Below are 72,089 nucleotides of genomic sequence, written 5' to 3' on the forward strand. Positions count from 1 at the left end.
CCATTGAGGTTTTTGAATTCAAAAATGGGGTTAGGGTAAGGTGGGGTAGAGGAAATGAAACAAGAAAATGAAATTTGGTTTGAGTAGAGTGGGCGCGCGATTTCTTTTTCTTTTTTTTTTTTGGTTCGCTCGAACTGATAGAGGCGTGAAGTGAACAATATGAATGCGAAGGGTTTTTGGTTGTTTTGGAGACTCACGTGCGAGGCACGTGACTGCGAGGTTTTGGGCCCAAGCCCAAACAAATTCGAAAAATGCCCATTCTGTCCTTATGCACGCAAACTTAAAACTGAAATTCTTGATTCGTTAACAGTCCGATTTTTGCGAATGAGCTATTAAAACGATCAGCAAAGATAGTACAATCTAATGATCCATAAAAAAACTCAAATCTAACCGTGGTTGACATATAAGAAAATGGAAAATGCCTCAAAGTGCGTGCATAACATAAGTTATGTGATCAATTGAAATCTAAATTTTTAGATATTGTCAACCTGAATCAAAATATGACTAAACGGCATAAACAACAAGAATAGAAAGTTGAGAGATCAAGAAAAGGAAAGACCAAACACCCTACCCCCAAACAAATTTTAGACAACATAGTTTAAAAAATTTGTTTAAAAATATGGGTCTTTTAAAGTCAGATTCCCGAGACTTGCTAGATTACTAATTTTATGGTTTTAATATTTTTTTTTATTTTTATGAATATGGATTAATATAAGGGAAAACAATAAAGCAATAAAGACATAATTCACACCATAGAGAAACATGACTCAAAAACCGAGAAAACATGCAAGAGTGGAAAACGTGAATTATGTTAAATGTGGACTTAGGATCCGGTATTTACCGCCACACACTCCAAAGGGAGGGCCCAGTTACCTAAATGGTGTACTTACCAATATATGGAAGTGACAGGAAGTATACCAAACCTCAAAGGTCAGTCCTCATAGACAGGGTCCTGTAAAAGGACATCCTCCACATCATGGGACATTAACTAGTGAAAATGTTTTAACTGTTGGCCATTGACTTGAAAGGTACTACTATCCTTGGAATTTACCAAGGTGATTGCCCCATAAGGGGTGACTTCAATAACCAGAAAAGGACCAGACCAATGGGTTTTTAATTTCCCTGGGAAAATATACAAACGGGAGTTGTAAAGCAAGACCTTTTGACCAACTACAATCTCTTTATGCAAAATTTGTTTATCATGAACACGTTTAATGTTAGCTTTATAATCCTTTTCGAGGTCATAAGAATCGCTACGGATTTCTTCAAGCTCGTTTAATTGCAATTTGCGTTTGACACCCGCCTCATCAAAATTAAAGTTAAGGCTTTTTATAGCCCACATAGTACGGTGCTCTAATTCAACAGGTAAGTGACAAAGTTTTCCAAATACTAGTCTAAAGGGAGACATACCTATAAGAGTTTTAAAAGCAGTCCTATACACCCATAAGGCATCAGTTAGACGCTTAGACCAATCTTTCCTATCAGGATTTACTGTTGTTTCTAATATTTTTTAATTTCTTTATTAGACACTTCTACTTGGCCGCTAGTTTGTGGATGATAAGGAGTTGCCACCTTATGGATAACTCCATACTTTTTAACTAGAGAATCAACAACTTTGTTGCAAAAATATGTTCCGCCATCACTAATGATGGCTTTAGGAATGCCAAACCGATAGAAAATGTATTCATTTACAAAAAACACAACTGTCTTATGGTCATTGCTACGGCAAGCCATGGCCTCTATCCATTTAGACACATAGTCCACGACAACATGAATATAAATAAAACCGTGGGAAACAGAAAAATGACCCATGAAATCAATGCCCCATACATCAAAATTTTCTACTACTATAATGGGATTTAAGGGCATCATATTACGTTTGGTGATTTCCCCCGTTGTTGGCAACGAACACACATCTTGCAATACACTTGGGCATCTTTAAAAAGGGTAAGCCAATAAAACCCATATTGAAGAACTTTAGCTGCTATTTTCATACCACTAAAATGGCCACCATACTCTTTGTCACGGCAGAATGATAGAACTTCATTATATTCCCACTGGAGAATACAACAACGAATAATCTGATCCGCACAATACTTAAAAAGGTAAGGCTCATCCCAGTAGTATAACTTAACTCTGGACAAGAACTTCTTACATTCATTTCTTGACTAAACATCAGGAATAATATTAGAAGCTCGATAATTCACAATGTCAGCATACCATGGTGCAGAAAAATAACATAGAGATGCTCATCAGGAAAAGAGTCAGGTATGGACTCAGAATCACTATCACTGTCATTTGTTAGTCTAGATAAGTGGTCGGCAACTACATTTTCGACCCCTCATTTATCCTTAATTTCTAAAGTTAACTCTTGCAGGAGAAGAATCCATCGGATCAATCTCTGTTTAGCATCCTTCTTTGCGAGAAGGTACCTAAAGGCAGCATGGTCCGTGTAAACTACAGTCTTAGTACCAACCAAATAAGGACGGAACTTATCTAAAGCATAAACCACAGGTACATTTTTTTTCTCCGTAGTTGTATAATTTCTTTGAGCATCGTTTAAAGTTTTACTAGCATAATAAATAATAGTGGACTTATCATCTAGTTTATGTCCTAACACAGCACCAACAGCATAATCACTAGCATCACACATAAGTTCGAAAGGTTTAGACCAATCGGGAGGCTGTATAATCGGTGTATATGTTAAAGCGGCTTTTAAAGTTTCAAAAGCCTGTTTGCAGTTATAATTGAAATAAAAAAAAATGACATCCTTTAAAAGCAGATTAGTTAAAGGCCTAGCTATTTTTGAAAAATCCTTGATAAAACGCCTATAAAAATCTACATGGCCTAAAAAGGCTCTAATGTCACGGACAGTCCATGGTAAAGGTAGATACGCTATCTTATCTAATTTGACCTTATCTTCTTTGATGTCATCACTAGATATAATATGATAACCTAGCACTATTCCTTTTTTAACCATGAAATGACATTTTTCCCAATTTAAAACTAGAATCTTTTCCTCACACTGTGTCAAAACTTTAGATAGGTTAGATAGGCAGTCAGTGAAAGAGTCTCCATAGATAGAAAAATCATCCATGAAAACCTCTATGAAGCGCTCTACCATGTCACTAAAGATATAAAACATACACCGCTGGAAGGTACCTGGAGCATTACAAAGGCCAAAAGGCATTCGTTTATAGGCATATGTTCCAAAAGAACATGTGAAGGTAGTCTTTTCTTGGTCATCAATATTGATAATAATCTGAAAATAGCCAGAGTAGCCATCTAAAAAACAATAATAAGCTTGACTAGCTAGACGTTCAAGCATCTGATCTATAAAGGGTAAAGGAAAATGATCCTTTCGTGTCATGGTACTTAAACGTCTGTAGTCAATACAGATCCTTCATTTCATAGGGACTCGTGTGGAAACATATTCACCCTTAGCATTACGCACAATGGTAACCCCCAATTTCTTACAAACTACATTAATGAGACTTACCTATTCGCTATAGGAAATGGGATATATGATACCCGCATCGAGTAACCATAAGACTTCTTCCTTGACTACCTCTTTCATGGTAGGGTTCAAGCGATGCTGAGGTTCGCAAGAAGTCTTTGTATTATCCTCCAAATGGATGCAATGTGTGCATACATTAGGGTCAATCCCCTTACTGTCGTCTAGGGACCAACCAATCGCGGAACAATGTTCCCTAATTACCCTAATCAAACGTGCCTCTTCATCAGCAGACAACAGAGAAGTTATAATTATCGAATAACTACCATCCGGATCAAGTTGAATATACTTCAACTCAGAAGGAAGAAGTTTAAGCATAGGGGTGGGAGGAATGTCGACAAAGGTTTCTGGAGGTTCCTCATCGTGAATAGTGAATACTTATTTAGGTAGAAGATCTTCAAACTCGGTAGATGGAGCTACAGAAGGATCTAAGGTAGGTGTAGACTCGAAAAGGGCATTAACTTCCTCTACGTAGGAGTCATCGTCAAAATCTGAACTTCCGAAAAAAAGGAATTTATGCGTCCGATTTTCTGGAAACGTGTTATTGAAATAATCTTGAGCTAAGCTCTTGATCGTGCTAACCTCCCCATCTATAGATAAATTTGGTAACTGTTTCATTATTTTAAAAACATTTACCTCAATAGAAAGATGGCCAAAAAACATGGACAACAAACCATCGCGACAGTTTATAAGCGCGTTGGCAGTTGCCAAGAAAGGACGCCCCTAAGATGATAGGAACATAGTCGTTAGTGACTTCTGTATCGAGAATAACGAAATCAGTCGGATAGTAGAAATCATGAGCATTAACAAACTCGTTTTTAATAACACCCTTAGGATACTTAATAGACCAATCAGCTAATTGCAACGTCATTTTAGTAAGATGCATCTCCTGTAGACCTATTTGTTTATATAAATAATAAGGGAGGAAGTTAACGTTCACCCCCATGTCTAATAGCGCAATCATCATATGGATATCCCCTAAGGTGCATTATACAGTAGGACGACGAGGGTCCTTGTACTTGACGATTCCATTATGTTTCCATAAAGTTGGAAACTATTTAGTTAAAAAGGCGTCTTTAGGAATATTTGTTTTACGCCTAGTAGTGCACAACTCTTTGAGAAACTTAGCATGGTGTGGTAACTTTTTAATCGCTTCAAGAAAATGTAGGTTTATCGTTAGATTTTTGAAAACTTCCCTAATCTCATCAAAATTCGTATCCTTGGTTAACATGGCTAATCTCTGGGGAAACGGTGGTTTCTCTCTATATTTAGCATATGGATCAACAGGATGTTTAACCTCGGCCTTTTATTTCTTAGGTTATGGTTTAACTGGTACCTCTACAGGGGTAGGATCTTCAGTTTCTAGTTCGGTATCTAGTAAGTTTTCATTTGTTATGACTACTGGTGGTGTAACAACGGCCGTAGTCACGGCGTTATCAACCACTTTGCCAGAATGGAGAGTGGTGATAGCATTTAACTCACCTACGCTTCCATTTTCATTACTAGTATTACCGTTTACCTCAAAGGATGTGTTTGGTGTTTTAGGATTAGGTATAGCTTGACCTGGAAACACATCTTTTGGTTGTACTTTCTCTTGGGTTAACTGCTATAAGGAATGTTGGAGGGACTGTACAATCTGTTGTTGGGTTTGCATGAAGGTGTCGAAATGATCCGGTTGTGGAGGAGTGGTTATTACAGGTGGTGTGACAGGAACTATCTCATGTTGATTATTAACGGGTGGGTTGTGATAGTTATTATTAACCGGAATGATACCTCTATTAGCATTATAATTATTATTGCTATAATTATTATAATTACCTTGTCCTTGTCTTTGTCCTTGTCGTGGTGGAGCTTGGTTGTAATTGTTTGCTTGCCTAACATTTTGATTATTATACCCTGGAGGTGTAATTTGTTGATTATTTCTCCAACTGAAGTTGAGATTTTGTCTCCAAGGGGCATTAGGAATAGGATAGCTATTAATGGAGCAAACATAGGCGAGAGGACAATAGGAGTCGAGATGCTTAGGACTCAAATAGAAATTACATGGAATAGAGTTGACATTCATGACAGGGGTAGGCTTTTGTTGAACAGAAATAGCTTCTACCTTTTTAGTGAGGGATTCAATTAGAGTTTTAAGCTCAGGATCATATTTAACCTCAAACATACTGGCAGCCTTAAGTGTTGAAGAAGAACTGGCGGAGCGGGGGATATCATCACTACCCCCCAGTTATTATTACGCTTTGTTTGATCTTCTAAAAACCTATAAGCCTCTGAGGTGGCTCTTTTACTGAGGAAACTACCCCCATTCATTATATCAAGAACCTCTTTATGATGGTGTAAAAGCCCCCTGAAAAAGGCACAAACTAACCTGTCTTTCGCAAGGTTATGATTTGTACACTCTATAAGAAGATCAGTAAAATGATTCCAGGCCTCTGAAAAGGATTCATGAGGATTCTGGCGGAAAAAAAGAATCTTGTAAAGCATTTCATCTGTCTTCATTGGTGGGTAAAACTGTTCCATAAACAATTGAACAAGTTTTACCCATGAGTCCACAGAATTAGGCGCTTGGGCAGTTAACCAAGACGCCGCCTTATCAGCTAGGGTGAAAGGAAACACCCTCAGTTTAATTTGTTTTGTGCCTACCGTAGGATGATGGAATATGGTAAGAACTTGTTCAATCCTACATGTATGCTGATAGGTTTCTCATAGTCTAACCCATAGAAAACTGGTAACAAATTAAATATATTTGGGGGGATTCGGAAATCCCCCACTAGGTCTGCAAGAACGATGCAAGACTTAGGGATATCATTCGAGGCTTTGTAAAAGTCAGAGAGAGGAGTCTCTCTTTCTTCAGCCATTGATTCAGGTATAGTGTGTGGTATACTAGATAGGTGTGTGTGTTGACATTCACGATAGATTATGTTAGATGTTTTTTCCTTACCTGACCTTAATCTCATGCAAGGCTAACTCCAATGTTAAAGAAACACAACAATAGTCAAAATAACCTTTATATGCTAGAATAAATCCACTAATAGGAGAGGCAAGGAGTGGAAGAATGAGTACCTAAATGTCTCCTTGCTACACGTTTGAATAGCGTCTTGTATACGCGATTTCAGTGTATTCAAGAGGATAGCAACACTGAATAATTTGAACAAATGAAAGTTTGAACTAACATATGAAATCGGGCTTATTCAGAAGAGGGCGCGTGGCGCGCTTGGAATTAGCCCAAACAGGGTGCGAGGCGCGCTCTTGCCTTGGACGATGTCCAGGCACTTTGGTGTGGGGCGCACTTCAAATTGGTTTGAAATGGGCATGGGGTGCGCTTTTACCTTGGATGATGTCTAGGAACTTAGCGGGGGGCGCGCTTGGAATTTGATGAAGAAGGGCGCTGGGCGCGCTCTTTGTATTCCTGCAAAAAAAAATTAGTTTCTAAGCCAAACAAATACAGTTAGAACCAAACAAGGGTGTGTGGGTTTAATGGGATTTTGGTAGGATTAACACTACTAAAGGAGTTGAAGCTAAATAAAACTAAGATGCCATCGGCGCCATTTGATAAATGTAAAAACGATAGTTTTACCTACTCTTAACTCGTTATGCTATGAATAAGTAAAACTAAATGAATTTTACGCTATATGATCAAAGTTCTACTCTCGTGAATAATCGGAGTAGAGAATTCGTTCCACTCCAAGCTCGTTTAGATGTAACGTTTCCTAGTTTATGTAATTCTAACAAAATCAATGAGAGTAATGTAATGAAATTACGCTAAGACAGTGATTTAACTAATTTAGATGTTATGATTTAAACTATGGCAATTCAATACTAGATGTGAATATGGGAAGGAATTAGGGAGATTTGATTCCACCTTGAATTCAATTTAATAAACTAGCATAGATTTGTTGTAATCCTAATCTTTATATTTTCACATAAATATTGGGTTTTTCTAATCCCTAATTATTAATGGCAATCTCTGCAAACTAATAATTAGCATGTGAAGCAATTTAAACCCATTCTCATGGCGAATTAACTACCTTCTAGAGTGGAATAGATTTCATTTCAACTACTTCTACACTAACACAATCAAGTTTTCATCAAAACTTCCTCAAACCCCTCTAATGAAGGTTTTAGCTTCGATTCATCAAACTATCATTAATAAATGAATAAGAAGAAGACATCCTTGAAGAAATGTAAAATTACTTTATTAATCTAATGAAAAAGAGTCTAATGATTCAAAAACTGTATTAAAACCAAGTACTGACTAATTAATTAAATCTAATCTATATTATGAATCGAATCTAGGTGTATTAAGAGTTTGGCCTTAGTCCTCTTTATATAGAAGAGGCTAGGTCTACAAATTCGTGCATGGGCTTTGGAGCCATTGATAAACGATTAAAATGAATAGTCTTACCTACGCAATGAACGATGAACTCAAAACGTAAGTAAAACTAAACTATTTAGGATGTTATTCGTTTATCAAAGTTTCTACTCTCAAGTCTATCGAAATAGAGTAGAGTAACGAATTCGTTCCACTCCTAGTCCTTCCGCATGTTATGTTCTCTAAGTATAAGTATTCGGTTCTTAAAGTCTATGAGAGATTTACGAATGAGGCAACTAGACTACGATGCAACTACCCACAAAAAATGCAACTAGTCGGTTATCAAAATAACTAAGGGAATGCTACGCCGATTCTATGATAAGGAGTCAGAGGGGGATTGATTCCACCTTAACTCGACTTAATCCTATTAACGACGAATCGTCGTAATCCGAATTGAACTGCTTCGCAGAACAATTGGTTCTTCCTAATCCCTAATTACACATGTCATTTCTACCAATTAATAACTAGCATGTGAACGATTAAACCCATTCTCATGGTGAACTAATCATTTCTAGAGTGGAAAAGAAATTACGACAAATCTACGATAATCGGAATCAAGCTTTCATCAAGGCTTCTCAACCCCCTCTAATGGAGGTTTAGCCGAGAATCATTACGCAATCATTTCCGATTAAATTAAATCTAAACATAATATAAAGAATTGAATTTACTAATCTAAATTAAACAATAATTAAAATCTAATTAATAACTAAGAATTGAATAACAAGTAATAAATGAAATCAGATCTAACACAAATGTAAATGACATGAATCGAAATTGATAGAAATACTACTTTATTGATCTAATCAAAATGAAGAACAAGATTCAAAGGTTTAATCTAATACAATAATTGAAATGGAACTAAACTTAATTAATCTATATGAAAAACTAGATCTAGAATTTATTAATGGAGGCTACTAATCTAATCTATTTCTAGGTCTAACTATCTACCATTAACTAACTACCATTAACAAAGAGCTAAGCTTTTGTTTTTATACATCCAGATCCAAAAATCGTGCATGGGCTTGGAGCCATGTTTTGGGCCAGAGAATCAGGCCCAAAACCCAATTCTTTCAGTCCAAAAAGGCTTCTTCAGCTGCAGTTGGTTTCAACAGACTTTTCGTCCACTTCTGCTCCTCTGATTGGATCAAGGCTTAGACTATTGGAAAGCTCTTTCCGAGCCGGTCGTTTTGACATAAGGTAGGCCCCATTCCGAGGTCTGAGTCCAAAGATACGGCCTTCGGAAGTTCTGCTGACTTTTGCTCCTTTATCTTGCTAAAGTGGCACATTTCTGCACATAATGGACTTTGAAACCTGAAATGCATAAAAACAAGTAATCAGTGTTAACTCTTAATTATTACTCACATAATTGGTCTAAAAGTATGATTATTAAGGGGTTAAAACTACAGTTTTGGGCTCTTATCAAACCACCCCAAACAAAGATTTTGCTTGTCCTCAAGCAAAGATGAGAAATTAACATAAGTGACCAAAAATGGAGTTCTATCTACTTCTCGTTTAAAGAAAGTGCAATTGCATTGACCATATGCAACAAGGCCTTAAACCACTAGGAATTCCCTAGTAGACGAAGTTATAGCTTCGTGAGAGTTTTACAAATTGAAGGTACTCACAAACTTCATCTATACTACAACGACTAAGAAATAAAACTATTGTTTCCTTTATTCATGCTCTAAATTAACTCATACCTCTCATTAGCAACAATGCATATAGAGTAATCAAGTCGAAACCTAAGCTAATATATGCATAATAATCAATCATCTACTTAATAAACATATATACAATGAGTAATACTATGAAATATCTAGCAGGTCCGTTTCTGAAACTCGGAATAGCGTCCTTAAGTAGGTTTTCACAATAATAGTCAAGATACAACACTCTGATTTTTCCACTCAAGTTCCGCATACTCCAAAGCAAGTAAAATGTGGGCACACTTTTACCTTACAATCTCAATGACAACAAGGAAGCCGAGTCGATCAAACACATCCGCCACTTTACTATCACACTAACCTATTCCTAATCGAGCTAGAGGTCTTTATTAGGTGTTACGGGGATTAGGAGATGGTTTAAGAAGGAAGGAAATGGATATTCAAAAAGGACAAGTCTGAGATAATAGAGTCTTCATATTATGTAACTTAGAGAAAACCTTGTTATTTACTTTTGCTTCTACACTTTGTTTCCATCCTTAGCCATATATTTTTTTTTCTTTGGCTTTTGACTCCCTTTTATTCTATTTTTTTTTTGGAGTTTTTATTTTTCTTTTCTTGGGATGGAAACTTCTTTTCTTTATTTTCTAAAGCAATTAACTAACTTTTGTTTACACAGGTTTTTCTCTTCTTCTTTCTTCCTCATTCTATTCTCAGACTTATTCTAAATTGGGTAGGTTGATATATATATATATATATATTGGGTAACTTTTATTCTATTTTCTTTATATTATTATGTTTTTGTTTTGTAACAGGGGTAAAGGGATTGTGGTTTATGAAAGGCTAAAGAAAGGCTCGAGGGGCTTAATTAGCTGAAAATAATTCTTAGGTTTGAATTTCTGGCTATATCGATCCAAAGAGGGCCTAAATTCTCGCTTAAGGATATGGCATAGTGATCAAGCAAGTGGACGTGTGATATCTCTATCCGGATTTTACTTCTCCCTTGTGTCATTTCTCAAATGTTTTCGCTCATATAAGGCTTTAGGCTATATTCTCACAGGATTTGTAGAAAGTACTCTAGCCTAGATTTCAGAAACTTACTGCTAACAATCATAGATACTCATGTAATATATTTATAGATAGATGCAAAGATTATTACCTATATATTAACATAAGTCTCTAACAATTATTTTGATGCAAAAGCTACGTGAGACTTCTAGATTGTTAAGAGCATGGAGAAAGAAAACAATACCAATATTCCTAAGTGTATAGCATAACTTATTTATTTATATTTTTGAAATTTTGAAATTTTAACTAGAAAACAAATGCATATTATACCTATCTATATCCTAACAGATGCCTTAATTACACGTGTTTCTAGGCCCCCCCCCCAAACAAAAAAGCATGCTTTGTCCTCAAAGCATTTAAATAAAGAGGGTAGGAAAAATACCATTGAAACGCGTGAAATTCAATAATATCTGCAAAACAAAGTTAGAACGTACTAATATAGGAAATAAAAACTGACACAACTCTATACGAGTTCTACCCATTATGGGGTTAACAAGAATGAAATTGCTTGGGACATAAGCAGACACTAACTAGAATGAAAACTTACCTTATCCCCCCGCATTACTCATCCTCTTCTTCCATAGAGAAGTGAGGTTCCTTCAAGGCCTGCCATGCCATGATAATTTGCCAGGCTTCCCGCCATTTATCATCTATGATTGCTAACCTATTAAGAGCCACTTGGTCTAACGGGGTGTAGGGTGCAACCAGATGAGGTTGTATCCTCCACCCTTGCCAAGTCATTGCACGGAAAGATCGAATAATACTATTGGTGGGTCGTACAGTGTCGAAAGTAATCCAATCCGTGAAGCGTGTACAAAAAACAGAAAAGAAACATAGCATAATACGAGAAACTAGAACGGCATAAGAAGGTACTTATGCCTCATGCTATAGGATCGAGCTAAACTAGACATCAAGGTTCGGGAAGGTCATGACACATACGCCCCATGGCTAAAGCAAGGAAGACGCCGTAAGTGGCATCATTCACGTAAGAAAAACGCCATTCCCTAAAATGTTTAGCATGATCCAAAACATAACAGTTCCTATGTTAATGGACAAAGGCTACCAAAGGCTACGCTTATATTCCCCTTGGTCCTCAATACGAAAATGCCCGCCCATACGACTCATGCAAAACTCGTAAGTGTAGACATACATATTATCGAATCCAATAGCACCATGGGTCTTGTATTTCAAATGGCATAGCAAGTCCAAGAACAAATGCTAGCAAGAACCCGGTAATTTCCATTGGTTCATTATCAATGTTGATGGAGAACACTTGTTCTCCATCCGGTCTTTCAAAGAAAATGCAGTTATCGTAAAAATAAGATGCTAGTGTTGGAGAATAAAGTGCATCCGTCTTACCATAAGCGGCTCCCACCAATGTGATGATCGCCACAAACCAAGCACCATAAGTAGTGCTTTGGAACAAATCTTCAAAGAGACTGTTCCGTATCAATGTTGGAGATGTCATCTCAAAATTACGCTTTGGAATAGCTACGAATGATCCGATACTACACGCCGAAAAATTGGAAATTTTCTGGTCCACGGAAGTTGAAAGTGCGCCTCGATAGGAAGAAGCGTGCTCTAAAAGAAATTGAAATTTCCAGTGTTTGAGCGCTGGTCGCTCACTTCAACTTGAAAGCGGCCTCTGAAAAAAAACTCAGAAAAAATATACAGAGAGCTGAAAGCGCCTCAGAAGGGCGAAAGCGCCGGAGAGTTCGCAAACTTCGAAAATGAGCCAAACGAGGGAATCGCGGGAGTGAAAGGTGAGTGATGGAGTTTATGTGTAGTGTGAGTTGTGAGGATAGATTGTATCAAGTTTATATAGGTTTAAAGTTGCTAAAATGGATCGAAGTTGCCAAAACTAATTACGGCAGCTTTCGAAATCCTAAAATTTCCAAACCCGAAAAACGGAAACAACTCATATCCTTGATTCTAATTTAAACCCCAAGATCTTTTAGGTTGATTTTATGATAGAATGTACCTATTTAATCTAGATTTCATCCTACAATGATATTCAATCATAGATATGCCTACACGCCATATTTTCACCTTGACTCATAATAAATTCTAACACGGGGTTATTCAAATAATGCTTGAATTGATAAAACCACCCCCAAACAAGTTGGGAAGGTGGGATCAATATGAAACAACCACTCATACCGAAAATAACCCCTTATATTAAAATTTTCATTCGAGTACATTACACTACAAAATTCAAATTACGGAAATAAACTTGCATTAAAATAAATAACAATAATGAAATTACAAATAACAAATAACATCAAACTATACTATCCCTAGCTACTCCGAAACTGGTGGCGGAGGGAACATGCTCCGGAGACTGCTCTTGAGCTCCTGAAGAGCCAAAGACCATTCGCCCTTCGGGCGACGACGCCAGGCCTAGATGGTGTGTCCTCAGAAGGAGAGTCCCCGTGAGGTAGGAATCGAGTCAGCATCTCGTCCCGAAACTGGCGTTGAGCTTCTAGCTCGGCGCTCATCTGTTCCCACCTCTCGTCCTCTCTCGGGTAATGGCTCGAAGTTGTGATGCATCGTTGCTCGTCGAAGTCCGAGGTCTTCACAGATAGTGTTCAGCTTAACGATGCCTCGATGGATCACAGCCATGCGCTCGCATCCGGCCCAAAGACTTCCAAGGCATCCGCGTCAAAACCGGGTCAAGTCCTCCTCGCCCCTCGAGGCATCCCGATGTCCCCGGCCTCCCTCGGCATTCTCAGCTCCTCCATCATCATCTTCTTCTTCTCTATCCTCAGCCAATCTCCAAACCCGTTGGACACACTCCTTATAGATGCGAGGGTTACGGTGGAGAGGAGTGATGTATGTCCGATCGATCGCTGGAAATCTCAACTTGAGCATGATCTTTGTTATCAACACGGAGAGGGCAACAGCCTTCCCTACTCCCCTAATCATGCTCAAGAAAACTCTAAGATGCAGAAGTCATACTTCCGCCTCCCCGAGTATCCATAAGATATGGAGGCAGTTCAGGCCGATATCGCCGACCTTCCCTTCCCTAGATCGCGTTAATCCAATCCACCGAAGCCGAGCTGGTTGGTCCTCGTGGAAGCTTCGTCGAACACAATGCGATCTCGCATTGTAGTCCCCTCCAATAACTGTCTCATGCATCAATGGTTCTACCCCATTATGCTGGGACTCCTGCATGGTGACATCCATATGGATTCTAGGCGGAATGCCTAGAATCTCAGCCAACAACCCAGTCGTCACTTCCTTCCTCTTCCTCTCCACAACTACAAAAATCCTAGTCCCTTCCAACTCCCTCGTATCGTAGAACCGTCGGACTAAGTCCTCGTGGTAATAGGCCTCGGTCCGAAAGTACCACAAGCTACTCCAGATCTCGAAAGTGATCATCTCGTCACCGTAAAACGGCGCCAAGTGGTCGGTCGGGTAAAAGCTTGTTCGAAAAAATTCGGGCGCCATTAAGCCATTGGAAGTTTGGAATGTAGTGGGGGTTTGAATGTGATGTGGTGGTGGGATTTTAATAGACCGGTTGATGCAAATGGTGGTGGTGGTCGAAAGTGGTGGCCGGCAAAGACTAAAATTTTGAATTTTGGGTGGTTTTAGTGATGGAAATCGGTAGTGGTGGTCGCCGGTGGTGTTTGGAATTGATATGGGTTGGGATTTGATTTGGGGGCGGGGTTAATTTAGGTTTTCTTTTATTATATTTTTTTTTACTTGTTTCAAGCTTTTGGGCTAATGGCGGAATGGAGGAAGAAGAAACGCTGATTGTTGGTGGAGGTAAGGGCGCCTTGGCGCTACCGTCCGCTGGTTGTCATGCTTGGTCAGCCCAAGCCCAAAAAATCGAATTTTGTGTATTTTTTCCGATTTTTCGCGAACTTCAAATCAAAATTGGCTTTGTTACCGGGTCCGATTTTTGCGAATGAGATATGGAAATGATCAGGAGAATTTCCAATCCAATGATCCATAAAACACTCCATTCCGACCATGGATGACATATAAGATAGTGGAAAACGCCTCAAAGTGCGTGCATGACGACGCTTATGCTTAACAATTGAAATCCAAATTCATGGATTATGTCAACCCGAATCGTAATACAATAAAACGGCCTAAGCAACTCTAATGGGACATAAATATTTAGTATGGAAATCTAACACACCCACTTGACCCCCAAACAAATTTTTACAACGGCTTAGAAAATTTGTTTTTAGCAGTGGGTCTTTTAAAGTCAGATTCCCGAGACTTCCTAGGTTACTATGCTTTATATATATATATATTTTTTATTTTTATTTTTTTAAATTTTAAAAAGAAAAACTATAAACAATAAAGACATAATTCACCCCATAGAGAAGCATAAATCAAAAATCCGAGAAAACATGCAAGAGTGGAAAACGTGAATTGTGTTTAACCGTGGACTTAGGATCCGGTACTTACAGCCACACACTCCATAGGGAGGGCCCGGTTACCTTAATGGTGCACTCACCAATATATGGAAATGAAAGGAAATGCACCAAACACAAAAGTTGAGTCGTTTATAGTCAGATACTCGAGACTTTATCTAGACGTATGTATGAACATGCAGGTTATCATATATCAACAACCGAAATAGTTGTGGATCATTCCATAAATAAATATCCTAGAAAACATATCCAAACACAATCAAGCACCAAGATTTCCTATGACTCAACCTAGTAAAATGAAAGCGAAATCGGATAACCTTATTACGTAACCTAGCATGCCCATTCTTTTTCATTTTTGAATGAGTGGGTGTTCTAGTAAATAAGTATGGAAAAGTGAATGGTTGTGGAGAATATGGTGGATATGGATAAGTTGAAAGAAAGACAGCCCGTAAAGCAATGAGGATGTGGTTTTAGCGAAAAACTCATTCATTGTGTGTGGGACTGCCTCAATTCTGAAAATGAAGGTGTCAAATGGTTTGTCCTTCAGTAGTAGTTGTTCACTCGGTGGATTTAAAAAATTATGAAGCCTGTAAGAAACAACAGATCGAAAAAACTTCGAGATTCCTTTGAAAGGGTGGAAGGAGGGGAATCGAGGTGGATGTTGTGCAAAGTAGTTCTTGATAGGGTGATTCATCACCGCTCAAGAAACTCCTCAAATTGCTCATCTAGATTGGTCATATCCTCGTTACTATGATAGTTCTTTATATCTTTGAGAAAGTCATCTATCTCCTCCTCATCCGTAATATGTGTATCGGCTAGTGTAGGGATGGAATTGTTGGAGTATGATCTTCCAAAGGAAAGAAATTTGGGCATATGATTATCATGGAACGTGTTGTTGAAATAATCTCGAGCAAATCTCTCGATCATGCTAACCTCTCCATCCATAGATCGAATCGGGTAACCGTGTGTCTTTGTTTTAAAAACATTGACTTCAACAGCAAGATGGCCAAAAGACATGGACATTGAACCATCACGGCAATTAATGAGCGCATTGGCAGTTGCCAGAAAAGGACGCCCTAAGATGATCGGGACAGAGTCCTTAACGACTTCCCGTCGAGGATGATGACAAAATCAGCCGATAGTAAAAATCCTGAATTTTACCATAACATTTTCGACGACACCCTTTAGGATACTTAATAGACCGATCGAATAATTGCAAACGCCATTCTAGTGGGTTGCATCTCGTCTAGACCTATTTGTCTAAACAAATAAAACGGGAGTAAGTTGACACTAGCCCCCAAGTCTAATAACGCGGTCGTCGTATAGGAATCTCCTAAGGTGCATTGTACAGTAGGACGACCAGGGTCCTTGTACTTAACAATTCCATTATGTTCCAATAGAGTTGGGAATTGTTCTGTTAAAAAGGCGTCTTTTAGTATATTGGTCTTACGCCTAGTAGTACACAATTCCTTAAGAAACTTAGCATGGTGTGGTAGCTTTTTTATAGCTTCGAGGAAGGGAAGGTTTATAGTTAGATTCTTGAAAACATCCCTAATCTCCTCGTAATTTGTATCCCTAGTTAACATGGCTAATTTTTGTGGAAACGGTGGTTTCTGTCTATATTTAGCAATGGTATTACCTGGGTGTTTAACCGTGGTGTCCTGTTTCTTAGGTTGTGTTGTAACTGGTACCTCTACAGTGGTAGGCTCTTCAGTTTCTATTTCGGTATCTAATAATATAGCAGGTGTAGGGGCTACTGGTGGGGTAACTATAGGCATAGTTACTTTGTTATGAACCACTCTACCAGAACAGAGGGTGGTGATGGCCTTTAGCTCACCTACATTTTCATACTCATTACTAGTATTATCGGTTACCTCAAAGGCTGTATTTGTTATTTTAGGATTAGGTATTTCGCTACTGGAAACACACCTTTGGGTTGGGCTTTATCTTGAGCCAACCGTTTTTGGTTAAATTATTAACGGATTGTAGAAGCCGCTGTTGGTTAGATTGAGCCATGGTTTGGAAAAGTTTTGGCTCACTTGTATGAAGGTGTCAAGACGATCCGGTTGTGTGGGTGTAGTGGTCACGGTGGTGTATTTGAACTATTTCACGTGAATTATTTATGGGTGGATTTTGGTAGCTATTATTTACCGAACGATACCTCTATTAGCATTAAAATTATTATAACTACTTTGACCTTGTGTTTGACCTTGTCGAGGTTGCACTTGGTTGTTATAATTATTAAAATTCCCCGACCTCGCCCTTGTCGTAGTGGGGTTTGGTTAAAAGCCGTATAGGCCTAACATATTGATTATTGTACCCTCGAGGTGTGACGTTTTGGTTATTTTTCCAACCGAAGTTGGGATTTTGTCTCCAAGGGCGTTAGGTTCACTTATTAATGGAACAAGCTTGTTCATAGGCAATAGGGACGCTTAAGCCTGGATACTCGTGGCTCAAATGAAACTACATGGATTTGAATTTACATTCATGACGGGATTGGCTTTTGTTGTACGAAATGGCCTCTACCTTTTGTGAGGGATTCATTAGAGTTTTAAGCTCAGGATCTGATTTAACCTCAAACATACTGGTAGCCTTAATTGTGGAAGAAGAACTAGCGGAGCGGGAGTAATCGTCACTACCCCCCCAGTTGTTATTTCATTTAGTTTGGTCCTCTAAAAATTTATAAGCCTCCGAAGCTCCTTTGCTTAAGAAACTACCCCCATTCATTATGTCAAGGACTTCTTTATGGTGGTGTAGAAGTCCTTTGAAAAAGGCACGAACTAACGTGTCTTTCACTAAGTTATGATGTGGACACTCTATAAGGAGATCGGTGAAACGATTCCAAGCCTCTGAAAATGATTCATGAGGATTTTGTCGAAAAAAATGAATCTTGGAAAGCATTTCATCCGTCTTTAGGGGGGGTAAAAATGTTCCATAAAAGAGTTGAACAAGTTTAGCCCACGAGTCCACGAATTAGGCGTTTAAAGCGATTAACCAAGACGCCGCCTTATCGGGCTAAGGTGAAAGGGAATACCCTTAATTTAATTAGTTCCGCATCAACCGTAGGATGGTGGAATGTTGTTAGGACTTGTTCAATCCTACGATGTGCCGATAAGGTTTTTCATGGTCTAATCCATGAAAAACGGGTAACAAATTAAAAATATTTGGAGGATTCGAAATCTCCCGTTGGTCCGCTAGAACGATGCAAGATTTGGGGCTATCGCCAAGGCTTTGTAGAAGTCGAGAGAGGAGTCTCTTTTCTTCCGCCATTATATCGTGGTGTATTTGAAATAGCAGCTAGAGGTGTAGTGTGTGGTATACTAGATAGACTTGATTGTTGATGTTGTTGTGTATTTACGCTCGGTGTTTTGTTCGCCGGACCTTAACCTCATACAAGGCTAAGACCAAACTTAGCTAAACACGCCAACACTCCAAACAATTCGATATACTAGTATAAACCTCTAACAGAGAGATCGCGAGGTGTGGAAGAAAGGAGTATCTGATTAGGCCCTTGCTTCGCTTTATGAATAGCGTCTTGTTTACGCTTGTTCGGTGTATATAGCGAGGTTAGAACACTGAAAAATATGAAAGAGCAAAGTTCGAGTCAAAACGGCCGAAACCGAAAAATTTAACCGCGAGCCAATTTCAAGGCCAAATAGGGCGGTCATGTATTCGAAAGTAATTTCCAAATTACAGTGTTTTAGCGTGGAATTCAGCTCCACAAGGGGCGGGTCGCTCTATGTCCAAATGAAGAGTTAGGCGGTCGCCGGCCATCAAGGAGGAGGCAAAGGTAATTTTACCCGGAATTTTTCAACTCTGAAATGGACAACCATAGTATGAATCAAACAAGGGTGGGTGGGTGAAATGGGACTTTAAGAACAGTATTAATACTACGAAAACAATACGAAAGTGAAACTAAGATGGCAGCGGCGCCATTTGATAAACGATTAAAATGAATAGTCTTACCTACGAAATGAACGATGAACTCAAAACGTAAGTAAAACTAAACTATTTAGGATGCTATTCGTTTATCAAAGTTTCTACTCTCAAGTCTATCGAAATAGAGTGGAGTAACGAATTCGTTCCACTCCTAGTCCTTCCGCATGCTATGTTCTCTAAGTATAAGTATTCGGTTCTTAAGGTCTATGAGAGATTTACGAATGAGGCAACTAGACTACGATGCAACTACCCACAAAAAATGCAAGTAGTCGGTTATCAAAATAACTAAGGGAATGCTACGCCGATTCTATGATAAGGAGTCAGAGGGGGATTGATTCCACCTTAACTCGACTTAATCCTATTAACGACGAATGGTCAATCAATCCGAATTGAATCGCCATGCAGAACAATTGGTTCTTCCTAATCCCTAATTAGACATGGCATTGCTACTAATTAATAACTAGCATGTGAACGATTAAACCCATTCTCATGGTGAACTAATTGTTTCTAGAGTGGAAAAGAAATTACGACGAATCTACGATAATCGGAATCAAGCTTTCATCAAGGCTTCTCAACCCCCTCTAATGGAGGTTTAGCCGAGAATCATTATGCAATCATTTCTGATTAAATTAAATCTAAACATAATATAAAGAATTGAATTTATTAATCTAAATTAAACAATAATTAAAATCTAATTAATAACTAAGAATTGAATAACAAGTAATAAATGAAATCAGATCGAACACAAATGTAAAGGACATGAATCGAAATTGATAGAAATACTACTTTATTGATCTAATCAAAATGAAGAACAAGATTCAAAGGTTTAATCTAATACAATAATTGAAATGGAACTAAACTTAATTAATCTATATGAAAAACTAGATCTAGAATTTATTAATGGAGGCTACTAATCTAATCTATTTCTAGGTCTAATTATCTACCATTAACTAACTACCATTAACAAAGAGCTAAGCTTTTGTTTTTATACATCCAGATCCAAAAATCGTGCATGGGCTTGGAGCCATGTTTTGGGCCAGAGAATCAGGCCCAAAACCCAATTCTTTCAGTCCAAAAAGGCCTCTTCAACTGCAGTTGGCTTCAACAGACTTTTCGTCCCCTTCTGCTCCTCTGATTGGATCAAGGCTTAGACCATTGGAAAGCTCTTTCCGAGTCGGTCGTTTTGACATAAGGTAGGCCCTATTCCGAGGTCTGAGTCCAAAGATACGTCCTTCGGAAGTTCTACTAACTTTTGCTTCTTTATCTTGCTAAAGTGGCACATTTCTGCACATAATGGACTTTGAAGCCTGAAATGCATAAAAACATGTAATCAGTGTTAACTCTTAATTATTACTCACGTAATTGGTCTAAAAGTATGATTATTAAGGGGTTAAAACTACAGTTTTGGGCTCTTATCAGCCATGTTTTGGGCCACAAAATCGAGCCCAAAACTTGATTACTTCGGTCCAAAAGGGGTTTCTCTGCTGAAAATTATTGCAACAGCCTTTTCATCAACTTCTACTCCTCTGATTGGGTCAAGAATTAGACCATTAGAAAGCTCTTTCCAAGCCGGTCGTTTTGACATATGGGAGGCCCAATTCTATGGTCTGAGTCCATAGACTTCGGAAGTTCTGCTGACTTTTATGCGTTATTTCTGCCCGCGTTGACTTTGACTTTTCAGTTTTGACCGGGCTTTAAAAATGCTTTTTCTCCTTGAATCTTGGCCTTTAATCATAGAACTTCTTAGCAACCAACATTTGCTCCTTTATCTCGCAAAAGGGACACATTTCTGCACATAATTGACTCCAATGCCTGAAATACATAAAAGCACGTAAACAGCACTAACTCTTATTTATTAATCACATAATTGGTCTAAAAGAAATATTGTTAAGGGGTTAAAACTACAATTTTGGGCTCTTATCAACAATCTAGTCCCCTAGATTTCCTTCAACCTCATAACTATGCCATTTACACATTTTGAGGCATTCTTCCACTATTTCATATGTCATCCACAATTAGATTTGATTTTTTCCTAGATCATTAGATAGAATTTTTCATGTTGATCATTTTCATAGCTCATTCGCCAAAATCGGACAGCAAACGAATAAGGAAATTTAGTTTCAAGTTTACGAGGTAGCAGGACAGGATCGGTATTTTAGAAAAGATTTAGTCTTGGGCCAAAATTCATTTTTCCACCCAACCCATGATATTTACACCCCACTGACCATCCCATTTACAAACCAACACCGACCCAACTTCTTCATCTTCTCAAACAAAAATCAACTTAACCTAAATCGATCCTAGCGCCTACTGTGCCTATTAGAGACTAAATTCAAGCGCGCACCACGCCTCCATCGAAACAGACCTGCTCCAAATTTTTACAGGACCTTCCCACCATCATTCACTATTTAAACCCCTACTCGTATTCAAATTTCATCCATAAAATGGCCCAACCAGTAAAAATCTTACTGGAATTTGTATTTAACGCGGAGATATTCCAGCCATTCTACGGTACGGAGATGCGTGCTAAAGGGTGGGATAGAATGTGGTACTCTACTGAGGAGTACTACCATGAGGATTTGGTCTTAAAGTTTTATAGAAATAAGAGGATACTTTCTTTAGGGAGGATGTTTGTTGATTTGGACGGAGTTCACCGGGATGTGACTCATGATTTGCTCGCTACCATCACTGGGATACCAGCGAAACAGGTCACCCTGACCTTACAGCGATCCCAGTTTGATGGAGTGTATTGATAAACATAAAAATGATAGTTTACCTACGAAATGAACGATGAAACTCAAAATGTAAGTAAACTAAAACTTATTACGAGTCTATATTTATCAAAGTTTCTACTCTCTTTCTATTGAATAGATATAGCGGAGTAGGAAGTTTGTTCCACTCCTAGTTCGTTAGCATGTGATGTTTTCTAGTTAACTAATCGGTCTTAAGTCTAAAGAGAGTTTTACGAGGGGGGGAATTATACTATGATGCAACTACCCACAAGATACAAACTATAATTGATTCAACTACGGAAATACTACGTTGATTCTATAATAAGGAATTAGGGGGGATTGATTCCACCTTAACTCAACTTAACTCACTAATCCGATTTAATCGTCGTAATCGAATGAATCGCTACGCAGAACAATTGGTTTTTCCTAATCCCTAATTATACATGACATTTCTACCAATTCATAACTAGCATGTGAACGATTAAACCCATTCTCATGGCGAATTAATCGTTTCTAGAGTGGAATAGAAATTACAACGACTCTACGATAATCGGAATCAAGCTTTCATCAAGGCTTCTCAACCCCCTCTAATGGAGGTTTAGCCGAGAATCATTCATAATCATTTCCATATGAATCTAAACTAAACATAATATCAAGATTCGAAATTTACTAATCTAAATTAAACAATAATTAAAATCTAATTAACAACTAAGAAATGGTAACCAACAATAATTAAAACTAGATCTAATAGATTGAAATAACAAAAATCGAAATGACAAGAATAATAACTATTTTATTTATCTAATGAATGAAATTCAATGATCCAAGAAATTAATCTAAAACAAGAAATGAAATTCTAAAACTAAGTTCTAAAACTCATTAATGGAGGCTAACTAATCTAATACTAATCTAGGTCTAACTATCTACCATTAACAAAGAGCTAAGCTTTTGTTTTTATACTTTCAGATCCAAAAATCGTGCATGGGCTTGGAGCCATGTTTTGGGCCAGATAATCAGGTCCAAAACCCAATTTCTTTAGTCCAAAATGGGCTCTTCAGCTGCAGTTGGCTTCGACAGATGTTTCATCCACTTTTGCTCCTCTGATTGGGTCAAGTCTTGGACCATTGGAAAGCTCTTTCTGAGCCGGTCGTTTTGACATAAGGTAGGCCAAATTCCGAGGTCTAAGTCCAAAGATATGGTCTTCGAAAGTTCTGCTGACTTTGTGTACTGTTTCTGCCCGCGTTGACTTTGACTTTTCAGCTTTGACCGGGCTTTAGAAAGGCTTTGTCTTCTTGAATCTTGGCCTTTAATCACAGAACTCCTTAGTAACCAACCATTGCTCCTTTATCTCGCTAAAGTGGCACATTTCTGCACATAATGGACTTTGAAGCCTGAAATGCATAAAACACGTAATCAGTATTAACTCTTACTTATTATTCACATAATTGGTCTAAAAATATGATTATTAAGGGGTTAAAACTACAGTTTTGGGCTCTTATCATGTATCAACTGATGCTTGAGACACTACTTGAGGGTTGATATAATGATCGTTCTCACTGTGCCAAACAACAGTCACTGAGGATTAACCAGCTAGCTGTGACGCAGTGGTTAGGCAAGAACGTCTATAGCACTTTGAAGCTGAGTGACATCAGCTTGTCTTTCTTACACATTCTTTGGGTTTTGCAAAACAGGAGGTATGGTTTTTGCCTCATTGATTTTTTGCGTGATGAGCTTATGGCTATAGGCCTTACTACTGCACCCCTCCCTGTTTTAATTACTAAGATTATGTTATTTTGGGGTTGCGTGCTGATAAGAGCCCAAAACTGTAGTTTTAACCCTTTAACAGTCATACTTTTAGACCAATTATGCGTGAGTAATAATTAAGAGTTAACACCGATTCACGTGTTTTTATGCATTTCGGGCTTCAAAGTCCATTATGTGCGTAAAATGTGCCACTTTAAGCGAGATAAAGGAGCAAAGGTCGGTTACTAAGGAGTTCCGTGATTAAAGGCCAAGTTTTGAGAAGACAAAGCCTTCTAAAAAGCCCGGCCAAAAGCTGAAAAGTCGACGCTTGAGCGAAAACACACAACAAAAAGCCGAGAAGTTCCGAAGGACATATCTTTGGACTCGGACATCGAATGGGGCCTACCTTATGTCAAAACGACCGGCTCGGAAAGAGCTTTCCAATGGTCTAAGCCTTAACCCAATCAGAGGAGCAAAAGTGGACGAAAAGTCTGTTGAAGCCAACTGTAGCTGAAGAGGCCTTTTTGGACTTAAAGAATTGGGTTTTGGGCCTGATTCTCTGGCCCAAAAAATGGCTCCAAGCCCATGCACGATTTTTGGATCTGAATGTATAAAAACAAAAGCTTAGCTCTTTGTTAATGGTAGATAGTTAGACCTAGATTAGATTTAGATTAGTTAGCCTCCATTAATGAATTCTAGATCTAGTTTTTCATATAGATTAATTAAGTTTAGTTCCATTTCAATTATTGTATTAGATTAAACCTTTGAATCTTGCTCTTCATTTTGATTAGATCAATAAAGTAGTATTTTTATCAATTTCGATTTTGTCATTTCCATTTCTAGATCTAATTTCAATTCCTGTCCTTATTTCATTTTAGTCATTAAATTAGATTTCATTATTGTTTAATTAAGTGAATTTCAATTCTTTATATCATGTTTAGTTTAAATGTAATCGGAAATGATTGCGTAATGATTCTCGGCTAAACCTCCATTAGAGGGGGTTGAGAAGCCTTGATGAAAGCTTGATTCAGAATATCATAGATTCGTCGTAATTTCCTTTCCACTCTAGAAACGATTAGTTCACCATGAGAATGAGTTTAATCGTTCACATGCTAGTTATGAATTGGTAGGAATGCCATGTGTAATTAGGGATTAGGAAGAACCAATCATTCTGCGAAGCAATTCAATTCGATTACGACGATTAAATGTTAATAGGATTAAGTCGAGTTAAGGTGGAATCAATCCCCCTCTAACTCCTTATCATCGAATCAACGTAGCATTCCCTTAGTTATTCCCATCGTCGACTAGTTGCATTTCGTGGGTAGTTGCATCGTAGTCTGTTGCCCTTTTCGTAAAACTCTCATTAGACTTTAAGTTAGAGTACTTACAGTTGAGAACATAGCATGCGGAAGGAGTAAGAGTGGAACGAATCACTCTACTCCACTATATCTCATAGACTTGAGAGTAGGAAACTTTGATAAATATAAAGAATCATAAGATTAGTTTAGTTTACTTACGTTTTGAGTTCATCGTTCATTTCCTAGGTAGACTATTCAAATATACTTTTATCAAATGGCGCCGCTGCCATCTTAGTTTCACTTTCGTATTGTTTTCGTAGTGTTAGTACTTTTCTTAAAGTCCCATTTCACCCACCCACCCTTGTTTGATTCATACTGTGGTTATCTATTTCAGAGTTGAAAAATTCCGGGTAAAAATTACGAGCGGCATGAGAACGACCAGACCATATACTGGAGCAAGAGCCGACCCCCCCCCATGTGGGTAGCGACCATCCCTAAAAACTGTAATTTGAAAATTACCCGGAGCGACGCCGCCCGTCAAAAGCGCCCAGCCCTTAGCAAATTATGTCGGATTTCGACAGTTTTGATTCGAACTTTGATTTTTCATATTTTTCAGTGTTCTAACCTATTATATACACTGAACACGCGTAAACAAGACGCTATTCATAAGCGAAGCAAGGATGCAATCAAGTATTCCTTTCTTCCACACCTCGCTCTCCTGTTAGAGGTTTATACTAGTATATCATAATTGTTTGGAGTGTTGATGTGTTTAGCTAAGTTTGGTTTTAGCCTTGTATGAGATTAAGGTCTGGCCGAACAAAAACACCGAACATAATTACACAACAACGTCAACAAACAAGTCTATCTAGTATACCACCCACTACACCTCTAGCTACTATTTCACACACATCACGACCGACACAATGCCCGACGAAGAAGAGAGAGGCCTCTCTCGACTTCTACAAAGCCTTGGCGATAGCCCCAAATCGTGCATCGTTCTAGCGGACCCACCGGGGATTCCGAATCCCCCAAATATTTTAATTTGTTACCCGTTTTCATGGATTAGACCATGAAAAACCTTATCGGCATATGCATAGGATTGAACAAGTCCTAACAACATTCCACCATCCTACGGTTGATGCGGAACAAATTAAATTAAGGGTATTCCCTTTCACCTTAGCCGATAAAGCGGCGTCTTGGTTAAGCGCCCAAACGCCCTAATTACGTGGACTCGTGGGCTAAACTTGTTCACCTGTTTATGGAACATTTTTACCCACCCCAAAGACGGATGAGATGCTTTTCAAGATTCATTTCTTTTCGACAAAATCCTCATGAAACATTTTCGAGAGGCTTGAATCGTTTCACCGATCTCCTTACAGAGTCCACATCATAACTTAACTTAAAGACACGTTAGTTCGGTGCCTTTTTCAAAGGACTTCTACACCACCATAAAGAAGTCCTTGACATAATGAATGGGGGTAGTTTCTTAAGAAAAGGAGCTTGGAGGCTTATAAATTTTTAGAGGACCAAACTAAAGCGAAATAACAACCGGGGTGTAGTGGCGATTACTCCCGCTCCGCTAGTTCTTCTTCAACAATTAAGGCTACCAAGATGTTTGAGGTTAAATCAGATCCTGAGCTTAAAACTCTAATTGAATCCCTTTACAAAAGGTAGAGGCCATTTACATACAACAAAAGTCAATCCCCGCCATGAATGTAAATTCAAATCCATGTAGTTTCATTTGGAGCCCCCGAGCATCCCGACTCCCATCGTCACTATAGCCTATGAACAGGGCTTGTTCCATTAATAGTGAACCTAACTGAGACACAAAATCCCAACCGGTTGGAGAAATAACCAAAACGCCACACCCCAAGGGTACAATAATCAATATGTTAGGCCCTACGCGACGGCGGCTTTAACCAAGCCCCTCTACAAGGGACAGAGGGTCGGGGAATTTTAATAATTATAACAACCAAGTGCAACCTCGTCAAGGTCAAGCACAAGGTCAAAGTAGTTATAATAATTATAATGCTAGTAGAGGTATCGTTCCGGTAAATAATAACTACCCAAATCCACCCATAAATAATTCACTTGAAATAGTTCCAGTCACACCACCCGTGACTACTACACCCACACAACCGGATCGTCTTGACACCTTCATACAAGTGAGCCAAAAACTTTTCCAAACCATGGCTCAATCTAACCAACAGCTTCTATAATCCGTTAATAATTTAACCAAACAGTTGGCTCAAGATAAAGCCCAACCCAAAGGTGTGTTTCCAAGTAACGAAATACCTAATCCTAAAACAACAAATACAGCCTTTGAGGTAACCGATAATACTAGTAGTGAATATGAAAATGTAGGTGAGCTAAAGGCCATCACCACTCTCCTCGCAAGCAGTGGTTGATAACAAAGTAACTATGCCTATAGTTACCACACCAGTAGCCCCTACACCTGCTATATTACTAGATACCGAAATAGAAACTGAAGAGCCTACCACTATAGAGGTACCAGTTACAACAAAACCTAAGAAACAGGAAGCCACGGTTAAACACCCAGGTAATACCATTGCTAAATATAGACGCGAAAACCACCGTTTCCACAAAAATTAGTCATGTTAACTAGGGATACAAATTACGAGGAGATTAGGGATGTTTTTAAGAACCTAACTATAAACCTTCCCTTCCTCGAAGCTATAAAAAAGCTACCACACCATGCTAAGTTTCTTAAGGAATTGTGTACTACTAGGCGTAAGACCAATATACCAAAAGACGCCTTTTTAACAGAACAATTCCCAACTCTATCTGAACATAATAGAATTGTTAAGTACAAGGACCACTGGGTCAGATCCCATCGTGCATAATGCACCTTAGGAGATTCCTATACGAGGACCGCGTTATTAGACTTGGGGGCTAGTGTAAACTTACTTCCGTTTTATTTGTATAGACAAATAGGTCTAGACGAGATGCAACCCACTAGAATGACGTTGCAATTAGCTGATCGGTCTATTAAGTATCCTAAGGGTGTCGTCGAAAATGTTCCTCGTAAAAATTCAGGATTTTACTATCCGGGCTGATTTTGTCATCCTCGACCGCGAGTCGCTAACGACTGTCCGATCATTTTAGGGCGACCTTTTCGCAACCGCCAATGCGCTCATTAATTGCGATGGTTCAATGTCCATGTCTTTTGGCCATCTTGTTTGTTGAAGTCAATGTTTTAAAACAAAGACACCGCTTACCCGATTCGCCTATGGATGGAGAGGTTAGCATGATCAAGAGCGTTGCTTTCGAGATTATTTCAACAACACGCGTTCCACGATAATCATATGCCCAAATTTCTTTCCTTTGGAAGTTCAGACTCCAACATTTCCATCCCTACACTAGTCGATACACATATTACGGATGAGGATGAGATAGATGACTTTCTCAAAGATGTAGAGGACTATCATAGTAACGAGGATATAACCAATCTAGATGAGCAATTCGATGAGTTTCTTCGAGAAGGTGATGAATCACCCTATCAAGAACTACTTTGCACAACATCCACCTCGATTCCCCTCCTTCCACCCTTTCAAAGGAATCTGGAGTTTGCACTCGATCCTTTTGTTTCTCCCGCTCCATAATTTTTAAATCCACCTAGTAAACAAATACTACGAAGGACAAACCACTTGACACCTTCATTTTCAGAATTGAGGCAGTCCTACACACACAATGAATGAGTTTTGTGCTAAAACCACATCCTCATTGTTTACGGTCGTTTTCTACAACTTATCCATATCCACCATATTCTTCACAACCATTCACTTTTCCACACTTATTTACTAGAACACCCACTCATTCAAAAATGAAAAATAAGGTGCATGATAGGTTACATAATAGGGTTATCCGACTTCGCTTTCATTTCACTAGGTTGAGTCATAGGAAATCTTGGTGCTTGATTGTGTTTGGATATGTTTTCTGTGATATTTATTTATGGAATGATCCACAATTATTTCGGTTGTTGATATATGTAAACTGCATGTTCATACATATGTTTAGACAAGTCTCGAGTATCTAACTATAAACGACTCAACTTTTGTGTTTGGTGCATTTCCTTTCATTTCCATATATTGGTGAGTGCACTATTAAGGTAACCGGGCCCTCTCTATGGAGTGTGTGGCTGTAAGTACCGGAACCTAAGTCCACGTTTAAACATAATTCACGTTTTCCACTCTTGCATGTTTTCTCGGATTTTTTAGTCATGTTTCTCTATGGGGTGAATTATGTCTTTATTGTTTATTGTTTTTATTGAAAAAAAAAAAAAATATATATATATATATATATATATATATATATATATATATAGATATATATATATATATATATATATATATATAAAGAATAAGCATAGTAACCTAGGAAGTCTCGAGAATCGACTTTAAAAGACCATCGCTAAAACAAATTTTTTAAGCTTAGTTGTAAAAATTTGTTTGGGGGTGGGTGTGTTAAATTTCCGTGCTAAATATTTATGTCCCATTAGAGTTGCTTAGGCCGTTTTATTATATTACGATTCGGGTTGACATAATCCATGAATTTAGAGTTCAATTGTTCGCATAACGTAAGTCATGCACGCACTTCGAGGCATTTTCCACTATCTAATATGTCATCCACGGTCGGAATGGAGTGTTTTATGGATCATTGGATTGGAAATTCTCTCCTGATCATTTCCATATCTCATTCGCAAAAATCGGACTGGTAACGAAGCGGCAATTTTGATTTGAAGTTTCGCGAAAAATCGAAAAAAAATCACAAATTTCGATTTTGGGCTTGGGCACAACCCGCGCCCACCGGCAGCGCGACTGCCCTTACCTTTAGCAGCACTCGCGATCTTCTTCTCCATCCGCCATTAACGACCAAGCTCCAAAACCTAAAAAACAAAATCAAAATAAAAAGAAAACAAAAATTTACCCACGCCCCAAATCAAATCCCAACCCAAATCGATTCCAAACACCACCGACCACTACCATTACCGATTTCCATCACTAAAAACCACCGAAAATTCAAAATTTTGGTGCTGCCGACCACCACTCCACCACCACCACTGGTTGCTTCAACCGGTCTATTAAAATCACACCACTACATCACATTTAAACCCCCACTACATTCCAAACTTCCAATGGCTCAACAACGCCGAATTTTGCGAACAAGCTTTTTTACCGCCGACCACTTCGCGACCGCTTTTACGGTGACGAGATGATCATCGAGATCGGAATAGCTTGTGGTACTCGGACTGAAGCCTATTACCACGAGGACTTAGTCCGGCGGTTCTATGATCTGAAGGAGTTGGAAGGGACTAGGATTTTTGTTGTTATAGCGAAGAGGCGAAGGAAGTGACGACCGGGTTGTTGGTAAGATTCTAGGCATTCCGCCTAGAATCCATCTGGATGTCACCACTCATAGCGGGGAGTCCCAAATAATGGGGTAGAGCCATTAATGCACGAGACAGTTATTGGAGGGGACTACAATGCAAGATCGCATTATGTTCGACAAGCTTCCCTTAGGACCAACCGGTACCTCTGACCCGGATTGGATTGGTCGAACATCCGGGGAAGGGAAGGTCAGCCGATATCGGCCCGAATCGCCTCCATATCTTATGGATACTCCGTGAGGCGGAAGTATGACTTCTGCATCTTAGAGTTTTACTGAGCATGATTAGGGGGAGTAGGGAGGACTGCTGCCCTCTCCCCGTGTTGATAACAAAGATCATGCTCAAGTTGAGAGCAGCTCGGTATTGATCGGACATACATCATCATCCACCGTAACCCTCGCATCTATAAGGAGTGTGTCCAACGGGTTTGGAGATTGGCTGAGGATAGAGAAGAAGAAGAAGAGGATGGAGGAGCTGAGAATGCCGAGGAGGCTGGGGGACATCAAGATGCCTCCGAGGATGAGGAGGACTTGACCTGTTTTGACACGGATGCCTTGGAGAGGTGCTGGACAGATGCAGAACGCATGGCTGTGATCCATCGAGGCATCGTTAAACACTATCTCTGAAGACCTCCGGACTTCGACAGGCAACGATGCATCACAACTATGAGCTCCGTTACCGAGAGAGGCGAGGGTGGGAACAGATGAGCCGAGCTAGAAGCTTCAGCGCCCGGACGATGCGAGATCTTTGGCGATACCCACCTCACGGGACTCTCCTTCGAGGACACACCATCCAGGCACGGCGTCGTCGCCCGAAGGATCGAATGGTGCTGGCTCTTCGAGAGCTTCGGGAGCGATCTCCGAGCATGTTCCCTCCGCCACCGGTTCGAGTAGCTAGGGATAGTATAGTTTGATGTTTTATGTTTTATTTGTAATTTCATTATTGTTATTTATTTTAATGCAAGTTTATTTCCATAATTTGAATTTTGTAGTGTAATGTACTCGAATGAAAATTTTAATATAAGGGTTATTTTCAATATCGTGGTTGTTTCATATTGATCCCACCTTCCCAACTTGTTTGGGGTGGTTTTATCAATTCAAGCATTATTTTTATAACCCTCATGTTAAAATTTATCTGCTGCGGAGTCAAGGGGAAAATATGGCCGTTTAGGCATATCTATGATTGAGTATCATTGTAGGAGGAAATCTAGATTAAATAGGTACATTCTATCATAAAATCAACCTAAAAGATACTGGGTTTGAATTAGAATCAAGGATATGAGTTGTTTCCGTTTTCGGGTTTGGAAATTTTAAGATTTCCGGAAACTGCCGTAATTAGTTTTGGCAACTTCCCGATCCATTTTAGCAACTTTAAACCTATATAAACTTGATACAATCTATCCTCACAACTCACACTACACCTAAACTCCATCACTCACCTTTCACTACCGCGATTCCCTCGTTTCGGCTCATTTTCCGAATTTCTGCAACTCCGAAAGCGCTCTCTGAAGCGCACTTCTCAGCGACTGTATATTTTTTTGAGTTTTTTCGAGCGCCAAGCGCTTAAGCCAAAGACCAGCCAAAAAACACTGGAATTTCAATTTCTTCAAAGCGACCCAGCCTATCGAGCGCGCACTCATACGACTTCCGTGGACCAGAAAATTTCCAGTTTTTCGCGCGTAGTATCCGGATCATTCGCAGCTATTACAAAGCGTAATTTTGAGTTGACATCTCCAACATTGATACCGGAACAGTCTTTCGAAGATTTGTTCCAAAGCACTACTTATGGTGCTTGGTTTCGTGAAGCGATCACATTCGTTGGCTGGGAGCCGCTTATGGTAAAACCGGATGCACTTTATTCTCCGACTCTAGCATCTTATTTTTACGATAACTGCATTTTCTTTGAAAGACCAGATGGAGAACAAGTGTTCTCCATCAACATTGATAATGAACCAATGGAAATTACCAGGTTCTTGCTAGCATTTGTTCTTGGACTGGCTATGCCCGCTGAAATACAAGACCCATGGTGTTATTGGGTCGATAATATGTATGTCTACACTTACGAAGTTTTTGCATGACTCGTATGGCGCATTTTTTCGTGATTGAGGACCAAGGGGAATATAACGCCGCTTTGGTAGCCCCGTCCATGAACATAGGAACTGATATGTTTTGGATCATGCTAAACATTTTAGGGAATGGCGTTTTTCTTACGTGAATGATGCGGTTCGCGGCGTCTTCCTTGCTTTAGCCACGGGCGATGTGTCATGGCCTTCCCGAACCTTGATGTCTAGTTTAGCTCGATCCCATAGCATGAGGCATAAGTACCTTCTTATGCCCGTTCTAGTTTCTCGTATTATGCTATGTTTCTTCCCTGTTTTTTGTACACGCTTCACGGATTGGATTACGGTCGACACTGTACGACCCACCAATAGTATTATTCGATCTTTCCGTGCAATGACTTGGCAAGGGTGGAGGATACAACTTCATCTGGTTGCACCTTACACCCCGTCAGACCAAGTGGCTCTTAATAGGTTATCAATAATAGATGATAAATGGCGGGAAGCCTGGCAAATTATCATGGCATGGCAGATGAAGGAACCTCACTTTTCGGAAGAAGAGAATGAGGAAGATGACGTAATCTAATGCGGGGGATAAGGTAAGTTTTCATTCTAGTTAGTGTCTGCTTATGTCCCAAGCAATTTCATTCTTGTTAACCCCATAATGGGTAGAACTCCGTATAGAGTTGTATCGGTTTTATTTCCTATATTAGTGCGTTCTAACCTTGTTTTACAGATGTTCCTGAATTTCACGCCACTTGATGGTATTTTTCTACCCTCTTTATTTAAATGCTTTGAGGACAAAGCATGCTTCTTGTTTGGGGGGGGGGGGGGCATAGAAACACGTGTAATTAAGGCATCTGTTAGGATTAGATAGATATAATATGCATTTATTTCTAGTTAAAATTTTAAAAAAAATTCAAAAATATAAATAAATAAGTTATGCTATACACTTAGGAATATTGGTATTGTTTTCTTTCTCCATGCTCTTAACAATCTAGAAGTCTCACCTAGCTTTTGCATCAGAATAATTGTTAGAAATTTAGGTTAATATATAGGTAATAATCTTTGCATCTATCTATAAATATATTACATGAGTATCTATGATTGTTAGCGATGAAGTTTCAAAATCTAGGCTAGAGTACTTATTCTACAAATCCTGTGAGAATATAGCCTAAAGCCTTATATGAGCGAAACATTTGAGAAATGACACAAGGGAGAAGTAAAATCCGGATAGAGATATCACACGTCCACTTGCTTGATCACTATGCCATATCCTAAGCGAGAATTTAGGCCCTTTTTTTATCGATATAGCCAAAAAATCAAACCTATGAATTATTTCCCGCTAGTCGCCCCTCTGAGCCTTTCTTTACCCTTTCATAAACCACAAATCCTTTACCCTGTTACAAAAACAAAAACAAAATAAATAAATAAATAAATCAACCTACCCAATTTAGAATAAGTCTGAGAATAGAATGAGGAAGAAAGAAGAAGAGAAAAACCTGTGTAAACAAAAGTTAGTTAATTGCTTCAGAAAATAAAGAAAAGAAGTTTCCATCCAAGGAAAAGAAAAATAAAAATAGAAATAAAATAAAAACTCCAAAAATAGAATAAAAGGGAGTCAAAAGCCAAAGAGAAAAGAAAAAGAGAAAAGAAAAAGAAAAATATGGCTAAGGATGGAAACAAAGTGTAGAAGCAAAAGTAAATAACAAGGTTTTCTCTAGTTACATAATATGAAGACTCTATTATCTTAGACTTGTCCTTTTTGAATATCCATTTCCTTCCTTCTTAAACCATCTCCTAATCCCCGCAACACCTAATAAAGACCTCTAGCTCAATTAGGAATAGGCTAGTGTGATAGTAAGTGGCAGATGCGTTTGATCGACTCGCTTCCTTGTTGTCATTGAGATTGTAAGGTAAAGTGTGCCCATCGCAAGACTAGAGTAGCTAAACTTGAGTGGAAAAATCAGTGTTGTATCTTGACTATTATTGTGAGAACCTACTTAAGGACGCTTATTCGAAGTTCAGAAACGGACACGCTAGACATTTCATAGTATTACTCATTGTATATATGTTTATTATAGATGATTGATTATTATGCATATATTAGCTTAGGTTTTGACTTGGTTATTCTTGTTCATAGCTAGTGAGATGTATAGATAGTTGGAGCATGAATAAGGAAACAATAGTTTTATTTCTTAGTCGTTTTGTAGTATAGATGAAGTTTGTGAGTACCTTCACTGAAAAACTCTCATGAGGCTATAACTTCGTCACTAGAGAATTCCTAGTGGTTTAAGGCCTTGTTGCATATGGTTAATGCAATCGCTTTCGTAAAACGAGAAGTAGATAGAACTCCATTTTTGGTCACTTATGTTAATTTCTCATCTTTGCTTTAGGACAAGCAAAATGCTGTTTGGGGGTGGTTTGATAATAGCCCAAAACTGTAGTTTTAACCCTTTAACAGTCATACTTTTAGACCAATTATGTGAATAAGAATTAAGAGTTAACACTGATTACGTGTTTTTATGCATTTCAGGCTTCAAAGTCCATTATGTGCAGAAATGTGCCACTTTAGCGAGATAAAGGAGCAAAGGTCGGTTACTAAGGAGTTCCGTGATTAAAGGCCAAGTTTCGAGAAGACAAAGCCTTTCTAAAAGCCCGGTCAAAATCTGAAAAGTCGACGCGGGCCGAAATAGCACACAAAGTCAGCAGAACTTCCGAAGGACATATCTTTGGACTCAGACCTCGGAATGGGGCCTACCTTATGTCAAAACGACCGGCTCGGAAAGAGCTTTCCAATGGTTTAAGCCTTGACCAAATTAGAGGATCAGAAGTGGACGGAAAGTCTGTTGAAGCCAACTGCAGCTGAAGAGGCCTTTTTGGACTTAAAGAATTGGGTTTTGGGCCTGATTCTATGGCCCAAAACATGGCTCCAAGCCCATGCACGATTTTTGGATATGAATGTATAAAAACAAAAGCTTAGCTCTTTGTTAATGGTAGATAGTTAGACCTAGATTAGATTTAGATTAGTTAGCCTCCATTAATGAATTCTAGATCTAGTTTTTCATGTAGATTAATTAAGTTTAGTTCCATTTCAATTATTGTATTAGATTAAACCTTTGAATCTTGTTCTTCATTTTGATTAGATCAATAAAGTAGTATTTTTATCAATTTCGATTTTGTCATTTCCATTTCTAGATCTAATTTCAATTCCTGTCCTTATTTCATTTTAGTCATTAAATTAGATTTCATTATTGTTTAATTAAGTAAATTTCAATTCTTTATATCATGTTTAGTTTAAATGTAATCGAAATGATTAGAATGATTCTCGGCTAAACCTCCATTAGAGGGGTTGAGAAGCCTTGATGAAAGCTTGATTCGAATATCGTAGAATCGTCGTAATTTCCTTTCCACTCTAGAAACGATTAGTTCACCATGAGAATGGGTTTAATCGCTTCACATGCTAGTTATGAATTGGTAGGAATGCCATGTGTAATTAGGGATTAGGAAGAACCAATCGTTTCAAAGCAATTCAATTCGATTACAACGATTAAATGGTTAATAGGATTAAGTCGAAGTTAAGGTGGAATCAATCCCCCTCTAACTCCTTATCATCGAATCAACGTAGCATTTCCTTAGTTATTCCCATCGTCGACTAGTTGCATTTCGTGGGTAGTTGCATCGTAGTCTGTTGCCCTTTTCGTAAAACTCTCATTAGACTTTAAGTTAGAGTACTTACACTTGAGAACATAGCATGCGGAAGGACTAAGAGTGGAACAAATCACTCTACTCCACTATATCTCATAGACTTGAGAGTAGAATCTTTGATAAATATAAAGCATCATTAAAGATTAGTTTAGTTTACTTACGTTTTGAGTTCATCGTTCATTTCATAGGTAGACTATCAATTTTACTTTTATCACGTGCCTGAGTCACATAGGACTCATCTTAAGCTTCACTCAAATGCAAAGGCGTATAGTGAGTGTGTCCGAAGGAATTGGACATTGCCTGAAGAGAGAGCTGATGGGATAGATCATGATGAGGATGAAGATGAATATCTTGTTTGTTTTGCTGAGAATGCTATGGACTGTGCTTCTTCTGATTTTGCACGTTTTTCACTACTCCATAGCGGGATGCGTACGCTTTACGATCACCAGCGAACCCTTTCTACGCTCTGTGAAACTATACAGAAGCGTCAGGGTTCCATTCAACGTGATCAATGCAGCTTAGAGCTAATATTTGAACCATAGCCGACAACCACGCTGACATGTTTAACACTTTAGAGAACATGGAAGAGGCACAGTCAGCTTTTCAAGCCAAGGTCTTGAGCCATTTGCCCCAGCTAGGAGGTTCACCTTCTTCTTCTAACTCTAGATGTGAGCGTCGTCGTCGATGTCCTACTGATGGTTTTGGACCATCTTCTTCCCATGGATAGCTTCTTTATTTTTGAATTGTTATGATGAATTTGATTAGAATCTATTCTTGTTTTGTAATAACTATTTAAATTCCGTATTTGTTTCAGTAATTTAAGTTTAATTATATGTTTATTGCATTCTGTACTTAAGTAGTTAATATATCTAGTTTATGTGATTATTCATCTATGCATGTATTGTTAAATTTAATACATGATTAATCACATATTTTTATTTTACCATATAGTTTTTCTGTTGATATTCAGCATGTTTAGATAACACACCCCCCCCCCCCCCCCACCCCCTCTCAAATTGTTTGGGGGTGGTATATTTTAATATATCTTAACGTATGAAATTGCATGCCTTAATCACATTTATATAAGTTTTAGGCCAAAACATAAGAACCTTTGGGCCTTGTATAATTTAATTGGGACCACAATGTAATTAGGTACCTGATATTTCGAGGAATTCCAAAGTTTCACGAAATTTCAAAAGCATCTCATAGAGAAACCCATTATATGCAACCCATGGGCCTTGTTAAAATCAATTGGGATCCATAATGTAATTAGGAACCTTAAATTTCGTGGAATGTCAAAATTTCAGGGAATTTCGGAGGCTAATCATATATAGAAATTTCAAAAAACTGAAATAGAATTCTTGTGTAGGAAACTATTCTAAAAATATGTTTTTCACATCTTTTTATTTTAGTAACAATCCAGCCTTAGACTTAGCAACCAAACACTATAAAATCGATCTCTAAGCATGTAGTTTCATAACTGAAAACCCTAAACACATCGGTGAATCTCAAAGCACACACGCGCCTCACACAAAAGCAAAATTAGCGCGCACCATGCTCGTATACGTAGGAACCGTTATTTCAGAATGTAAATTTCTACAAACCGTGAAAACCATGCGCAGCTGAATTAATGGGTTCTCACGATTTTGATTGGAAAACATACCTTTGAGATCGGCTAAGATAACTCTGAGAATCCAATAGCTGTGAAATCAACAACCTCTTAATCTTCTGTTGTATTCCTATCAATAGATTGGACGTTGTGTGGGCAACGATCTACCAACCCCCTTCTTTCTCTCTTGGCCTATCTCACTCATAAAGCTAGAAACGAATTCAGATCTACTTTTCTTGCCTTTCTTTTTAAACCAATGAATAGTGAATTCGGCCTTGAGAGAAGGGTTTGTTTTTATAGGCTACAACAGGGACCATGAGGAGAAATTAGGGTTGGGCCTCCTGACGGGCTTGGGCTTCTCATGTTCGCTCAGAACACACAGCCCAAGTCCGTCAACAAATGGCTTATTCCACTAAAGGCCATTATTGCACTACCGCCCTAATCCCAAATTATGTGTCAACGTTTATAGGCTCCATATTATATGCTTGTTGATCTCCCCGTGTTTAAGATATTGAATACCCATTGATTAAGTCAAGTTACTGACAACTACATCAATCAACTTCTTTTGTCCTTGAGTAGTACCACTCAACCTCATTGTCATGTCGGAATAAATCCACATGCAGGGTTTACATGACAATCTTTATGAGCTCCTCAAGGGGACATCATCAACCCGACTTCCTACGGGTCACGGATTCTTTCTATAATCAACAACACACCTTACATATAATGTCATTACCCAATCCATCGAGTTTGTTGATTCACAAATGAATCTCACTCATTGATGATTTAAAGCAATGTACAATGCACGTAAGTGCCCGTTATTATATCCGGATTAAGAGGACAGCATCTATAATAACAGAGACGTTTGTTCTCTTATATAGTCAGTATAAAGAGAACCAACCTCACTTGGTCCTGTTCAATACACACAAAGTGTATTAGTGTAATCCTATAGTCAAGATAGACTAATACTAGATTATACTACAACTGTACCAATGGTTTGTCCAAATCCATCTAGGTGATGAACGTTTACTTATATTTTATAAGGTACTGATGATATGATCTTCTGTGTGTCACCACACACCATATCATCTACAACATAAAGTATTAGACACATGCATATAACTAATAACATATATAATATGCATAACATTTGCCCATATGATTCTCATTCAAAATATAAAGAATTAGAGTTAATTCAAAAGTAATGCTTTTAGTATTTAACCCTATCAGTATAAACATGTATCAGCATTCTAACTCACGCACCACGCCCACCCAAGGGTTATTCCAAGCGCGCGTGCACCCTAACCGCCACGCAGTAGGCTCGGATTTCCAGGTTCCACTTTTCTAACTTCAAATACTTCAATTCATTACTTGTTTGCTATGTCTATTCCAAAAATTATACCAGAATAGTATTTTGAGGACCTATTTCTCAATGATAAGTACGGTGCATATTTTGATGATATGATTATGGAGCACCATTGGGAAACCCTACTGGTAAGACCTGATCAAATTTATTCCCCTGCACTTACTACATATTTTTATGATCATGTTGAATTCTACACATGCTCCCCTGGAGAAGATGGACTCATAGTGACATTAGATGACAAACCTTGTTTAATGACTAAGTACTTAATTGCATGCGCCTTAGAAATTCCAACTGCCGCCCTACATAACGAGCTTAACTATATAGATGATAATGACAATCATTTTGATTGGGTAAATTTCCACGAGACTTATGGTGCTGGTATATTTCGAGTAGAACACCAAGGCCAACATAATGTATCCTTAGGAAGCATGGCCCTCAATGACGGGCCTTGCTATGCTTTTCCTTATGCTTAATATCCTAGGAGATTGGCACTTCAAATCCACAGATCCCCGCGCATGCAACGCTTACTTCTCTTTAGCCGAAGTGGGTTGGTATTATGATATATCCAAAACCATAGTGGATGGTCTTGCAAGAGCACAGACTATTAGGCATCAGTACCTTCTTATGCCAGTTACAGTCACTCGTATTATGCTATTCTTTTTCCCTAAATTCTGTACACGTTTCACTAATTAGGTTAAGGTTGATACAATGCACACGACCAATATTATAGTCCGTTCTTTACGTGCTATGGTTTGGCCTGGCTGGCACCTACAACCTCACCTAGTAGCCCCATGCACCCCGTCTGACCAAATTGCACTAAATAGGTTGGCTAGGGTAGATGAAAACAGGATAAAGGCTTGGAAAGTAGTCATAGATATGCAAGATTTAAAAGAACCTTATTTCACAAATGTGGAGCAACTGGAGGAAAATGCATGATTAGATAACAACTATATATGGTAATATTTATTATTTTTCTGTTAGAGTCTGCTTATGTCCCAAGCGACTTTATATTTACTGTTATCTCCATTATGGATGGAACTCATATAGGAGTTGTGCCTGCATTTTAATTCTTTATATTTGTATTGTTTAACTTTCTTTCATAGGTGCTCCCATTTACAAGCACGTTTCTATGGTACTCTCTATCCTTTATTTTCATTCCATACTTTGGGGACAAAACATAATTATGTTTTGGGGTGGTATAAAAACATGATGTAAATGTTTAAGCACATATTAGGTTGTATATTACGTATTAATTATCGTATAAAAAAAATAGAAAAAGCATAAAAATTGTTTATACTATGCACTTAGGATAATGGTATTATTTCCTTTTCCATGATGATATTAGTCTAGAAATCTCAAGTAGCAATAGAATTAAGCGTAGTTCTTAGAAACTTAGGTTAATACGTAGATAATAGTCATTGTATCTTTTCATTAACATCTTGCATGAGCATGTATGAGTGTACTTGGCAGTATTTTTTCGAGACCTAGGTTAGACTACTTAATTTTACATATCCTGTGAGATTCTAGCCTAAAAACCTCATATAAGTGAGTATTTGAGTGATGACACAAAGGAGACATATAATCTAACTAGAGAAATTACACATCCACTTGCTTGATCACCATATCATATCCTAAGCAAGAATTTAGGCCATCTTTGGATCTATATAGCTAAAAATTCATACCTATAAGTAATTATCCGCTAGTCGCCCCACTGAACTTTTCATTAGCCTTTTCGCAACTACAAATCCTTTACCCATCTTTTAAACCAATAAAAATAAAAATAAGCCTACCCATCTTTGAACAAGTCTGAGAATAGGATGAGTAAAGGGAATAAAGAGAAAGACCTGTAGAAAACAAAAAATTAGTTAGTTGCTTCAGAAAAGAAAAAGAAAAGAAGTTTATATCCAAAGAAAATAAAACAAAACAAAAACAAAAACAAAAATAAAACAAAAAAATCCAAAAATAGAATAAAAGGAGTATAAAAAGCCAAAATAAAAAGGCTAAGGATGGAACCTAAGTAAGTATAGAAGAAAAGTAAGAATAAAGTTTTCTCTAGTTACATATAATTGAAGACCCTATTATCTCAAACTTGTTTATTTAAATATCCATTCTGTTTCTTCTTAAACCATCGCCTTAGCCCCGTATCACCTAATAAAGAGCTCTAGCTCAATTAGGATTAATTTGGTGTGATAGTAAGTAGTAGATGTGATTGATCGACCTCGGCTCTTTTGGACGTCATTGAGATTGTGAGGAAATGTGTGCCCACTACATACTGGAGTGAGCTAACTTGAGTGGAAAAATCAGAGTATTTTTGTCTTGACAAGTTGTGCGAACCTATTTAAGGATGTTATTCCAAAAATTCCAGAAACGGACCTGCCATTGCATTTCATAACATAGTTCATAGCATGCATGTGTATTGTTAGATGATTTGATTATTATGCGTGTATTAGCTTAGGTTTCAGAAGCATTGTTTTTATTATTTTGTTATTGAGATGTATAGATATCTGAGATTAAATTAGGAAATTTTATTTTTATCTCTTAGTCGTTGTAGTATAAATGAAGTTTGTGAGTACCTTCTCTGGAAAACTCTCACGAGGCATAACTCATCCACTAGATAATTCCTAGTGGTTTAAGACCTTGTTACATATGGTCAATGCAATCGCACTCTGCAAAACAAGATTAGTTAGGACCACATTTTTGGCCACTTATCTGTTTTTATTTTTCATCTTTGCTTGAGGACAAGCAAAATGCTGTTTGGGGGTGGTATGATAAGCACCCAAAAGTGTAGTTTAAACCCCTTAATAGTACTCTACTTAAGCCAATTATATTTATAATAAATGAGAGTTAGAACTGTTTATGTACGTGTTTTTGTACATTTTAGGACTTGAAGTTGATTAAGTGACGAAAAACACCACTTTTGTATGGAAAACGAGTCAAGATGATTGCCAAGGAAGTTCTACGTTTAAAGCCCAATAATCATAGAGAAAAACCTTTTTTAAGCCCAGTCAAAGCTGGGAAGTCAAAGTCAATCCAGATAGAAAAAGGACAGAAAGTCAACAGAACTTCAACAGGCCGTATCGTTAGACTTGGGCCTCCGAATTGGGCCTACTTTATGTCAAAATGACCGGCTCAGAATCAAATTTCCAATGGACCCAGCTTTGCCCCAATCAGGGTTGTAACAAAAAAGGCAAGAAAGTAATTTCCAGCAGCTGTGGCCTCTTTAGATTTAACCTAATGGACTTTGGGCTCACATTAGAGGCCCAAAGTCCTCCTTTTTGGCCCATGCACGAAAATATAACCCTAACCCTCTCCTATATAAAGAAAGTTAAGGCTAAACACTAAACCTCTCTTCTAGCAAACCGTTAGTTTAATTTAGGTTTATGTTTCTTTAGTTATAATTAGGTTTAGCAATTGTACGTAGCCACCATTAATTCTCAATCAATCAAAAGCTTTAATTCTTCATTTAATTTAGTTTTTCAATTATGTCTTTAATATATTTAGTTAATATGATTCCAATGACACTAGGCTAAATCTCCATTAGAAGAGGTTTATGAAGCTATGTGAGGATGATTAATCATTAACATTTATTGTTTTGCAATTAAGAACTTCAAGTTCTTCATTATGAGTAACTAGAGATAGAGCTCATAACAGAGAACTAGAGTATAGAGCCACCACCAAAGAGATTTGTGGTGGAGCTACACTCTCATGATAGTGAAACCTCAATCCGAGAGGAATTGGTATTCACTAGGGATCAATACAAGCGATTCGATACTAACTAATAGTTAATCGAATCGCGTGGTGGATTAAACCCCTTCTAATTCCTTTATTCATCATTTAAATTTACTGTTTTCATCTCCTATCTATTGTTTTAACTCTTATTAGTGAAACATATTTGCAATCTAGATTCGTATCCAAGTAGTGTACAACTAGAGTTTGGCGAACACGACTACTCCCCTTTATCTCACATAATTTAGAGAGTATTTATCTATTGTTTTTCCACCATATAATTTACTGTTCATGATCTCATAATTCTATTGTTCATGAAAAAACATTTTAAAACCATTATTATCATACCTCGTCTAGTAGGAAGAGGGCATGGATGTGGTAGAGGATAGAGAGTAGCGAATCTAGAAGATGTATATGAATGTGATTGCTTGGCCGAATTCTCAAGGCAGGTACACTACACCATAACAGGATATTTGCAACATGCACCTTTTTTGCTTTGCAACGATTATTTACCGTTAGTAAGTAACGCGTTACTTTATTTTGGTGAATTTCTGGAATTAATTGCTAACGCTTGAAAATCGTTTGAGAAGTGTTACAAATCCAAAAAACCAAAACAACATTGAAATTTCGAAAGAGAGAAACAAAAAAGAAATTGCGCTCGGTATATAGAAAACCTCTCTTTCTCTCTCACAGCCGCTAGGTTAGGGTTTTCTTATCTTTGCTCGTGACCCTTGTTCTTCTTTCTCTCCTTCAACCCCTCCTCCTCTTCCCCAGAACAATCACTTCCTACCCTTCTTCTTCCTTTTCTAATTCCCAACAAATGGATTGTGTTGAAACCAAAGCTTTGAAAACCAGTTTTTGGCCTGAGATGTCTGCTTTGAAAACAACAACAATGACCCAGCAAGTTTTCAATGAAGATTTATGGTGTGGAAATGGAACTAATGGTCTTCTAAACTTTTCAAATGAAGATGTTCAAGAGAAAGAGAAAGACTTTGTTGTTGAAGATGATGATGAAGAAGAAGAAGGGTATTCTTCTGTTTCTTCTCAAGAACATAACTTGAAAACTTGTTCAAATTAGACTTCATGAAGACGAAGAAGGTGTCCCACCCACTACCCTCCGTGAAATCTCCATTCTCAGAATGCTTTCTCTAGATCCCTCCGTCGTCAGGTATAAATAATCAATCTTTATTTAATTAGGCTTTTTTTATTTATTATTATTAGGGTTTAATTAGTTTTTTTTTTGTTCAAATTAGATTGTTGGATGTTAAACAAGCACAGAATAAAGAAGGGAAAATTGTTCTGTATCTTGTTTTTGAATTCATTGACACTGATTTGAAGAAGTTTATGCAGAGTTTTCGTAATAAGGGGGAGATTATTCCGCCTCAGACAATTAAGAATCTCATGTACCAACTTTGCAAAGGAATTTCTTTTTGCCATGGTCATGGAGTGGAGTGGTGCATAGGGATCTGAAGCCTCACAATCTTCTCATGGACCCAAAGACAATGATGCTTAAGATAGCTGATCTGATCTCGGTCTTGCTTGAGGGTTCACTTTGCCAATGAAGAAGTATACTCATGAGGTACTTACTACATATAGTCCTGTGACTATGATGTTAAAATTTATTAGTTAGATAGTAATGTTGAATTTGAACGATGGTTTTAGATCCTTACTCTGTGGTATCGAGCACCTGAAGTGCTTCTTGGAGCTACGCATTACTTGACCCCAGTAGGCGTCTGGTCTGTTGGTTGTATTTTTGGTAATAAATCTCTCTTACTTGTAAGAATTGTTTTAATGTGGCTCATTTGTATGTATGAAATTATTAATGGGTGATACTTTTATGTTCTCAATGAATTGCTAAACTCATCACTGGTAAAGCAATTTTCCCATGGAGATTCTGAATTGTAACATCTCCTCCACATTTTCAGGTTCGCTTTTGAGTGCCTTTCTCCTTTTTACTCGAGATTTGTTCTTGGTAATGTGTCTAATTCTTCTGCATGCTGATTTAGGCTACTTGGCACTGATTGTTCTGTCGCACTATCTAGAGGTATGTTTTCCAATATATCTGTTAATACTCACATGCAGATGTATACCTAAAATGACTGCTTATGTGTTTTTTTTTTTTTTTTGCTGTTTTTTTTTTAATTGACACAGTAACTTAATAAGCATCACTTACATTGATTTGTTGAATTGACACATTGTGTACTGCTATTTTAAAGTATATAAGTAGTAAGTACAAGTATTCCCTTATAACGAGCTTCACAGAAGAGATGTGAAGAGATTTCGGAGGGTTTCAAGTTACAAGAGTATATATCAATTGATTTGATCCCTTACACAGAGAAGTAGGATAAACCGATACCCTGCTTCTATTCCAACCTAGAAGAAAATAAAGCAAAGTTCATTATGATATACATTTTGACAAAAGTGATCAAAGAAGTGAAATTACCTCTTTGGATATATGGATTTCTGAAAACAACTATTGGGCACTATGGTAATAGCGCCAATACTCTTTTTAGATTGAAGTATTATAAGAAAGCATTCAAAGCCACTTTTCACCTTTATCTCTTTCTTAAGAAAATGCAATAGTGCAGATGGAAGCTTCTTAGTATCGTTGCTTACCAAACCTAAGTAGTTCAGTTTAAAAAGTCGAATTAGTCTCTAATAGAGAATCCAATATAGCTGGAGTTTGGTTCCGGGAATCAATAGAATTGGGTTAGTGTTCAAGTCCAATGATGTGAGTCTTAGAAATTCTTCCTAAAACAAATCAATGGTTTATTAACAAAACAAATAGTGAGTCCTTAACTGATGCAAAGGAGAGTCGTGGCACTAGTATATGGATTTCACCAATAAGATCGGGTATCTAGCCGAGGAGAGAAAAGAAATATTAGGTTGACTTCTTGAAATTGATATTCCCAAATTCTTTCTCGGGAAAACCCCGATCATTCTTCTAATAGTGTTATTTGTTGACTTAGTTCTTAATAAGCCGATTCATCCTATTCATTATCATAATCTATTATCATGTCTCTTTCTTTATTCAAAGCTCGTATGTCTCCACTGCTAGGTTCGTGTCGTCCACAGTCTCCATCTTCTTGCGTCTCATATCCCACCTCTCTTTCTTACAACCCACAAAGGTCTACACATACCAACCCTGTTATTGCTTGGTTAAAAACTAATAAGACTCAACCAATAGATGCTATGGCACCCCAACTACCTTTCAGCTTGCAAGGTATCAAGCTTGACGTGGGGCATCCAACCCTACAACCACTAGCCCATCGGCAAAGCCCTATTGATGCACCTATCGGATCTCATCACTTAAGTGAGATGACAAATGTGTTATTTAATCAAATAAAGCAAGAAGGTTATAAGGAATTTGATCCTCTAAATAGACCGAGTTATAGCAGTTTCGTAGTCCATGCACCCACCACAATCCTTCTTATTCATTATACCACCTTTCAACAAGCTCTTTTACTATCTCTGTTAACTGGGTTTTTAGTATGGTGGATGTTAGTACCAGAAGTACAACTTGCAATTCCTAGGAATGCATTTTCTACGGAATATGCTCGCCTGTTTAAGGACGCTGCAGAGGGTAGGGTAAGAACATTCGGCTTTCCACATTTCAATGGAGTGTTTCAAGACCAACTTCAAAATGACTTTTCAAAAGAGAAGTTTCAAATGGAGATGAAACGCGAGTTCGCTATAATAATAAAAAAAGCACACGTTGCAATGAAGAAAGAGACTGAGCCTCTTCCTCCTACAGTTAAAACTCTCACATTGGCTACTATGGTCGGTGTTATCCTTATTGTTGTATTATTGAATGAGACTGTACTATCGGATGGTAATTAGCTAATTCTCGGATCAAGTCAGATGATGGACTAGTGGTGATAATGAGTGGAAGATAAAGACCGATAGATTACGTATGTTATCATTGCAATGTTGTTGCTTTTCGACTATTACGAAATCGGGTGTTGTTATGTCGGCGTAGTTTAGGCTTATAGAGAAAAATGTAATTCACCTAGAATGAGGCCCCGGTAACCACTATGGTACTGGGGAAAGGAAAGTGGGTATGTGGGTTCCTCTCACTAGAAGATAGACATATATTGCTCGTTAGAGTGATTAGTAAGAAAATTGACTAGTCACATAGCCAGGTTCCATTCCCTTCCGAAGAGACGTAAAGGGCTTATATTCATAACTGTTTAGAGTTACAAGAGGTCAGTCAGTGAAAATCTTGCAACTAACTGGCCCAGCTGATGGAACATTCACTGCGTTGCGGGCATGAAAAAGTGCTTATTTTATTTACAGCGGGGAATATTGACGGACATAAGACAGAGAGATTATGAAAGCTATTGATGAGATAAAGGATCTTCAAGAGCTCGAGAAGGAGAGGAAGGTCATTTATTATTTACCAAGCTATAGTTTGCCTCAAAGGGTAGGAAGGCAGTAACTTACAAGAGGTCAAAGGGAAAGTAGAACTTCTTCGGTAAAGGGCTAAAAGCGAGTAGGGGTGGCTGAGACTACGGGTATAGGTAAGCATCCAGAGTTGGGATTTGCGAAGAGTGGCACCTTACGATGTTCATGACCAAATGGTAAGCATCAAGCAGACAAATGAAGTCGAATTAGCCTAGCCTAACCCTCCTTCGGAGCCCTCTACCTATTGAGTTACCTCTCCTGGGGTTCAAGCAGAGTCGAGTTAAGCCTCTTTTTATCCTATTTCCTGATGCATCCGGTTTCGTTATACTTATCTATCTCAGGCCACTTAAAACATACGGAAGCCTGACTTTGGGGTATATGGAGAGATTATCAAGATCTACAACATCATACTTGTCCCCACTCAACTTATTAACTGCCCGTTCAAGGCGACTGATCTTCTCCATCAGAGGATCGGACGGCTATGGTGGGGCGTATGGCACTATCTGATTCATAGGAGTGGGAGCCAAGTACACGGCCGGTACTGCAGGAGGCTTTCTTCATATCTCTTTCTCGTAGTGATCCACAGGTTCAGGAACTGCGGGCTGATTCTGAACTGGGTCTACAGGTCTAGCATCTGCTACTCTTGGTTGGCTTTGTGGTTGTGGATCTGTGTCCCCATCCCTTTCTTATGATTCAATTCCTTATTTTCTTTTGCTCGCTCAGTAATCATATCAGCCAGAATAAGCTTCCCGTGAACAAAGCGGACTCTATCGAGTAAGCCCAATAAAAACCGACGCAAGCTCTACTGAGTAAGGGCTATAAATAAACTAGTTTAGCGAAGCCTAGCATAGATCTCCTTTGCTTCAATGCATAGGATCTGGTTTTGTTATTCGTACTATTGGCTCGAGAGGAACTACGGGATGGATCTCTTTGGGAATCCCTTGCTAGACCCCCTTCCCTTGGGATTCCATACCGCCCGCTACTAAGACCGGGGATGTTGTGCCTTTGGGTCCTTTCATAGTGGAGTTGGATGAATGAAAAGAACCTGCTCGCTGACCCCATTATTGCCTTTGCAAGGAGTCTATTAATGGTTCTAAGCCTATTGCCCATTGTCCGGGAAGGGTTCGCTAAACATCTTAAAGGAATGGAGTTATCATCTTTTTTATTCATAGGCAGGTGGATGATATGGAATCTGATCTTAATGGGATTGAAAATCTTCTATCAGAGGAGGCACAGTTTAAACTAAGTATTCATGAGGCAATCTATATTGCTGCTACGAGTGCCTACTCAATAGCCGATTCTTTTCTTGTAAGAAATCCTGATATTAAGCCGGGTGAGAGGGGAACTATAGAGTTCGAGGGTAAGGCAATCAAAGGCAAAGGATCTCATCCGAGGCAGCCACCAGTGCGGAAAACCATCAACTAAACCCGTATAAAACGAAAAACGCAGCCGCCGAAGACGATGTTCATTGATCAGCTATTTTCCAATCTCTATTGTAAGCATACTTCATTAACAATTGCATTACTAACAATGCTATCATTTCAGAGTCCGCACATAGAATGTAAGGCTCTTTAAATAACACTTCAACGATTCTTAATCCGTCATAAGGTTTCTTTATTGATTCCTTTTCTATTAAATGCTGTAAATGGTTCAAATATCCATGGAACATTTCTATCGAATAGACAACTGAATCCTTCTTATCACAATAAGAAGATGTGTAATGTTTTATGCCCATGTGTTTCATCTTAATAGTGCAAGCTATAATTATTTAGACTCGTCGTGTTAAATCTCCAGTGCTCCTCAAATTCTTTCCACTTCTAAGCATGACTCATACAACCAATGGTATTTACATAGGCATCGTAACAATTCACTATTTCATCTATCTTGTTGTCCCATATTAGAGTATCCTTCTTACTCAAAACCTTTGATCCTGAGATTTTAAAATACTTCTAAGATCATCACTTGGATAGGAGATTCTTTATTAATCGACCACTTTTTCTTATCAAATATGAGATTTTCTAGAATAAAGGAATTGATGATTTTAAGTGGGTTACCCAATTGAATAAATTGTTCCAAATACAAATTAGGAATTTTCCTTCCGTGAACTGCTGCTGTTATGAAATTATCGTGTACTGTGTATACTAGACATTCATTTAATGAAAATCGACTACGTTAATGGCTATTAAGGCATCCTTCTGATGAATAAATTTGGCGCAGGTAGCCATTTTACTCTTGCGCGTATCCCTATCCAATATAGGAATTCGAAGAGTTACCCTATGACCCCTTATTCCTATTTTATTAGAAACCTTTATTTCTACTTTCTCGCTACGCGTTCTGAACTGTTGTGAAATACTTTATATTATAGAATACTAGTCTCTTCTAGAAAGAACATGACCAACCGATTAGGTTAATCAACCTCATGAGATCATATATACCCGCATATTTGCATTGCCAAAATTGAAAACATAATTTCGCTATAGGATAATAATCCTTATAATTTCACTAATGTCATGAGACATTGCTATTATACTCTTATTGTATATCAATGGCATATAGAGTCGTCTCACTAGCTTTCTCGTTAACCCTGACTTAATGATTTCATACTTATCACTATCCAATTCTTTAGAAAGGAATTCTTGCAATTGTAACTGCAATATTTCATATAAATCAAATATATTATTATTATCGTGAAAGGGCATAATAAGATTTGTTTCCATACCCAGTTCTAGGTTAAGCAAAAAGTAACCCATAAATTGATAAGCACTAGTTGATGCATCTTGAGTCACTGTAACTCTATATAAGCCCTCAATTCTCTCATGAGTATGTGTGATTTCGTTAGACATCACTTTTTCCATGAACTGAAATGGACAGTCCTAGGTTTATAGAAGTGGTGCTTTTGTTTATATATAAAATGTTTCAAAGCCTTTTAGAATAGCTAGATAGATCATTTTGTTGTCGTTCAATGTGTTGTTCAGTGCGTTGTGTAGGGTATCAATTTGATAGAGGGAAAAGCAAGAAGCAGACCAAAATAATTGCTCCCCAATCACATGATCATGTTCACCTCAAGCTCCTCGTCAAGGTAAAAGCTTAAAATTCCACCCTCCATTTTCTCATTTGTTCAACTTCTTACTTCCTTTATGTGGATTTTCAAATATTTAATTAATTGCATGAGTTTAATTAGTACTATTGTATTTTTAAGTTCATTATTTGTTTTGTAAATTTTTAGGAATTAGATGGACTTTGTGGAGCCGCACTAGGATTTATAGTGAGTGAAGCCATCACCAATACTTGGTATTGCAATGATTCGAGATTGCTTGGAAAATCGTATTGAATATGTTACCCTTATTTGTAAATATGAATTTGTAACTCTTAGAAAATATTTTGAAGTTATATTGCATACATGGTTTAACGAATATCTTATTTTTTTTCAGTTTTTGTGTTGTGTTTGCTATTATTTACTTGTCAGCTGGTATGAAAAGGCAATGGGGACTTTATCATGGAATTGAGATGTTTGTTTCAATATGGAAATGAGATGTTTGTTTCAATATAGAACAAGTAGTGTTATTTTTGCAGGTTAAGTGCGTCCTAATAAAATGGGGCAGGTTTAGCTGGTTGCTACAAAATATAAGATTTTTTTTTATTTGCAACCCATCAGCAACGGTTCATAACCGTTACAAATTTAAAAACGTTGCTAAAATTTTGTATGGAACAGGCATAAACGAGCATTACAAATAATATTTGCAACGCTTAAAAACCATTGAAAAGTTTTTCTTGCAACGGTTAATAAGCGTTGGAAATTTCAGTTTGCAACGGTTAATAACCGTTGGAACCATTAGAAATTTCTGTTTGCAATGCTTATTAACTGTTGCAAAATTTTCAAACACTTTACCCACACCATATTTGCAACGCTTAAAAAAATTATTAGAAATGGTTTTTTTGCCGTTGCAAATAGCCTGTTATGGTGTAGTGGTAGCAACGCTAACTCACCAGGTCACAGCCCTAAATCGACAGACCAAACAACCACAAGATTGTGACCCACAACCAGTAGAGGACGATATTGAGGCAGAAGATGTTAACCTTTTTGCTGGCGTAGAAGAAGATGAAAACTTTTCGCTTTTTCCATAACCATAGGAGAACAGGTGATGGGTTGGTTGGGAATCTGGGTTAAAAATTGATTTGCCCAAATTTCATGGGGCATTACTACCAAAGGAACTGCTTGATTGGATCGGTATAGTGGATGAAGTCATGGATTTCAAGGAAATGCCAGAGACCAAGCGTGTTGCATTGGTAGTGATAAGGTTTTGTGGTCGTGCTATTGCATGGTGGTAGCAGTTGAAGGTTACCCATGCAAGAAAAGGTAAACCTAACATTGTTGCATGGGGGAAACTAAAGAAACATCTCCATGTAGATTTTTTTACTATTCAATTATACTAGAGAACTGTATCAGCGTCTTCAAAACTTGCACCAGGGTTCCAAGACTGTTGATGAATATACCAAAGAGTTTTATTTGTTTTTGGCTTGGGTAGAACTGACTGAATCTAGTGATCAACTCGTAGCACGTTATATTGGGGGTTTTCGAAATAACCTTCACGATGCACTCAACCTGTTTGATGTCTTTACTGTTTCTGAACCGCATCAGCGTGCTTCAATCTTGGAGAAGCAACTGAACCAAAGGGGTAGTAGTACTCCTTACCGCACACCTAATGCTCCTATTGCTAGGCCGCCAGTTGTACAGGAGGCTATTGGTCACAACACCAATTCAGTTAAATGTTTTTGTTGTGGCGAAGTAGGGCATTATGTAAATTGGTGCTCTACACCGCCTACTGCAGGTAAAATTTTGTTTGCTGAGAATGAGGGTGTTAATGAATACTATGTGGGTGATATTTTAGGCGCCTTTTTTTTTTTTTTTTTGCTCCATATAAGATGCCTGAGGAGATTGTTGAAGGTGACAGAGGTGAACTTCTGGTTGTCAGGAGTCTGTGTTTTTCTTCATAGGACACAGATGGTGATGGGTGGCTAAGAAATCATATTTTCCAGTCCACTTGTGCTATTAAGGGGAAAATCAGTAAAATGGTTATTGACTCTAGTAGTTGTGAGAATGTGATTTCGTCTGAAGCAGTGCGCAAGCTTAATTTGCCAACTGAGAAACACCTAGCTCATTACTCATTGTCTTGGCTAAAGAAGGGAACTGAGGTAATAGTAATTAAGTGTTGTTTAATTGATTTTTCCATTGGTTCTAAGTATACATATAAGGTGTGGTGTGGCATTGTCATTATGGATGTTTGTCATTTATTATTGGGTCTACGCTGGCAATTTGATGGAAAGGTATCCTGATCGAGTGCAAATGAATGGTTAATGCCAATATTATTGTAAATTGCACTTAAAATCAATAATTTTATTTCCTACTTAATATTCAATGAATAGTATAGTGCTAAGTAGGGTCGTATCCACAGAGACTAATTTAATTTCTACTCTATTTAAAATGACTTACCAACTAGAACAATATGTGTTTTCTTTTTGGTGAATACAATTTCTAACTAATCAAAATAAGCGAAAAATAATTGGGAATAAATAATTATAACTAAAGATTAGGATTTCAAGGTTTCATCTATATAATTCATGCACAATTTTCTCAATCTCATTCATTTTATATAACTCAAATTAAACCATAGCTAGATGCATTTAATTCGGAGAATCTATCTTTAGACACCAATATTAACGTAAAATATATAAACTTTAATTCCTCACCTTTTTAAACTTTAATAAATTAAATATAAGTATTGCATGACAAAATAAGTATACACTATCAAAGGACTAAACCTAAGTATAATGTGTCAAATTAAGTACGTACACACAATGAAAGATATTAATTAAGCATTTAAAACTAAAGGTGTACTCTTGTAATTGGAACTAAAATTATTTGACATACAAAATAATAATGAGTGAAGTTAAGAAAAAATGCATAATCATTATATTGAGTACATCTTGAAGTCCTAGAAAAGAAATTAAGCTAGAGACATGTAGAATAAAGAAGTTATATAAATTTTATTCATAATGAAATAACTTACGTAAACTTTTTCTTTTATAATAAATTTTTCTAATAAAAAACTTCGATATTTACTAATAAGTTTAAGAATGAATCTAAGAAAAATAAATTAAAGAATTGTATATATCCTCATGTCTCCATAAAGGCTTTTATTTATAGGCTCACAATGTGCTAACAATAGTAAACATGCTCTATTAAAATAATAAAGAAAAGGTAATAAAATATTTGTATGCCAAGAAAAATAATTTCTTGCATAAAATCTTATTACATCTTTCCTTCTCCAGATTGTCCTTGACCTTGAATATGTATTGTTTCCTCGGTTGTGTATATGAAATTATGGAATGGAGAATAATTAATAACTTAGGATAGAAAGGGCTAGATTTTTGGTGGGTAATTGATTTGCATGAAGTTGGCGAGAATAGTCGGCGGTCTATTAGCATAGCTAGTAAATTCGTGGACGGCAAAAGTTCGGTACGTCAATTATTTGCTTAAGATTCGAAATTTTCAACAATAATACTTTTAAATATTCGGTCCAATAAAACGCTAACGGTAAAAATACGATATACGTGTTTTAAACGGGTATAATACGAATATATTTCTTTAAAATTCGGCTATATATTTTACATTTAAAATTTTGATATATAAGTATATAACGTTTTTATTTTTATTTTTACAATTTTATTCATGAAAAAATAATACAAATGTCATTTTATTCGCCAAACCTTATAATTCGTGAATAATTCGCGAATAATTCGGCAATTATAAGCCTGACCCAACCAATTCGCGAATTAAACCGTATCATTCAAAAATTCGCCGAATTATTCGTTTTATTCGTCAAACCTTATAATTCGCGAATAATTCGTGAATAATTCGGCGAATTACTAGCTATATCTATTAGACAGGGAATAAATTAATGTGGTCATGGTGCTAGTTTGGTAATTTTGGAATAAATTAGCGGGTAAATCAAGGTATGGTCAAAGGTGTGGTGGCGTAACATGGAAGGGAATAATGAGAATTATGGGTTGGAAAGTTCAAATGTAACAAAGAAATGACATGGGTGGCAAGGTTAAAAAGGAAAGATAAGGTGAGATATAAAGGACGAGATTACATGTGCGTCCAACTTCAAAGTTCAAATAGGTAATACCAATATCTTTCCAATTCTCCTTGCTGTTCACGTGCTTGGCTAGATTCCAGATGATGTCATCCATCAATTTCCACTAGTTTTGAGCACGTGGGCTATGCCACGTGTCTATGCTACAATTCGTTTGTTTTACTCATTTTTTCATAAAAAGTTTAAAACGTTTTTGCCCCTAAAGTATACTATTATTAGCTTGATATCCAAATGGCAAATAGGGACATAACAGTCTTGATTGAGACAACTCAATCAATAAATTTGCCCACGCCAATCATCTTGTCAGCCTTCATATTTACTTTTTAGCCCTTACAATATCTTCAATATTACAATAGTATTTTGACTGTCTCTATTGTAATTTTAGATAGAAACTGAAACAAAACCGTCCGAAACAATATAAATAATGTTGTTTTTTTGTGGGAACGGATTTTCCACAGCTCTCAGCTCACTCGCCTAGGCCTCATTACAACATAGAATAGATACTTTCAATTTTCCAGCACCAAACTTTGTACCAACATGGATCGCTCTTTGACTTAATCACCTTACTAAATTTTTGCAACTCACTTCGGGCTTGGGTTTTAAACATCAATTTACTGCTTATAAAAATTAGAGTTAATCAAATTTGTCACATTGTGTGGGCCACTTCTAGAACATGCAATATATCATAGAACTTGTAAAAATAAGCACTTCACAATAAAATAATAAAAATACATGATTTTATACATAAAAGAAGATTGATAAGACCCTATACTAGTATATAAAAATAGGTATATTTGGGCACTTATCACAACCCCATACTAGCATTTTGATAGTCCCTTAGCAAACATGAGAAAAAGGAAGAAGTGAACAAATATATTTTAAACTATACTAACTCACTTTCGCAGGCATCGCGGTTGTATTTACCATATGCAATAATTCTTTAAACCTTTAGGTTACCACTAAATGGCGCGTTATAGCCTTTTCAGGGTTTTCAGAGGATGTACCCACAAAATCTTGGTCTTCTAAATTAGACTATAAAGACTAGATTAAAACATGGTTATAACCCAAAGTTATCTCAACAAAGTCTTTTCATCTCTTTTAGGAAAACTTTTACTCAAATGATATCAAAGCCAATGAAAATGGAATAAACACAAACATTAAGCAATTAAGCACAGTGCTATGAAATTATACAATGCTATCTATAAGTAACTTCACTTCTGGTATCCTTAGAAAGAATCTTTAACTTGGGTTTTCACCGGTTGTGTCATAGACACGTGTCACTCATATATTACACTCCAAGTCAAGTTCTCTTTAGTGTGCGAGGACACACTCAATCCTTGCACTCACAATGACTAACCAAAGGAGCTGAGGTCAATCATCACATCATCTACTTACTTTCACACCACACTTGGCCTAGGAAGCTAGAGGTTTTAAATAGGTTGTAATGAAGCTTAAGTAGGGGTTAACAAGAAAAAAAAATGGATATTTCAAAGAGCTATTACTTGAGAGAATATGGTCTTCACATCTACTTAGAGAAACTTCGAACTTTGATGCTTCTTCAAATTGTAACTTTCAACGAGGCCCAAGATTTGATTTTTTTTAAGGGAAAAACTTCTTGCCATTTTGACTTGTGGCAAGGTCTTGAAATTTTCACTTTTTGGTTATGGAAGCAATGATTGATTTTGAGTACACACTTTCTCTATTTTCTTTACCATCATCATATTTCTCAAGTAATAACTTAGGTAGGCTATATTATGGGTTAAAATATATAGGTTAAGGAGTTTGATTCACAAGGAAAAAAGGGCTTAATAGTAAGGCTTCAAAAGGGCTTCTAAGGAAATTATATATATAGGTGAGATATATCATGCTCAAACGGTTAAAGAAGGCTTAAATTCTTACCTAGGTGTTTGTGTGGTGATCAAGCAAGATAAAAGTGTGCATCTCTCTACTCATAAGAGCTTCACCTTTGGTGTCATCACTCAAGAAAATTTACACAATGAAGGCTTTTAGCACAGACTCATAGGATTTGTCTAGTTAATTATTTGACTTTTGGATTCTAGAAGTTCATTACTCATAAAATGCAATGCATGATTTGTTCAAAGATACTCGATCAAGACTAATGCAAGGTTTATTACAATCTAATTAACTCAGATTTTGAGGAATCAAAGCAACCAAATTGAGACTTATAGACCTATTTCGTCATCGAAAGGGTATCAAACATTTATTATCAAAAGAGTCTCATTATTGAAATCTAGAACATTTTTTTTTTTAGAATAAAACCCCAAACCTAAATCAAGCATTGTTCTCAATGTTAGAAATGCAAGAAAAAAAAAAGGACAAATGATGATATGAAAAGATAGGAAGAATATTACCATGAATGGGGTGCGAAGAACCTATACTTTCTTAAGACAACAGGAAAAAAAAAAGAGTTAACCAAGAAAAATATTATCTAACTAAATCTAGCACCTATACTACAATAACTCAAAAAATATTCTAACTAAAGCATTAGCCAATTTATGCTTCTTTCACACCATCTTCTTTGTCACGATTTTCAAATACAACTTCAAATACAACTCGTAAGGCACTAGCAATTTTTTCATCCAGACACCCTTCAAGAAAGTTATCTTTCAAAAAATATTGGGGTAAATATTCTTTGTAGCATGCAAGGTTAAAATAAAGGGTTTTGTTCCAAGAAACTTGTTGTGACCACCGAATTGCGATCTGTGTGGCAGTCATTTCTCTAATAGGCCTCCAGTCATTGTACCCTACCATCCATTTATACTTATAATATTTTAGGAATTTGTATATAAAAACAGGCAATATTAAAAGATTGCTTTGTCCACTAACCACCTCAGTGATTTGAGTAATTATTACATCAGGCATATGATACTACGCTTCTTTTTGCAACAGTTGCAATAAATGACAACAATTCAAGGGTACGACAGATTGGTCAGGGTAACCAAAGACATTAAGGCACATCTATAATAAAATGACTGCCTCGTTTCTACGAAAAGATGATTCTCAAAACTACAAAGACCTGGTCCTAAAAGTTAGAGCCAATCATTGACTTCCCAAGTTATATTTTGGTTTAGAAAACAACAAGTCATCCATGGACCCGACTTAGGTGTTCTGCATTTTGGATATTAATCCTTATTACTTCTGCTATCTTAGAATTATTAATGACAAGTTCCTCACCATTTTTCCATGTTAATTTCAAGGTGTTTAATGCTTAAATCTCATAAATACTTTCATAAAAATCACGTACCAGAGTCGGAGAATACACATCAGTTGGTGAGTGTAGCAAAAGGTTCCACCTTCTATTTTCAATAGCGGTGGCAAAAAAACTACCATAAGAACTGTCAACAATACCTTCAAAACTCCGGAAGTATGAGAATATCCGAAGTTTTCATCCCCTTGAATTCGAATGTCTCAAGTATGTATGACATTTTTCAAACAATGCTACCTGACAAAATTAGTGGACCATCCAAGTTAGTTTTTTTATTTTTTTTATTTTATTTTTATTATTATTATTAATGACACTAACAATTAAGTACGAAACAAATATACAAGTGGTTTTTGTTTTTTTTTTTGAAACTCAAATCCATCCCGAGGGTTTAATAGTAAGATTAAAAATTTTAGGTGGCATAGTACAAAAATAAACCTTGTACGCATAGCTTTCCACTAACGGTTGTAAACCAGGGCAAGATTCAACTTGGCAATTCTTACACAATCCTTGATTTTGTGCATATTGTTTATCATGTTTATTTTCCATATTCCATATTCTTACCAAATGAATAATATTATCTTGATGATCACTTGGCAGTAAATCCCACAAACTAGATAGGGGTGGTTTCTTTGGTATCCAAATGAAACGATTTTTCTTTTCACCCATTCCATTAGAGAAGCTATCAATCTCAACTTTAGGTTTTGGTTTGAAATAATTAACAAAATTATCAGTTTCCTTAAAGATTTTCTTCCTAATGGGACAACTAAATTTGATGTGACAACGGTTTTTTTCCACAATACCTTTTCTTCCACAATAATGACAAGTTTTGATAGACTTAGAAATATCAACACGTGGTTTAACACTTTTTGAAAACTTTTCGGTGACCAACCTCAAATTTGAAATTTCATTTTCCAAAGAGTTATTTTTTTTCGAAAACTAAATGCAACTGATTTTCTACACTTTTATTCTTCTAAGCCAAAATAGAATTTTCACTTTCGAGGGATGCGACCTTCTCGAATAGTCTCTTATTTTCCTAATCTAATTTGGATCCACCCCCAATACACAATAACCCCACCATATTATTTTTTTTTTGGGGGAGGGGTAAAACTCGTTAACCCTTTAATTTTTTATTTTCCCTTAAAAGTTTAGTATAAGGTACATGTTCCAATTTCTTTAAATGGCTTGTTCTAGAAGGTGCAATTCCTAGTAATGCATCAATCTCCTCATAATCACTTTCTTCATCAGAATCAGACTGGAGAGAGAGTGAAACACTCACTCCGGTGCTCTTCAAAACTCAAGTACAACGAATTAATAAAACTTTCAAAGTCAATTGCATTATGGTATGAATTAGAAAGTTAAAAAAAAAAATCAACTCTATTTTCACTTTCGCAAAAGACAATTTCACTATCCCATTTCTACAATTAATGATGGCATTTGCAGTTACCAAAAACAGACGACGAAGGATAACAAGGATTTGCATTCCTTACTCTGAAATAGGTTTAGTATCAAGGACTATAAAGTCCACAGGGTCGTAAAACTCATCAATTTGAATTAAGAAATCCTCTATCATTCCCCTAAGAGCTCTAACAGACTGATCTGCTAACTGTAAGGTAAGATTAGTAGGTTTCAAATTCCCAAGTCCTAATTGCTTATATACTGAGTATGGAAGTAAATTTACACTAGCCCCTAAGTCAAGAAATGCATTTTCAATCTTTTTGTTTCCTATTATGCAAGAAATTGTTGGACAACCATGATCCTTATATTTCGGAGGGGCTTAGTGGGTTATGATAAAAACTCACTTGAGCAACAAAGAAGGGTGTCTTATGTTTGTTCATGCCACGTTTAACAATACACAAATCCTTTAAAAATTTATCATAAGAGGGAACTTGTTAGATTGCATGAAGAAGAGGAATATTAACTTTCACTTGTTTAAAAACCTCGAGAATCTCGTTAGCTTGAGTTCCTTGCTTAGGAAGGAGAAGTCTTTTTGGAAATGGGGCACTGATCAGCTCCCAAATGTCCATTTTATTATCCTTGAATTACTGCATTACAACATTTCTTATGCATAATGAAAAGACAACTCATAGCTTTTATTGCCTTTTTCAGGTTACAGAGTATTTCATACCACTTATCATAAAAGCTGCATTTTAGAGCCAAAAAGAGCCTTATTAACGCTTCTTATGAAGACTAAAAGTTGCTATAAAAAGTACTGAAAAAGTCAAAGTCAAAGGTCAAAGATCAAGGACTCAAAACCAGAGAACTCAAAGTCATGTCCTTAACTCAGAAGACTAGAGATGGATGGCCTTGCTACAAAAGAAGACTTACTAAAAAACCTAGCTTGCTCAAGAAGATATGAAAAAACAAAAACAAAAGAATAAAACAATATAGTGAGGTGTCTTGATTGTAGAGTGATAAGAGCCTAAAACTATAGTTTTAACCCCTTAATAATATTATATTTAGACCAATTATGTTTATAATAAATAAGAGTTAATATAGTTTAGGTACTTTAGTTTATTTCAGGTCTTGGAGTAAACTATGTGGAGAAATACGTCACTTTTGCAAGAGAAAGGAGCAAAAATTGGTTGCGAAGAAGTTCTATGGTTAAAGCCCAAGTTTCAAGGAGAAAAAGCCTTTTTAAAGACCGATCAAAGGTAAAAAGTCAAAGTCAACAAGGGCAGAAATAGAGCATAAAAGTTAACAGAACATCCACAGGCCGTGTCTTTGGACTCATATCTCGGAATTTGGCCTATTATATGTCAAAACGACTGGCTCGGAAAATGCTTTCTAATGGTGCAAACATTGATCTAATAAGAGAATTAAAAGTGGACAAAAAGGTTATTGTAGTAATTTCCAGCATAAGAAACCCTTTTTAGACTTAAGTAATTATGTTTTTGGCTTGATTTAGTGGCCCAAAACATAGCTCCAAAGCCTATGCACGAAATTATGAACCTAGCCCTCTCATATATAAAGAGGACTAAGGAAAAAATCTAACTCTCTCCTCAGGGAAGGCTCTGAGTTTTGATGGGCCTTAGGCGAGATCCTAAAGTGTGGCCTCTGCTGATAAATGATGAAAAATACATAAGCCAATTTTTTTTTCTTATTTGATAAAAAATTAAGTCCAAATTCCTTCGTACTCTTAGAAAATCAAATGTGTGTTTAACATCAACAAATTCACACCAAAATTCAATTACAAAAACTAAGCACTACTGAAAAGCTAGTATTCTTACATTTCTAGCTGCGAAATCACTAATTAAGTCTTCATAATCAAGTTTTTCTACTAAACACTTTTCAATAGATAACATAGCTAATCCATATAATCTTTCTTGAGATATGCTCGATCGAAGGTAAGATTTGATCAACTTCAGCTTTGAAAAACTTCTTTCTGCAGATGTGACAGTAACTGGTATAGTCAACAAAATTCTATACGCAACCCAAGCATTTGGAAAACAGTTATCTTGTGACTTCAAATGATTTAGCACGTCCATTGCTTTCTTTGTGTTATCTGGTAAAAGTTCTCTCATGATTCTTAAATCTGAAAATAAATCTGTCCCGTCAATATCAGAAACACCGTCATGTTTCAAAAACTCTTCAAGATTAATGTAAGAAGTCCTTAAGCTATTTATATCTGCAATCGTTAACTTCTCTAAATCAAACAAGAACCCAAAAAATTTCTCATACACTTCAAACTGCTCAAATCTACTCTTGAATGAAGAAAGAGCTTGGTCTACTATGAATAAGAAGTAGTCAACTCGAAATGATTCTTCAGTTGATTGTTTCACTTCTTCACTAACGTTCTCGTTGAACTGTTTTTTTCTACGAATGATCCGCCTTTCATGAAAAAATAGTTGAATTTCCATCATAGTTGCAATATCCTTAGCTTCTGTCATGGCTCCTTCAAATCTGGTTTCTCTATACTTCTCAAAAATAGAAATAAGTCTTTTCATTTCATGTATGGCCACATCAATCTACATGTCTTTAGTTTGAAAGTTTTTGCTAACAGAGTTAACATCAAAAAGTAAATAATGTCAAATTAACATGGCAAGCAAAAACTCAAAACTCTCAATTTCATGTATTGTTAGTGACTCAGCTTCCCTATTTTGTTTTCAGATCGTCATTGTTTTTGGCCAAGTAAACCAACACATCTCTTATTTTCGGAGCTTGATGTCTAACTACACAAACACTGTCTACGCAAATCCCCCAGCGTGTTGCTGACAACAACTTTAGCGAGAAAGCTGACTTGAGCTTCACATCTTTCACATGATCTTTAAACACTTTCCACCTCTTTGTGGAAGACAAAAATAATGAATAGATTCGTTGAACCACTCCAAAAAAGGATATAGCTCTTGAACAAAAGCTAGCCATATCACAAAGAGCAAGATTCAATCTATGACAACCACATAGGGTGTATAAGGCTCTAGGGTTTATTTTAAGTAGTCTACTTTGAACTCCTTTGTGTTTCCTTTCATATTAGATCCATTGTCATAACCCTGCCCTCTTATATCACTAATATCAAGGTCAAGAGTGTTCAAAATATTTTTGAGTGTATCAAAGAGGCCCAGTCCTAATGTATCATCCACCTTCAAAAATCCTAAAAAGAACTCTTCAACCTTTTGGCAACTTGATGTAACATCTACAAATCGAATCACAAGCGACATTTGCTCTTCATGACTAATATCCGGTGTATAATCAAGTATTACTGAAAAGGTACCTGGCTTCTTTGATTTTCTGGACAATGGATTTCTTCACCTCACTTGCTAACAACTCTATTAACTCATTTTGAATCTTGTGGCTAAGATAATAAAAATGAATTTCTTTACTTTGAATGCGCCGAATGTACTCTTTCAGTATTGGATCAAATTCAGCAATCATTTTGATTAAACTTAAAAAAATCCCATTATTCTCATCACAAATCTTCTCATTCTTCCCACAAAAAGCCAAATTACTTTTAGCAAGTGGTTTCACTAAAGCAAGTATTCGTAGTAACACTTGTCGCCAATGTTCCCTCTCTTTGCTGATTTCTTCTTGCATTTTTTTGTCAATTGTTTAATTTTTGTCAAATATCTTCTTTAGTTCATACCAACTATTCCAATAAAGAAGATGCTCTGGAGATGATTGATGCTCTGAAAGCCTTCTACTTAGGTTATGCCAGTCACAATACCCTTCACTGTCCAATTGAGAAGTGTTTGTGTGTTGCTTTAACAACTTACAACAAAAATAAAAGACCCTGTCCAAAGAAACATAATATATGAGCCAAGTTCTATCTTTTTTAAGTCCATTTGGCATTATTCGAGTGTAATGCTTTGAAGAGAAATGTCTGCCAAGGTGATTTCTGGGAAAATCAACATCAGTAATTCTTATAGGACCCTTTTCGACAAGTAAATTTCTAAGATTTTGACCAATATTGTCCCAATTTGTTGGATCAAAGTAGTGGACAGGTACATGTTCTATATTTTCATTTGTATCTTGATCAAGATTGTCATTTATTAAAGGCTCATCATTATCATTCACGAAAGGTTCAACATTTTCATTCACTAAAGGTTCAACATCTTCATTCACCAAAGCTTCAACATCTTCGTTCAGTTCATGCTCTCCATTATCATCGTCACTCCTTTGTTCGACATCAACCACTACTATTTCACTTGAACTTTCTACTTGTCCTTTGTTACCAAAAAACTTTAGTATATCTCCCCTTTGGGATTAAGCGGCATTGTCTAATCTTTGCTTCTTTTTCCTTTTCTCAGAGCCAGAAGGATACTTTCTAGCTGGAGGTTTCGGAGGCATGATGACAGACTGACAATTAAAATTCACAAACAATCAAACAATGATATGATTAATTAAAAAATCACCACAACCCCAGCTTAGTGGCTTACACACAAAATACATACAAAATAGTAGCTATTAATGTTTAGTTATCTCAAACTAAAAGAAAAGGGAATTAAATAGAACCATAGAATAGTTTAAAAAATATTTACTTTGCAAATAACTATGATTAAAGTTTTAAGGAATTAATATGTATCAATTAATTAAAACAGTAAACAAAAGACTACTACTTACTTGGTAGTTGCAGGTATACTATTAAAATAGAGAGGAGTGGAGACCGTGGAGTGCAAGTTGGATAACTCAGACCTTAGAGAATTGCAGAGACTAACCTTGCCTTTTTTTGTGTGTTGAGATGGTATATGGATGATGTGGATAGATGATGGTCGTTGAACAAAATAGAAGCCTATCAAAACCTAATTATCCCTCAATAAGTAAAGGATGAGTAAGGTATCGTTCCACTTTTAAGTGTATGTTATGTGAATGACAGGACTGGAAAGGGGGTTTGAGAGATTAAAAACTATGATTATAGATATTGTAGATTCTAATGCTAAACTAAACTAAACTAACTAAACTATTGAGAATTTATAAGAGAGGGAATTCAAGAGATTAGAATCCACCAATACTTTTGATCTGTGACCTTATGCTTCATGGTTGTTCTCACAAGTAAACTACAATTAGGCAATCGAGCGAGTGCCGATGCCCTCTTGGAAAAAACATCGTTAACGAATAACTCTACTTAAGGTTGTTCCTATGTTTATGCTATTAATAACTTCTTCCCTTTTATGTGAGCTTGGGCAGCTATTCAATGAATCACCATCTAAGGCAAACACAAGGAATACTTTCCTTACTCTAACACACTACACAACTAGAAGAAAAGTAGAGAATAATAGTATAATATTCAATTACAATAAATAAAATCCTATTCTAGCATTATATTCAATTACAATAAATAAAAACATGTCACTAGCAAATATTCAATTGCAATAAATAAAACCTTAAACTAGCATGATATTCGATTTCAATAAATAAAAACCTTAATCTATACTTCCATCCCTTGGTCTGGGCAATGGAACTAATAACTAAAAACATAAAGAACTAAGCTGATTGGAGAATACCATGAACCAAAAGAATCATCAAATCCTAAGCATCGGCTTTATCTTCTCCCTTGAAGGAGAAGATTAGCCTTCCATAAAGAAGGAAGAACACAAAGAACGAGAAGAAGAAGAGTCGAAGAACATAAGACTAGAAAGACTAATTTATTAAGACTCAGCTAGTTAAAACCGAATATTTTATTATTAATCACTCTCTGCCTCAAGTTCTAGAGACAAGAGTATAAGTGAATTGGCAAATTACATGAGGCACTTAGGTCCTCTATTTATAGGGGATACAATGAGTTCTAGAAGCATTCCAAACTGCCATTTGTTTCCTAATACAAATCAACTTCTTTTAGAGTCCAACTTCGTCTCCAAAACTGAGAAGGAAGTGGCTATAGTGTCGTTTCATGCGTCTGGACGCACGATCCTTGTGTCTCAGACATGAGCATTTCGTCTGGGTGCACGATCCTTGCATCCCAGACGCGAAAGTTTATTTTCCCTCTTTTGCTCTATCCTTCTATCCTCTTTTGCGGGCTTTGTTCCAAGCAATAAATCCTTTGGCCTTGGGCTTTCAAATAGGCTTTAAAATAGGTCCAAGTCGCATCTTTAATAGTTTTATTTCCTTGTCCTTCTTTATGATTGTCTACGGGCTTCCCATGTGATCCTTAATGCTCTGAATTGTTCTGTTTTACCCCCTTTTCTCTAATATTCCACAAAACTCTCTCTTTCACCTGCAGAATCATAAAACATAACTTACAAACATTATTAGTCCACTAAGATGGCTAAACAAGAGGCATAATCGAGGGTTAAATTGCACTTTTTGAGCACTTATCACAACTCCCAACTAGCCTTTTGCTAGTCTCTTAGCAAATAAGATAAAAAAAATAGATAAGTGATAAAAATCACATCCTAATAACTAAAAATAAAATCCTAACTCACTTTCGTAGGCATCGCGATTGCATTTACCATATGCAACAAGGCTTTAAACCTTTAAGTTCCCCAAAAAGGACGAGTTATAGTCTCGAGAGGGTTTTCAGGTGATATACCCACAAAATCAATCAATAGCATGTTCAAGAATGATAGTATTTTTCAGAGAGAGAAATTTCCTTACTAACTTAGTGCTTACTCCAATAGACAGTCTCCATTGCTAACTACATTGTTGCAAAGACTCATAGATTATGATGGGAGAGAGTAAAAATTGACAAAATTCTCAATCAAGGCTTATGTGTGTACTCAGTCAATCTCCTATAGTCTCCTATCGAAAAAATGGAATTCCTATTTTACCTTTAGACATATAATCTCGACTTTCAATCCTCACCGATCATGCTTTCAGAAAAGAATCTCTCAGAAGATGGTATACTATTTTACCTCATGTATGAGGGCAAAAGAATAATGAATACGAACATTCCACATACTTCCTTGAAAAACGGACTTCTGGATGAAAGTAGTCTCATGGAAAGAATGTCAATCACATATAAAGTGTCGGACCCTTCACTTTAGCATCCTCTCACCTATTCTAGACTTTGTACCATACTGTAGTGATAAGTCATGGGTTGTAACTTGGCTTGGGTATTGGTTTATGAAGGAAAGGTAAAAAGGATTCAAAGGTTGTTTCTGAAAACACTAAGGGTTTTGCTTCTTTCTTTGGAAGATTTCTTCAAATTCTGTATTGCAGAGAAAATTCTTCCTTAGCTTTTCCATTCATTATGTTCAACTTTTTCTTTTTCTTTTTCTTTTTCTTTTTTTTTTCTTTTTTTTTATAAAACTCAGTAGTATATCCTTAATTAGTACTGGATATGCTTGTTTTCCACTAGCTTCTTTCACTTAGAACAGAATGATGGTCTTCATTGTATCTCTCTGGTATTTCCTTGTAATCTTCTTTTTGTGCTATTTCTTCCTCTTTGTCCCCCTCGTATTCTCACAAAAATATGGGCATGGTTGATAAAGATTTTGGCTATACTCCTTGTCCGGAGTTGGGTAAAGGGTAAAGGGTAAAGGGTTTTATGAAAGAAAATGGTTTATTGTAAGGCTCAAAATGGTTTAGCATGATGGTCCTACTAGGTGGGATAAAGGCTGAATAGGTTCACTACTTGACTTATCAATATGATACTCTATTTCGAATAGACTACAAGACCTAATGGTTATCTCCCCAGTTGATGTCACTTCGTGATTAACCAAATCAACGAATAATGAGACTATATTATAACGACATAAAGAACTGAAAAATGTTGAGTCACTAAGACTCGAATTTTTTGTAAGAACTCTCCAAAGAATGGGTGTAAAGCTCAAGTCTCACGGGTTAAGTCTAAAAAAATCTGCTTCCAGTTTACTAGGGATTAAATCTGTTTTCTAGCAAAAGTACACAAAATTGACCAAGTACTATGGTGGTGCCTTGATAAAGAATTCTATCAACAAGAACTATGTCCGAGCATAATAACTAGTCTAAGCGGTAATGAAATCAATAATATCAACTATCTATCAAACTCAGCACTAAGCAGTATAGAATCTATATCCCATACTCATCATTAAAATTCATTTTTCTCATGCTACTGATATAGAAACAAAAATATTTTTGTTTTTGAAAACTAATTTTCAAAATTCATTTCTCAAGTACACCCTCCCCCAACTTAACATATGTATTTTCCTCAATGTATAGAAATTAAGTAAATGAAATGAATGAGAAAAAGGGAAGATGTTACCATTGAAGCCGAATATCATTACATGATTCTTTCTTTGTCAAATAAAGGTTAAGCTCACAAAAATAGAGAAAATCATGTATAATTAGTCTAAATCAAAATTAATCCCAGAAATAAGAACATTTCCTTTTACCAAGATTTTTTTTTCATTTTTCATTTCTTTTTGTTAGGTCTTTTTAAGTCAGATCCCTAAGACTATATATCATGCATTATCAATTTGGAGTGAGGAGATCAGATTTTCTTACCCAAATCTGACGAATGTTTGGAGGACGAGGAGGTCTCACCTTGTGGGTCGTTAAAAATACTCCTTGATATGCTAGAAAGATTACTGGTGAAGTTGTTTTTCTATCTAGAACTATTTCAGGTCTGATGAATGTGTGATAGGCCTTGTGGTTCCTCTGTGTAGAAGATTGACGAAAATCTTTCTTTCTAACAAGACAATAGTATCTGATGTGCCCTTTACCACCACAATAATGATAATGGATGTCTGGCTGACTGCGCTCAATGTGGGCAGTAGACTGGTTCACATACTTCTCTCGTTCAGACAATGATGGTGTACAAGAAGCTTCAACAATGCAATGCTTCTTATCAATATGGTCCATTTTCTACTTCAGAAGACTCATTTTAGTTTCTAGATTCTGTTGTTTTTCCAAAACTTTTTTAAGTTGATTATCTAGCAACTGATTTTTCTGGGTAGAAGTCTGTTGTTCATCCTGAAATGTAGAGTTCATCTTCTCAAGATATGATACTCTCTCTGTCTATTTTCCATTCTGCTCACATAAATCTTGAATTTTCTGCAGAGATTCCAAGAACATGGCTAGCAACGCCTCCGTGGTGGGGTTCTCAGGTTCATCACAGTTTTCTATATATTGAGCACTTTCAATTGTATCTTCTAATGGGACAAATTCTTGTATCATGCTATCAAGGAAGTACACCTCTCCACCTTCGCCATCATCACAATCATTATATAATAGGTGAAAAATATTTATGTTCATGGACATCTTACCAAAGTTGATGATCTTCATTTCACCGTTATAACAATTTATCAAAGCTTTTGCGGTAGCGAGGAAAGGTCGACCTAGAATAATTGGAATTTTATCAAAGGCCTCCTGGGTGTTTATCACAATGAAATCCACTAGATAGTAGAAATTGGCTACTTGAACAAGAACATCCTCAACTATGCCTCTGGGAATCTTGGAAGAATGGTCAGCCAACTTCAATTTTACTTCTGTAGGCTTTAGGTTCTCCAGGCCCAATGCTTAGTACACATGATATGGCAAGAGATTAACACTAGCACCAAGGTCTAAAAAAACATTACCTGTGAATTATTCTCCTATCTTGCATGATATTGTAGGACTTCCTGGATCTTTGAGCTTGACTGGAGCTTGCTAATGGATAATAGATGTTGTTTGTCCAGCTAGAAACGCTCGCTTTGGAACATGAGTACTTCTCTTTATATTACATGCATCTTTCAAGAATTTGGCATATGATGGCAACTGCTTGATCGCTTTGAGAAAGGGGATATTGATGTTATCTTTCTCAAATGCCTACTTCATCTTTGATAAGAGCCCAAAATTGTAGTTTTAACCCTGTAACAGTCATACTATTAGACCAATTATGTGAGTAATAATTAAGAGTTAATACTGATTACGTGTTTTTATGCATTTCAGGCTTCAAAGTCCATTATGTGCAGAAATGTACATCTTTAGCGAGATAACGGAGCAAAGTTCGGTTGCTAAGGAGTTTTGTGATTAAAGGCCAAGATTCAAGAAGACAAAGCCTTTCTAAAGCCTGGTCAAAAGCTGAAAAGTAGACGCGGGCAGAAACATCACTCAAAGTCAGCAGAACTTCCGAAGGCCGTATCGTTGGACTCAGACCTCGGAATTGGGCCTACCTTATGTCAAAACGACCGGCTCGGAAAGAGCTTTCCAATGGTCTAAGCCTTAACCCAATCAGAGGAGCAAAAGTGGACAAAAAATCTGTTAAAGCCAACTGCAGCTGAAGAGGCCTTTTTGGACATAAAGAATTGGGTTTTGGGCCTGATTCTCTGGCCCAAAACATGGCTCCAAGCCCATGCACGATTTTTGGATCTAAAAACATATAAAAACAAAAGCTTAGCTCTTTGTTAATGGTAGCTAGTTAGACCTAAAACAATAGATAATTCTAGATCTAGTTTTCATTAATTAAATTAAGTTTAGTTTAAATTCAATTCTTGTTTTAGATTAAACTCTTAGAATCATTGTTCTTAATTAGTTTGATAAATAAAATAGCTATTTGTCAATTTCGATTTTGTCATTTCAAATTATAGATCTAGTTTTAATTCTTGTTGATTATCATTTCTGAGTTGTTAAATTAGATTGAAGTATTGTTAGTTAAATTAGTCAAGTTAGAATTTTGATATGATGTTTAGTTATAATAATATGGGAAATGATGGTTTGATGAATCAAGGCTAAACCTCCATTAGAGGGGTTGATGAAGCCTTGATGAAAGCTTAGTTGTATAAGTGTAGAATCGTTATAGAGTCTATTCCATTCTAGAAGGTCGTGTTTCGCCATGAGAATGGGTAAACGACCTCACATGCTAGTTATAATTGGTAGAAATGCCAGGTTAATTAGGGATTAGAACGAGCAATCCATTACAGTAAGAACGTAAGGATTGGATTACAACAGTCTATGCTAGGTGATTAAGTTGGATTCGAGGTGGAATCAATTCCCCTCTAATTCTTTATCTAGATTCACATTCAGTATTCAGTATCATTTCAGTATTCAGTATCATTTAAGACCGATTGATTAAACTATGAAATCATTCCATGCTAGAGAACTAGGAGTGGAACAAATTTGTTACTCCACTCTATTTCGATAGAATTGAGAGTAGAAAACTTGATAAATATAGACTCGTAATAAGCTTTAGTTTACTTACGTTTTGAGTTTCATCGTTCATTTCGTAGGTAAATTATCTTTTATCATTTTGGGCATATCTTTTATCTTTTATCAAATGGCGCCGCTGCCATCTTAGTTTCACTTTAGCATTGTTTTCATAGTATAATTAGTCATTTTTAAGTCCCATTAAACCCACCCACCCTTGTTTGATTCATACTGTGGTTGTCCATTTCAGCGTTGAAAAGTTCTGCGAAAAATTACACTGAGCGCACCCGCGCCCAAACGGAGCGCACCTGCGCCCAAACGCCTGGAACCTTGAGTGCGACCCGCCCTAAAACACTGTAACTTGAAGTTACCGGAGCGTGACCGCGCCATAAGCGAGCGCACCCACGCCCTAAGCTAAATTTTTCCGGATTTCTACAGGTTTGTTTCGAACTTCGATTTTTTAAGTTTTTCAGTGTTCTAACTTGTTATTTACACTGAACACGCGTAAACAAGACGCTATTCATAAGCGAAGCAAGGACGCTATCAGGTATTCCTTTCTTCCATACCTCGCATCTCCAGTTAGAGGTTTATACTAATATATCAAGATTGTTTGGAGTGTTGTCGTGTTTAGACTTAGACTTGCATGAGATTAAGGTCTGGTCGGAGAAAAACACCGAATGTAATTAACCGTCAATGTCAACAAACAAATCTATCGAGTATACCAATCAGTACACCTCTAGCTACTATCCCACCAACCACACCTGACATAATGGCTGAAGAAAGAGAGACTCCTCTCTCCGACTTTTACAAAGCCTTGAGCTATAGCCCTAAATCTTGCATCATTCTAGCAGACCCAGTGGGGGATTTTCAAATTCCCCCAAACATATTTAATTTGTTACCCATTTTCCATGGTTTAGACCATGAAAAACCTTACCAACACATGCGTAGGATTGAACAAGTCCTTACAACATTCCATCATCCTACGGTTGGTGCAGAACAAATTAAACTGAGGTTATTTCCCTTCACCTTAGCCGATAAGGCAGCGTCTTGGTTAACTGCCCAAACGCCTAATTCTGTGGACTTGTGGGCTAAACTTGTTCAGCTGTTTATGGAACATTTTTAGCCACCCCTAAAGACGGATGAGATGCTTTCCCAGATTCATTTCTTTCGACAAAATCCTCATGAATCATTTTCTGAGGCTTGGAATCGTTTCACCGATCTGCTTATAGAGTTTCCACACCATAACCTAGCAAAAGACACGTTAGTTCGTGCCTTTTTCAAAGGACTTCAACATCACCATAAAGAAGTCCTTGACATAATGAATGGGGGTATTTTCCTAAGTAAAAGAGCCTCGGAGGCTTACAAATTTTTAGAAGAGCAAACTAAACGCAATAACAATTGGGGGTAGTGATGATATCCCCCGCTTTGCTAGTTCTTCTTCAACAGTTAAGGCCGCCGGTATGTTTGAGATGAAACCTGATCCAGAACTTAAAAATTTAATCGAATCTCTAACTAAAAAGGTTGAGGCTATTTCTGTTCAACAAAAGCCTATCCCCGTCATGAAGGTAAACTCCAACCCATGTAATTTCTGTTTGAGTCCTGAGCACCCTGACTCCTATTGTCCTCTCGCCTATGAACAACAACAATTAGAGCAAGATAATGTTTGCTCCATTAATAGCTATCCTATTCCTATGCCCCATGGAGACAACATCCCAACTTTAGTTGGCGAAACAATCAACAAGTTACACCTCCAGGGTTTAATAACTAAAATGTTAGGCAAGCAAACAACTATAACCAAGCTCCACCTAGGCAAGGACAAGGACAAGGTCAGGGAAATTATAATAATTATAACAACCAAGCGCAACCACGACAAGGTCTAGCACAAGGTCAAGGTAATTATAATAGTTATAATACCAATAGAGGTATCGTTCCGGTTAACAATAGTAACTATCACAACCCACCCATAAATAATCAACGTGAGATAGTTCCAGTCGCACCACCTGTGACTACTACACCTACACAACCGGATCGTATCGACGCCTTTATACAGGTTACCCAACAACTTTTCCAAACAATGACTCAATCAAACCAACAGATCTTACAATCCATAAATCAGGACATACAACAATTAGCCCAAGAGAAAACCCAACCAAAAGGCGTGTTTCCAGGACAAGCCCTAAAACAGCAAACACACCCTTTGAGGTAAAGGGTAATACTAGTACGGAAACTACAATCGTAGGTGAC

General features: G+C 37.0%; 2 protein-coding genes, 1 long non-coding RNA gene and 1 other non-coding gene across 4 annotated transcripts; 2 read left to right on the plus strand and 2 right to left on the minus strand.

The window, feature by feature from the left end:
• The first annotated feature begins 17,797 nt into the window (after positions 1 to 17,797).
• Positions 17,798 to 17,901, plus strand: LOC147482011 (small nucleolar RNA R71). The gene has a single exon (XR_015207117.1). It is a non-coding gene; the product is annotated as a small nucleolar RNA R71 (small nucleolar RNA).
• Positions 17,902 to 49,560: 31,659 nt separating this feature from the next.
• LOC147482012 (uncharacterized) lies at positions 49,561 to 50,418 on the plus strand. Its single transcript, XR_015203465.1, has 2 exons — positions 49,561 to 50,067; positions 50,215 to 50,418. It is a non-coding gene; the product is annotated as an uncharacterized LOC147482012 (long non-coding RNA).
• A 10,156-nt stretch (positions 50,419 to 60,574) lies between these two features.
• LOC147482013 (uncharacterized) lies at positions 60,575 to 61,315 on the minus strand. Its single transcript, XM_086579158.1, has one exon. It carries the CDS (start codon positions 61,313 to 61,315, stop codon positions 60,575 to 60,577), a length of 741 nt encoding a protein of 246 aa, XP_086435284.1.
• A 477-nt stretch (positions 61,316 to 61,792) lies between these two features.
• LOC147482014 (uncharacterized) lies at positions 61,793 to 62,399 on the minus strand. Its single transcript, XM_086579159.1, has 2 exons — positions 62,080 to 62,399; positions 61,793 to 61,988 (listed from the first exon to the last, which is right to left on the minus strand). The coding sequence occupies exons 1-2, from the start codon at positions 62,397 to 62,399 to the stop codon at positions 61,793 to 61,795; spliced, it is 516 nt and encodes a 171-aa protein (XP_086435285.1).
• Positions 62,400 to 72,089: the final 9,690 nt, after the last annotated feature.

This window comes from Coptis chinensis, chromosome 8 (assembly GCF_015680905.1).
Source record: "Coptis chinensis isolate HL-2020 chromosome 8, ASM1568090v1, whole genome shotgun sequence".
Lineage (NCBI taxonomy): Eukaryota > Viridiplantae > Streptophyta > Magnoliopsida > Ranunculales > Ranunculaceae > Coptis > Coptis chinensis.

What these genes read in the sequence shown, in the direction of transcription:
- LOC147482014 (XM_086579159.1), bottom strand. Translation starts at nt 62,399, where the DNA reads ATGCAAGAAGAAATCAGCAAAGAGAGGGAACATTGGCGACAAGTGTTA. An exon ending in CAGAAAATCAAAGAAGCCAG is followed by an intron (nt 61,989 to 62,079) that starts GTACCTTTTCAG and finishes TGTTACATCAAG; the next exon opens with TTGCCAAAAGGTTGAAGAGT.
- LOC147482013 (XM_086579158.1), bottom strand. Translation starts at nt 61,315, where the DNA reads ATGAAAAGACTTATTTCTATTTTTGAGAAGTATAGAGAAACCAGATTT.